General features: G+C 35.4%; 1 pseudogene; it reads left to right on the plus strand.

Moving 5' to 3' along the window:
* The first annotated feature begins 3,339 nt into the window (after positions 1-3,339).
* LOC149145157 (protein TRANSPORT INHIBITOR RESPONSE 1 pseudogene) lies at positions 3,340-59,403 on the plus strand (annotated as a pseudogene).
* The last annotated feature ends 12,686 nt before the right edge of the window (positions 59,404-72,089 follow it).

The raw sequence follows: 72,089 nt of genomic DNA on the forward strand, positions 1-72,089 counted from the left end.
AAGCTAAAACATAAAGAGAGAGCCCTCTCTGGTCATAGGTAGGCTAGAACCTGTGACCCAAAGATTGGTTAGTGGTTACCTCGGTCGTATTCCCTTGGGAGTCAAAGGGAACAACCTGAGTGATAACATAATTGGCGACTCCACTGGGGAACATAGCGTATTTTTCAAACTGCTGTCTATCTCTAGACAGTGGTTTCAAAAGCTTGAGCAGTCCCTTAAAATAAGTTCCAAAAATATCTTCAAAAATACCAAAAAGAAGTTCTGAAGCTGGCTCCTAAGAAGAAAACTAGGCATACCAGGTCAAATCCTGACCCAAATCCTCCTCCTGTTTTCTAAAACCCCAATTTGATCCATAAAACTCATAAGAGCCAAAAAGAACCAGAGCAATCTCCTGAATCTAGCCCTGAGGCAGTTCAGCATACTTTTATTCCCACCCCTTCCAAGCCAACCTTTCACCTTCATACAACTCATTCTTCCCCCTCTTCATCATCCACTTCACAAAACGTATTGTCAACACCTAACACACAAACTGCTATTGTTGTCCCTGTTGTTCCTGTTGTTCCAGTTGTCCCACCAAATATGGCTAATCGTTATGCACCCCTTCAGTTGCCTAACAATCCTGGGGCTATGCCTCAGGATTACCAAGGCAAAATAACTTATTTTGATGGAACCAGTACATACACTGCCTTACAGCATACTAAGAAAATGCAAGACTACTTCGAGAACTATGAGATAGATGATGATGATGTGAGGATGAAAATCTTTGTCCAAAGTCTGACAGGTGAAGTGAGAACATGGTTCCGGGGCCTGACCCCAAATTCAATAGCTGATTCGGGTGCCCTTTATCAGTCCTTTTTAAACCGATGGGAAAAGAAAAAGGACCCCCTGCACATTCTATCTGAATATGACACCATCAGAAGAGGCCCACAAGAAACTGTCCTAGACTATTGTACCAGATTTAACACCATTTACAATGCCATTCCTCAAAATCTTAGACCCCCACCTGATTTAGCATTGATTAAATTCCCTGATGGATTTGATGCTGATATGGCATATCAGCTAAGAGAAAGAGCCCCTGCAACTCTAACAGACATGCAAAACATAGTTGTGAGTGTAGAGGCAAATCTGATTGCAAAAAGAAATCGGGCAAGAACTGAACGGAGAACTACTTTCAAAGAAGAACCCTCATCATTTGAGCAAAAGCTAGATGCAATCATCAAAGGAATGGATAGACTTGGGGACAGAGTGGAAACCATAGAAAGAAAGTCATCATGGGAAGGGCAAACAAGTAATATAAGAAACACAAACTTCAGAAAGAATCAAAATCCCAATGTTGGAAGGACTGATCCTGACCAGCATGTAAGACCTCGTTTTCAAGAGAATTATGCTGAGGCTTCAACATCCAGTGAGCCTAGTGAAGACCCTCACATCAACCTAATGGGTTTGGATGGTGAAAATCAAATCTTTTTGACACAAGAAGACCAAGAGGTTTACAATGACAGTCAATTCCACACTAAGACAGGTGAATCATTTGATTTTAAAGAAGGTTATGATGCAGCTGTGTATGAAGTACATAAACAATATAAACTCAGAACCAGAACCATAGATGTACCTCTGCCTCCTAAACCAAAGGACTACAAACAACCAAAAAAGATCGATGAAACTGTCACTCCTCCACAAGTAGCTGGCAGCTCGAACCCACCTAACAAAGAAGTGAATGTGGAGGACATTTCAAAACAACAGTCCTCACAAAATCAGCCAAGTACACCCCATCTACTAAAGACAAAGGCCAATACGCCCATAGGAAACAAACATGGCACCGGTTTCACTCAAAAGGATCCTAACTATGAGCAGAAGACCCCTGATAATTCAGCCGAGAAGGAAAAATCTGCAGCACTAAATGCCAAAATTCAAATGGAAAAACCTTTCAACTTGGAAACAGAAATTAGTAAGCTAAAAATATCAGTGCCTCTTTCAGAATTAGCCAAACATGACATTTATAGACAGCAGATCAATAGATCACTCCAAATATCAGACAATAAAGATGTTGTGAACGTTCTAGATGACCAACCAGAGTTGATGTTCGGACCTGAGTTTAATGGAAAAACAGAGAATGGAGGGATACTACCCTTTTATGTCAGCCTGAATATTCATGACAAGGTCCTACACAATGCAATGTTTGACTCTGGGGCCTCACACAACTTAATGCCCAAATCTGTAATGGAAAAATTTTACTTAGACATCACAAGACCCTACAAGTATCTATTTTCATTCGATTCAAGCCAAGTCAGATGTTTAGGCCTGATCAAAGACCTATGTGTCTCCCTAGTCCAATATCTAACCAAAACTATCTTAATGGATGTAGTGGTAGCTGACATACCTCCTAAGTATGGCATGCTCTTGTCCAGATCCTGGGGGGCCAAACTTCAAGGATCTCTGCAATTGGACATGTCCTATGCAACTATTTCAGTCTTTGGACAGCCAAAGAGATTGTACCAGGAAACTCTGATGAAATATGTGGTAAGCAGTCGAGATAAGCCCCAAAACTTTCCAATCTATTCCATACACTCAGACATGGATTCTTTCATTCTCTACAATGCTGACATATGTCACAAAGCTTATTCTGAACTTTTAATGACAGTAGACATCAAGGAATCAGACAAACAATCCTCCTGCAAAGACCAAGGGACCATGGTGACAGCTGATAACAAGATAGAAGGAAATGATGTGCCCAACAACTTGAAAAAAACAAATTTGCCCATCATCCAACTCACTAAAAATTTCAATCCAGATCTTGATCATGAAACTTTATGGTATCTAGAATTTGATGGCTCTATAAACAAGCTAGGAGCTGGGGCAGGAGTATGGATCCACAATATACACAATGACCAAGCTGAGGGCCATGCATACAGACTAAACTTCCGATGCACAAACAACATGGCTGAATATGAGGCCCTTCTGTTAGGACTAAAACTCCTAAAAAATCTAGGTGCAATTAAAGTCTCAATTTTAGGAGATTCAGACTTGGTCATACAACAGATGAAGGGAAATTTCACCACAAATGATCTGAGGTTGAGATCATACAAAGGGGCAGCTGTTCAAATACTTGAGAGCTTCTCACAATCACAATTGACCAAGATTTCCAGAGAGCTCAACCTACATGCTCACAGCTTGGCAACTTTTGCCAGCACTTGTAAGTTACCTTTCAAAACCAATCATACATTCACAGCTGAAATCAAACATAGACCTTCAGTCCTGGATAAAATCAAGAATTGGCAAGTCTTTGACAGTAACAAACAGATTAAAAACTTTCTCACTTTAAAGGAAGAATTGTCGGGCATGAACAATGACACTAGCACTAGAGATGATCAACCAAAAATATGCACAGTTACACAAAACATATCAGCTGAAACAGCTGATCTGTTTTTACGTCCGACCACCTTTGACAGTGAAACTATACGACAGTTGAAACAATCAGAAAACGCGGAGGAAATGGCTGAAGCAGAAGATGAGGTAATTGAGCTAAAGGATAATTTTCTGCCCATAGGTCTAACCCCTTTGGAGGATCTATTTGACTCAAATGATATCTCAAGAAAACCAAAAATCCAACCACTCAATGCTGAAATAGAGGATTGCAACATTGGGACCCATGAACATCCCAAAATTGTAAAATTATCCAAAGCATTACCTCCTGAACAGAAACTGAAATATATTGAGTTATTTAAAGAATTTCAAGATATCTTTGCCTGGAGCTATGAGGACCTTAAGTCATATGATACATCAGTGATCCAGCACACAATACCATTGAAAGCAAATCAGAAGCCTTTTAAGTAGAAACTCAAGAGAATCAATCCAGTCCTCCTCCCTCTCATTGAAAAAGAAGTCAAACGTATGTATGAAGCAGGGATCAGTGCCCCAATCAGATTCTCAGACTGGATTTCAAATTTGGTGCCCACAAGAAAGAAAACATGAGAAATCAGATTGTGTGTTGACCTTGGGAATCTCAACAAAGTGTCTCTCAAGGACCATTATCCTTTACCAAAAATGGATCATATCTTGCAAAAGGTGGTGGGAGCCTCAAGGATCTCCTTACTAGACGGCTTCTCAGGATTCAATCAGATTCTAGTACACCCGGATGACCAAGCTAAAACTACCTTCACAACACCTTGGGGAACATTCAAATATGTTAAGATGCCTTTTGGGCTTAAAAATGCAGGGGCTACATTCCAAAGAGCAATGGATATTGCCTTTGCCGAGGAAATCCATGATTTCTTAGTTGTCTACCTTGGTGATCTCACTGCTTTTTCAAAATCAGATCAAGAACACTTAGAACACTTGAGGCAGGTTTTCACAATTTGTAGAAAATATGGCATATCTTTGAACCCAAAGAAATCACTGTTTGGATTGGAGGAAGGCAAACTCCTGGGGCATATAATCTCAAGAGATGGTATCAGGATTGATCCTGACAGAATTCAAGCTATCCTACAACTACCACATCCAAGAAACATCAAAGAATTACAAAGTTTTCTGGGGAAGATCAATTTCTTGAGGAGATTCATTCCCAATCTGGCTGAACTCATTAGACTGCTAAACAATATGCTGAAAAAGGATTCCAAGGTCAAATGGACTATGGAAGCCAAACAAGCCTTTGAAGATACCAAAAGAGCATTGACAAACACACTAGTTCTAACAAGCCCTAGATTTGATCAAGATTTTATCATATTCTCTTTCGCTTCTGAACACACAATTGTTGTTGTTTTGCTACAAAAATATGACCAAGGCTGTGAGAAGCCCATTGCATTTTTCAGTAGAGAACTTAGGGATGCTCCCCTGAAGTATCAAATTATGGAAAAACAAGCTTATGCATTGGTAAAAGCCATCAAGGATTTTAGAATCTACATCTTGTACTCTCATATAATTGCCTATGTTCCTAATGCAGTGGTCAAAGATATTCTAACCCAAGAGGGCCTTGAAGGCAAGAGAGGCAAATGGATTGCTAACATCCTAGAATATGACATTGAGATCAAACCGACCAAACTGATAAAAGGCCAAGGCCTAGCCAAATTAATGACTGAAACCAATTTCCAAGCCCTTGACATTAATGAATTGGACAACGAACAGGAGATGGCGACTCCACAGATCAACCAAGCCTTTATGCAATCCCCATGGTATGCTGATATATGTGTTGTATTACTAAACCTGCAGGCTCCTCTAGGGTTGTCCAGAACTAAGAAAAGATTCTTGAAAATGAAAGCATCAAAGTTTTGTGTTAATGACAATGTTTTGTTTTGGAGAAATCATGAGGGAATATTACTCAATTGCTTAACCTTAGAAGAAACTGACAATGTCCTCAAAGAATTTCATGCAGGTGACTATGGAGGACATTTGTACTGGAAGTCCACAGCTGATAAAATCCTGAGGGCTGGATTTTATTGGCCCTCCTTGTTTACTGATGTAAGGAAATTCGTAATGTCCTGCCATAAATGTCAAATTTTTGAGGGCAAGAGGAAGCTGCTACCTTTACCACTCAAACTAGTTTCAACTGAGAGACCATTTCAGCAATGGGGTTTAGACTTCATTGGTGAAATTCACCCTTCGTCCTCTGGCTAGCATAGGTGGATTCTCACTGCTACAGACTATTTTACCAAATGGATAGAGGCCATCCCTTGCAGGCAAGCCAATGACTCCATTATTATACAATTTCTAGAAACCAATATCTTATCCAGGTTTGGTTGTCCAGACAAAATCATCACAGACAATGCTGCAGCTTTCAAGTCCAAGAAAATGATAAATTTTTGTCACAAGTATCACATGACCCTAGGTCATTCCACTGCCTATTATCCTCAAGGTAATGGCCTAGCTGAATCTTCCAATAAAAGTCTCATCAACATCATTAAAAAAGTTTTGGAAGAAAACAAAAAGAACTGGCATAAAAAGCTGGTAAATGCACTGTGGGCAGATAGATTGACCACCAAGAGATCAATTGGCATGAGTCCATATGAATTGGTTTATGGGCTAGAAGCAAAGTTTCCTACATCTCTAGGAATTCCTGTGATTAAGTTTCTGCAAGAAATACAAGCTGAGCCCAATGACATCCAAAGAAGGATTAATCAAACAATTCATTTACAACAAACAAGAGAAGAAGTCTATCAAAGAACTCAGGTTCTACAAGAAAATATCAAAAGAATATTTGACAAGAGAACCAAAGCTGAAGATTTCTTTATTGGAAATAAAGTGTTAAGATGGGATTCCAGAAGATAGGACAAGGGCAAAAACTGTAAGTTTGATTTTCTATGGAAGGGACCCTGTGTCATTTATGCCATACAAGGAAATAATACTTATTTTTTGAGAAGTATGGATGGTTCAAACACTGAGGAAGGCCCAGTTAATGGGAGAATGCTCAAGCATTATTTTGACTCCTTTGATTAAACGCCAAACAGGCATGTATTGTATACTTTCAGATCATCTAATGCAAAGGGCTGGAATAGCTGAGTGATTTACTGAAACTTTGATGTCTTACTGATGCCATGCGTGCTGTTGCAGAATTCTTGTGTTGTCTGGTGGAATAATAAGTTTTTCTCAATCTCCATTTTGTCTTCTTATGTTTACTAAATCATACACATGTCTCACTAATCTAGCAGTAGAGAAAAGGAATAGTGCAGGATATGTTTGGTTACACCTTGTGCTCAATCTTTACTGTTGTAAATGTTTTCTTCAGAATTAATTATGGACATGAATTCTTATTTGCTCATGTTTTCGTTAATTCTATCAGTCTGAATGTTATATAGAAATTCTTCATTGCTTCTAAATAATATTCTCACTGTTTCTCCATACCAAGATTATTGGAAGATTCTTAATTGCCTTTCATAGCCTGGTTACATCACACTTAATATCAGTTTCAACATTGTTTCCTAGACACTTATCTAGCTCTGCAGCATCGTTACTGTATCAATACAGCATATCAAACAACTAAAGGACCACTGACTCCATGCCCAATGGCCTAGAATACTCTAGTAAGCACATATATATCTTGACTGAAATCATCATCCAACAAATTCCAAAAAATAAAACTTGAGCATCATAGCTAGCCTAAAATAGTACACAAACAAAGCTAAAACATAAAGAGAGAGCCCTCTCTGGTCATAGGTAGGCCAGAACCTGTGACCCAAAGATTGGTTAGTGGTTACCTCGGTCGTATTCCCTTGGGAATCAAAGGGAACAACCTGAGTGATAACAGCAACATCTGGTTCGTAAGTTTTGATAAGATCGAGGTTATAATCACATGCCACAAATCCAGGAAAAAGTGACACTTCATGAGAGGTTTCTAAAATGATCTTTGCATGTAACCTCCAACTACTAAAAATAGGTCCGTCAAATATAGTGATGCCTTTACATGCTATCTTTTTCTATTCCGGGAAAAGCACTCCATGCATGAAAATTAGTTTCACTCGGTCCCGCAGGAAACTAGTCAACCTCAAGGCACATGCATTAGACTGCGAGTCTAGGATGAAACTTTGTGTAGTTTTTGGGTTGAGCTAAGTTGGTTGTCCCTAGGGGATTGCACATTTTCTTGGGTCAGTAGGTGACTGTCTCATAGAATTGTGAAATTTATGGGGTAAGCTACAGTATTGGGCCATATTTCGTAGTTTTCTGAAGGAAGCTTTCCTGACTGTTCTGTGAAATTCTAGAGCCCATCACACTGCCCAGCTAAGTTGTTCAATTTTTGGAGGGAAGGCTAGTTCCCATCTAGAATTGCGCAATTTTCTGGAGGAGTGTCTCAGCGAGCAAATGGTCTAAGTCTAGAATGTCGGTCTCTTGGAGGGAGACAAACAAGCTGACGTGCACAGGCTGCGAGGCCACTGAAACCCAGTTGAAGCCTATGTAATTGACAAGGGAAGACATGACTCTAAGGACGATCAGTCGAAAGGCTCCAAAATGAAGCTAAGAAAAAACTTTGGAGGGTGGTTGTATCCGCTACAACATAACGTTACAAAAAATATAAGGAAATTTATCTATTTCTAGTTATGTCTTAAAAGAAAAAGGTTCTTATCTATAAATAAATTGAATTTGTTGTTGATCACACCTTTCCTATAAAAGCAAGAGCTTTCTAGTGAAATAGTGTGTAAAAATGTAATTTTGTTGAAGAAATTTGTTCTACTCTACTATGTCAATTTGTTTAATGATTAAGGAATTTATACTATTCTATGCAAGAAAAATTATGGGGGGGATATAGGTTTAAAATCTAGGCCAGGGTGGCTAAGAATCAATTGCCTAGAGGCATTCCTAAGCTTAGTAAGGAGGATTGGAGAGGTTAAACTCTAGACTTGTAAAGAAAATATAAATTGGAAAGGGAGATAATGTATTGATCTATATTCCAAATAAATAGTGAAGATAGTGAAGCATGAGGTTATTTTGGCTTCATGTTATTTTGGCTTCAAAACATAAAGTAAAACTAAGTAATGTAATATAAAACTAATTTAGCATGTGATACAATTAGTATTCCCAATATGCATATCTAAGAAAAAAGCAAACACATTATTAACATATGAACAATAAATATGGGAAACGTGTGAACAAGTTACTTGTTAGAGGACGATCATCATAACTAAACCAAGAATGTGTCAAACACAAATTAGGCAACACCATGTATGAAATATTTGATGTCTAGGACCCTATAGGGTGGATTCCAAACTTGATACAAAAGGAATTTTATGGTTGTGCCTTCTATAAGGGAATCACACAGATAAATGTTGAGTGTATAAAAATGTTTCAACTTGAACTCCATTTGAGCTATTTAAACCTTGACAAAACCATCACAATGATTAATAGACCATAGCGGGTTGGAAAACTATTTCAAAAAAAAAAAAGAACCTTAAATATGGTTGCAAAGAATAATTCACTCAAATGTAAATAAATTTTTATCCGAGGATGATGGAATTGACAAATTATGTACAAATGTTGGACAAACGATTATTCAACATAAAATTAAGATAGTAGTGGGAGGGTCATTGACATAAGTTTAGACTATGAGGACTATGAGTGAGATCCTAGACTTTAGCTCTTATTGTGTCTAAATATTATACAAGGCGAAGTGCCCATCACTTGAACCTTAAGAGGCTATAACAAAATAAAGGAGGCAAGAATAGACACACTAGCCCAATACCTCAAAGAAATTGCCGCCAAAATAATTTAAACTAGACCCAATTCTTAGCTGAAGAATGCTAACGTGTTCCATAACCATTAGTAATCTAGGGGATTAGTAAAGTCCTCAAATTTCAAACTTCTCAAAAGTGTTCAAAACCTATACCATTGTGTAGATCTCGATGTCTTGAATCCAATGCAACTTGAATAACTAAATACTTATATCGTATGTTCCTGATATCATGTTATAGTTGTTTTTCTAAACAGGTAAAAATTTACAGATTTGTTATAGGACTGCTAACTGGGCAGGCTGACTAAATAGTTTGATTGGGTTTCTTGGACTAATGGCAGGCTACCATTTGTCTAATACGGATTGGTTCGAATTTTTATTTTTCTTTATTGTTCAAGGTGGATGTGTACCTGGTCTAATGAATAGAGGACACATGGACCAATGGAGGGCTTCCACATGTCCTCCCCACAATGCATAACAATATTGTTTATGGGCCAATGAGCCTCTAGGAGAGTTGAACAAAAGACCTCTGACCAAATAGTGCAGAGCCCTAATGAAACACCATAACATGTTTCTTAACCCTTATAACTGCCATATTGTATTTAACGTTGGCACAAATGAAGTTTCGGGGTTGGGCTAGGGCTAAGTCTCAACCCTAGTCCTCGTACCCGTGGAACCATATGGGGGACCAAGGGCTAGGGTTTAGCCCCAACCCTAGTTTTTAGGCCTCAACCATGGAACCACAATGGAGTCTACGAGGAGTGACCAACCCCTAGGCACTCGGAAAGGGGGTGAACCCCAGGCCACATGGACCTTATATGGCCACATACTCCAGCAAAGGGCGTACACATGGAATAAGGAATTAAGCCCAGGTTTCATCAGGTTTAATGTGACCAAGTGCCAATTAGTTGGGGGTCGTGAAAAATTTCATCACTTGGAGGAACTATAAGTGGAATTTCTACGTCGGTTCCAGGTTTTGGGTGCTAAGCCAAGTTTGATGTGAATTGGAGGGAAGTTAGTAGAAGAAACTTTGGGAGAGCATAACTTCTTTAGTTTTTGGCCAAATTGAGCCTAACAAGAGCCCATCTAGGGGGTTTTGAATGTTTTGAGGGCATTGGATACATAATATTTACATTTTAAGCATTGTAAATCCATGTAAGCACAAATTTGAGTAATTAATGAAAGAGGCCCAACATTGGAAGCTGGACTAGGAGATGTATCCCAAGAGAAGGGTGAACTCCTTTATCACTTTTGTTATTATTTATTTCTAATATGGTATATTGTCTCTATTATTACTGTTAACTATGTTTAAAAATCATAATTTTATGTTTTTTGCAATGTGGTCCTTGCAAATTTTTACGTCACCTTCAAGTTTACATTACATATCATTTAGGCATCAGAGCTCAAGGTTATCGCGAAGGTTTGATTTTGTTTGCAAGTGTTTTCTAATGCTTACAAGATTGAAGCTTAAAATAGGATAAGGATAACTTGTGGAACTAAGATCTCAACTTGTTTCAAGGAGAACAAACACACCTCAAGCTTCAATAGTCATGGCACATGAAGAAGGTCCTAAAGGGACATTTGAAGATGAAAGAACTTTGAAAAAATCTTTCTTTGAGATGTTTGAAATGGTAAAGGTTCTTTATGAAGAGAGCCGAATTCAAGGTTGTATGGAGAGAGCTCAAAACCTTTAAAAGGAGATGGAGGAAAAGGAGACAAGCCTCCAAAAGTGAATGGAGTGAATGGTGACAAAGAACCACCATCACCACCATCCTCATCCTCATATTCATCCTCATCTTCTCCCACTTCTTCTACCATTCCACAAACACCTTCAAATTCTCCAAAGGGACATGGTAAAACTCTTTTGTTAAAGTGTTACATTAAGTTTTAATTTCCTATGTATGATGGAGAGGTAAATGATGAGAAATTAGATAATTGGACTCGTCAGATGGAAGTGTATTGTATGATACAAATAATAAAATATGATGAGACCAAAATTCAGCTTGCTTCTCTTAGGTTGGAAGGTGTAACACTTATTTGGTGGGAGGCCAAAAATCAACAGGACATGAAGAAACATGGTAAGGTTTTATCCTCTTGGAATGATTCTGTTGTTGCAGTAACAAGGAAATTTTATCCATTATCATACATGAAAAAATCTATTATGGATTGGAAAAACTTTACGGAAGCTAAGGGTCAAAATGTGCAAAGCTATACTCAAGAATTTAGGAAAAGATATTTGATTTTTGGTATAGATTTTTCCTCCCAAGATACTCTATTGAAACACATTGGAGGACTGCATAGTTATTTAAGACACACAATTCCCATGTTTAACCCTACAAAATTAGATGAAGTTTGTGTACATGGAACTCATTTAGAAGCAAGAGGGAAGAATATTTTTCAAGAAACTAATGAGAAGTCATTTAAGTCTAGAAAAAAGTAAAAGGGAAGTTCAAATAAAAATATAAAAAGAATGATTCAATAAAGTAATAAGGAGAAAAACTCACATGTAAACATTGTCCTAAAGAAGGCCATGATTAAGACAATTGTTGGAAAAATCATGATGAGATGACACCCAAAATGTTTAATAACAATGGGAAAGAAAAGATTGTTGCAACTACACAACAAGATCTAGGATCTGATTCTGTAGATGAAACAAAAAACATATCCATGGGAATGAAAGGTAAGCATTCCATTGCAAGTAATATATCCTCTAGTAAACCCATTGAAAACCTCATTTCTGAAGGCATCATCAAGAAACTAAATTTGGAAAACATTCCTCATCTTAAAACATATCGTTTTGGCTGGGTATGTGAAAATGTCAAGTTTCAAGTTACAAGAAAATGCATACTTAGATTTTCTATCACTGCAAATTTTATTGATGAGGTAGAGCTTGATGTGGTACCACTTGATATTTGTGGGATTGTTTTGGGAAGACCATACTTATATGACATGAAATACATATTTCATCACCATGAGAACAAGTATCACTTGTTTAAAGATGGGATTGTGTACATTGTTAGAGCACATAGCAAGAAGTTGAATTTGTCTTTCTTGAATGCTGAAAAATGAAGATGTTTGTAAATGCTAGTCATAATTTTGAATTCTGGATGATTAAACATAAATATGTTGATGAATCTAAAGCCTTACAACAATGTGATGCAAAATTAAAATCTGATTTAGTTTAAGTTGATAATACATATGATAATATGTTTGAGGAATCTAATGTGTTTCCTTTTAAATCAATAAAACAACACGAAGTTCATTTGCAGTAGGATGCTTCACTTTTGAACATTGGTTTGAACAATGTGCCAGTGTTAAATAATGCATGAATCAAGAAGAAGATGCAAAGAGCTATTTGAGAAAGGGAACATTAGTTCTAATACATCCTCTTGTGGGTATCCTAGTGTCTTTTATTTGAAGAAGGATGGTATATGGAAATGGCAAACACATTTGTTGAAGAGTCAAGCCAAAAACAAGGCTAGACATAATAAGCTTCATGTTGACCACAATCTTTTATCTTGGAGATGAATTAAAGATTTGCTTAAAAAACGAAAAGTAGCAAGGTGAAGAGAACATGAAATTGGGTAAGCCTCCTTTGAGTGAAGGCATAGAAGAGAATGAGCAATTTTCTTTAACAAAATATTTCTCTTTTAAATATCTTGAAGAATTGCAGCAAGATCCTATACTTGACAGGGAAACAAGAAATTCAAGAAGAAGGAATAAGAAGCACCTTCATATGGGGTTCAAATGTACAAAACCAAGAAAAACCATACGGATTGAAAAGGGAAGGGTGATGGAAGTGTACCCTCTTATTTACGTTGACTGAAAATAGTCTTTTGTAGGTCCAAAAGCTTCCTTTTGGGAGCAGTGATCTAGAGGATCAGTAAAGTGCTCAAAATTCAAAGCGTTCAAAGGTGCTGAAAACATATACTAGTTCGTATATTTTGATGACCTGAATCCAACACAACCTGAATCTCTCAAAATCCATATCTTACGTTCCTAATATCGTGCTATGATCATTTTACTAAACAGGTAAAAGGTTTGTAGATCGACTGCAGGAATGCTGACTGGGTAGTGAATACAATGACTGGGTATGGTGACTGGACATGTTGGCTAGGTTTCATGGAATAGTGGTAGGCTTCCATTTGTGTGCTTCAGATTGGTTCAAAATTTTTTTGTTTCTTTATTGGTCGAGATGGATGTGTACGTGGTCCAATGAATGGAGGACACGTGGGCCAATGGAGGCCCTCCACGTGTCCTCCCAATAGTGCATCAAAATATTGTTAATGAGCAAAATGGGACAAATGGGAGAGTCTAATAGAATATTATCAACCAATCAACAAAGAAAAAAAATAAATAAATCAAACCCTCTAAATTAATCCTCATGTTCAGATTTGGAGAGAAAAAAATACTGGAAATTTACAAAAACATACTCATGTGAAGGCAAGGGTAATTGCCAAGGATGCCCAACATGTAGAAGGTTGTCTTTGTTGTAGAGACTCACTACGAATGGTGATGGAAAAAATGAGTCGGATGGGGCGGGGGTGCAAGGTGGAGGAAATTATTCCCATAACCATAGTCCTCAATCACCACTATCAAATCTAACCATGAACTATATGGATCATAGATCTGAGGTGATGGTAATCTCAATCAACTCAACTCTAGAACCTAGGTTACGTTACAGATAAGCACATATAGAACTCTCAAAAGGTGTAGTGGAAAGACACATAGATAGAGAGCATACATATATTTTGGTAAGCGAGTAATCCCCAATATCAAACCAAGTTTTAATGCATAAGTATGGAACCATGGTTGTTAAATGTAACTACTATAGTGAAGTGAAAATAATAACACGATATAGGAAATGTGGAATTAATTATACTCCACATAAATATCAGGTCTAGCACGGTGAGAGTAATAATAGTTACAACAGATTAAATTACATTAACCAATGACTTCATTTACCTATGTTCTCGCTTTTCCAACTAAGGTAATTATATTAACAATTTTTTTTTAATTAAAATATGATGTATCTTACAAATGGTATCTGAGAAAAGTTTCAATACTGAAGCCTATGAGCTCAACTACCGGTGAATAATCTTCCAATAGGGAACCAAACAAATTTAAATGAAATTTATTACGTAAGTTAGGTCATAAAATATTGATTGAATTATTATTGGTAGTACCGTTAACTACAAGGAACAATTTGTTGGCCACCTAGGTGAGTGAACAACTGTATGGAAGAGTTATTTAGTATTATTTTGTCACTGTGGAATGGTGAGCCATTAGAAGAAGAAAAAAGACAAGGTAAAAGATTATTAATGGTTCCAATGTAATTAATGTTTAACTGAACCATTTGGGGAACAATTACCTTATTCATATACACAACCTCCATACATATATACTAAATGTTTATCAAGAACAAAAAATCTATAACATAAAAAACAGATACAGGGTGCATCGATATAATCAAGGAGTCTATCTCGATATACTTAATGAAAACATTTCCATATTTGAATGGAAAAATAAAATGCTCATGACTACAAATTATGTATGAGTCGATTAGGTACCGTGGGTGATTGGTAAAAATGATTGAAATAAATTCCCCTAAATTAAGCATTAGTAAGTGATACAATAAACATCAATACATAATGTGGTACTAGTAAGATAATGATGAAAACCATATGTAATAGTCTAACTCATGCTTAAACCATTCCATACAATGGTAGTTAATACGAGTGGGTTTGGAATTTAGGACAAGAGAAGAGGGAAAAAATGTGTTGAACCTTTACTCGGGCAAGTCTCTTCATGAATGAAGCCACAACTAGTTGCAACAATAGGATAACTCGCTATATAAGTTTTTCCTTCAAAAATCATTCTAAGTTGTAGGTTCTTATTGTGTTTGGAAGACATTTAGGTATATTATAGCTACTAGATTTTCAATCTTTTTTTTTTTTTTGGATCACAAGAATCAAACTATCAATAAATGGAACTTTAAGTGCATGTGAATTGGATAACAAGGAATCCTTTGTTAAAAACACGTTATACTAGAATGAGTCAAGAAATGTTGCATGGAGCATGACGAATAAAGTTTTCTATAAAAAAAAAGAAACAAGTAGATGGTAATGTAGTAGAATTGTTAGATAATGTTCTTGTCTACAACCAACAAAATAGAAGTAAGTTGTGATCAACCCTTAATAGGGAGAAGGGGAGGACCTCGGAATTAAGGGAATTGGATCAATATATTAGAAAATTGAATTTCAAGATGACATGATGGAAGTAACTTGGGTACTCCAGGTTACCCAGTAAACATGGAATTCCTTCAGAAAAACGTTGCAGATGTCAAAAAAAAAATTAAAAAAAATGTATTAGTAATATCCTTACACAAAATTTAATAAGTATAAAGAAAGCAAGAATATAGTGAATATGAAAAATTATGTAACAACCCTGGTGAAAATTCCATGTTAAAATATATAAATACCACGGATGATGGGACACATATTCCAAGATGAATGGTGGGAAAAACATCCTATGGGGTGTTCATTTGGTTGTTTATCGCTAAGGAAATTGGCAAAAGGCAATGGTTAAGGCATTAAAGAGGCAAAGAGATATTTTGGCATATTTATTTATGAAAATAATGGAAATTAGGAGAAAAGGAAGGTAAAATGTCACATGTTGCATGTGAGGAGGAAAATGATGGAAAACAATGGAAATTAGGAGAAAAAGGAGGTGAAAGGTCATAGGTTGCATGTGAGGAGGAAAATGAAGAAAATATAGGCCTCATTAATAAAAAGGTTTCTGGGGATCAGTGGGCAAAGCTTGATCAGTTTAGTTTTGGAGCTCTCTCATAATTCTCTCTCTCTCTCATACTCTTGGAAACTTAGAGTTTTCTTAGAGAACTTTGGCATTGGAGCAAGAAAGGCAAAGAAGGCAAAATCAAGAAAAGATCAAGTAGGGAAAGGCAAGATCAAGCAGCTACAATAGGCTTCATTGCAGGTATCAACTTGCATGTGTATTTTCCTTGCTAGATTTGGCATGCATGGGATTGCATGTGTATTTTCCTTGCTAGATTTGGCATGCATGGGGTTTCATGTGTATTTTCCTTGCTAGGTTTGGCATGCATGGGATTGCATGTGTATTTTCCTTGTTAGATTTAGAATGCATGGAATTGCATGTGTTTCTTTTCTACCATGGCACGGGTTCTTGCGAGGTGTGATAGTATTTTTAGCCTAGCCTTGCCATTTCCTAATAGCTTTGATGAGATGGGTCCTCTTATGTGTTTTGTGGGGGATGGCCAGATTGGATTCAAAGCTAAGTGGGGTGGATCTCTGAATTGACAAACACGTGGTGGTATTGGTCCCTAAACCAGGCTAAGGATGCATCAAGCCATTGGCCTAGTAACCCCTGAACTGGAATGTGTATTGTGGTAAAGCCATATTGTGTGCCTCAGTGGACCTAGGAATCATTGCTGGTGAATGGCGAGATGTACGGTAAAGCCAAGAGGTGGATTTTCTCTCTGTTGGGCCTAGTGATTCTGGAATGGAATGCACAGTAAATCTTGGAGAGTATGTCTTGGTGTAGGGCTTAGTGATCCATGGATCAGACTGTGGATGCACAGTAAAGCATGAGAGACTAGGAGGCACTGAAATTCCTCATGGTCTAGGTGGAGAAATATGGTGGCATCTACATTGATTCGTGTTTTTTGATGTGTTCTATTTGTCCCACATTCATGCTTGGAATATGGCACGGGGGTGATTGGTTGAAGAGAGACTTGGCTCAACCAATCTATGGTTAGGTGGAACATGGTAGTCCCATCACCGGTTGGTTGATTGAATTTGTTAATGAAAAAATTCATTCCCTTGATTTTCATGTGAAAATGTACTAATATATATATGGATTTTGATGGTTGATATGTTTATTGTATTTTTGTTCCTATTATGTTGTTTATATGCACATTTACCTTAGAGGGTGTTACAAATTATCTAAAGGGAAATGCAATAGACCTAAAATATATAAAAGGAGTCCAAATATCCTTGAATTTTTTTTGTACAAGATGAATGCAAAGGGCTTTAGGTGGCAGTGACTTATAAGTATATATATACATATATCTATCTATATATATATGTATAGGCCGAATGATACAACCACAAAGTATGAGAAAAAAAGAAAAAGAAAATAACTCTTAATTTGGTCCTTGTGAGTCTAATAATTTTGAAAAATATCATAACCCAAAGAGAAAACAAAGCAACCTATATTTATATATGCATGTAAGAAAAATTGACGCATAATTTCTATTAGATACTCAGAGAAATTTCTTGTTTAGATGTGGTTGATAGATTCAAAGAGAAGGTAAAACAATATTAATGGTTCCAATGTAATTAATGTTTAACTGAAACATTTGGGGAACAATTACCTAATTCATATTCACAACCTCCATACATATATACTAAATGTTTGTCAAGAACATGAAACTTATAACATAGAAAATAGATACAATGTGTATCAATATAATCAAGGAGTCTATCTCGATATACTTAACAAAAACATTTCCAAATTTTAATGGAAACATAAAATGCTCATGATTATGAATTATGTATGAGTCGATTAGGTGTTGTGGGTAATTATTAAAAATGATTCAAATAAATTACCCTAAAATAAGCATTAGTAAGTGATACCATAAAAAACAATACATAATGTGGTACTAGTAAGATAATTATGAAAAATCATATGTAATAGTCTATCTCATGCTTAAACCATTCCATGTAGTGGTAGTTATTACGAGTGGGTTTGGAATTTAGGAAAAAAGAAGAGAGAATTTTTTATTGAACCTTTACTCTGGCAAGTCTATTCATGAATGGAGCCACAACTAGTTGCAACAATAGGATAACTGGCTATATAAGTTTTTCATTCAAAAAATAGTCTAAATTGTAGGGTTTTATTATGTGTGGAAGAAATTTAGGTATGTTATAGCTACTAGATTTTCAAAATATTTTTTTGGGGGATCACAAGAATCAAAATTTCAATAAATGGAACATTAAGCACATGTGAATTGGATGGTAGGGAATCATTTTTCAAAAAATAGGTTACACTAGAATAAGTCAAGAACTATTGCATGGAGCATGACAAATAAAGTTTTCTACAAAAAAATTGGAAACACGTAAATGGTAATGTAGTGTAATTGTTGGACAATATTCTTGCCTAGAACCAAAAAAATAGAAGAAAGTTGTGATCAACCTTTAATTGGGAGAAGGGGTGGACCTTGGAATTAAGGGAAGTGGATCAACATGTTTGAAACTTTAATTTCAATATGACATGATGGAAGTAACTTGGGTACTCCAAGGTACCCAGTAAACATGGAATTGCTTAGAACAACATTGTGGATGTCTAGAATATCTATATATCCAGATATATATATATATATATATATATATATATATATAAACAATATCCTTACACAAAACTTAATAAATATAAAGAAATCAAGAATAGAGTGAATATGAAAAATTATCAGAAGGGAAATGCAACATACCTAAAATATAGAAAAGGACTCCAAATATACTTCAATTTTTTTGTACTTAATGTATTTAAAGGGATTTAGGTCATAGTCACTTACAAGTTTGTAACATTGAATCATGGAATGATTCGCAAATTGGTCTAACCTATAACAACTTCGTGATTACAAAGATCAAATTCAATTGACAACAAGATAACAAGGGGATTTTGATTGAAATGATTGCTAATTATGTCATCTCAAGATTTGATATCAAATTGTGAAACAAAATAAACAAAATAAATATGAATTAGGTTCCATTTATGGGAAGTCCATTGGAAATGAAAACAAAATATACATATATATAAAGGTCGAAGGATACAACCACAAACCATTAGAAAAAAAAAAAAAACTCTTAATTTGGTGTTTGTGAGTCTAATAGTCTTGGAAAATATAATAACCCAAAGAGACAACAAAGGAACTTATATTTATATATGCATGTAGGAACACTTGACGCATAATTTTTATTGCATACTCAGAGAAATTTTTTGTCTAGATGTGGTTGATAGATTTGCTAGTGGGTATAGGTGAAGTGTGATTAGAAATAAGTAATTAAATTTGATTGAAAGAAAATGTGACACAAGATCCTAAGATCATTAAAACTGTGATAAAGAAAATGTTTGTAGCATATTGGCACAAGCATAACCTAAAACTTCTATCGTATGTTGCGTTAACATGCGAAATGCACTCTGCCATGAAACAGTGGCACCCAAATGAGTACCTTAAAGAATTGCAATTATTTTATAGATAAATGAAGTCTCGCCAAATAGTTGGTTTGATTGAGAATATGCTTATAAAATCATTAAGTCGCGAGAATAATTCTAATATACTATACTGAAGCAGCTGAACGACACCTCGAAGTTGTTTTCACTTCAACAAGGGGGAGTACAAGTGAACTTCAAGCACCTTAACTAATAAGTTGCAAAATAGAGAGGGATGCAATTTCAACCGCAGAACAAACAAAATAATAAAAATGTGGGAAACGAATATAATTATGGCACCCTAATTTTTCATGAAACAACCAATGGATAAGTAATGTGGACATGATTGGGTCCACTTAAGCTAAGGACAAAATAAGTTGGTAAGCAATAAATTAAAATAATTGTCTTAGAACTTGAGAATGCTTCATTATGGTATGATGGTGCCTATGTAACCTGTTGTGTCTATTTCTTGAAGGAAATTCTTTCCTGTGAAATTACTCCAACAAACCAACCCGACCAAACTTTAGGTTCAAGCTAGCCCTTCAACTAGAGGGGGATCCATCTAATGTTACAAGGTATTTTTTTAATTTGTTCATTGTTACTAGCCAAAAACCTATGAAGAACAATGTACAGATCTATTATTTTTTGTAGGTGGTTGCTAATGAGTATCCAATCTCTGCTCAGAAATAAATCCCTCTCCCACTGAAACTTGATCAAAGTATCAATGTCCAGTTTCAACTGAATAACATATCTTTAAAGAGTTTTGCATATGAATATAAGAGAATATATAATAATTAAGTATACATACTAAATACTTAATCAACCAGATATAGTAGATACATGTAGAATATTTCGACAACCAAAGAAATATACATTCAAGAGATATCATAAGGCAACAATTAAATGATGAAAAGGAGTTGTTTTAAATGGACTGTCCAATTAGCTAGTCTCGATAATGATGATAACTTTGCAGTGGGTTGTCAGGGAGATTGATACTCAAAGATAGGCTTGCACTAAATCCTATGATACCTTTAACATATGAAGAAATATATTATGAAATCACGAGGAAAGACATACATGAGAATCATTTTTTTTTAATGAAACTAAACTTGGAACACTTCAATTAAAAATTATGCAACAAAATCCTTTACAAAAATGGTAGGGTATTGACATTAAAATCCAACCCTTTTACAATGAAAATCAAATAATACATAGATAATTACATAACTAACTTTGTCTAGCTTTCTGGAATAAAAATATGAACTATATACTAAAAATAATAACAATCTCTGAAAAACTACAGGAAATTTGGAGTTGTTTGCAAGTCTTCTACCTTAAAATCTTAAGTTTGTTAAACTGTCTGCGGGAAAAATGCACTTTGATCCTTAGTTTGCAGATCTTCTATTGTTAGGTGTTTTTTGAGTGCTAATATATCTGACACTAAATATGAAAAACAACCGTTGTTGATATTCCTCCTTCTTCAGATGATAAAATCATGTCCGAAATTTGGTTGACTAGTCCATTTTAAAGAATTGATTAAGCCCTTGGATTTTGATAAAATACTTTGATAATTCAATTGATTATCTTTTAGGTGCTTAATCAATCTTGTAAAATTTGGAGATGATTTGGAAATCATTGGTTTTTTGTTGTCACTCTTTAGCTTTCAAAAATATTAATTTAAATTTTTTTGGAATAGGATATTTTAATAAAAACATTTCTGAGAAACCTATAAAATTATATTTCCATATTTCTATAAAAATAATTCTTGCATGTGGTTTTTAAAAACCATGTCTTGCTTTGACCTGTAAAATGGTTCTTTTCTCCATGAATTTCATAAATAAAATCCTAACAATTCCTTAAATCATCTATGCTCTGTAAAACCATCCATGGTTTTGAAAACCACGTCTTATAATACTATTCCATTGTAGAATTTATTTGTTTATGAATTTCGTAAATGGAACTTACAACAATTTAACCCAACCATCAACTCTTTTCATATTTGCCAACTTTTGGTGTACTTGTGAATAAATGAAACTCCATAAATAATTTTCATTTTTCTATGCAAACCATTACTGGCTAGCTTCCCATGGTTTTGAAAACCATCTTCAACCATGTTTGGTAAATTATGAAAATATCTTTTCTATTCTCCTTTTTCACTCATGTAGAAACATTGGATTAGAAATCATCTAAATTTTCTCTTCACTTGCATTCTCCCTCTTTATACCATAGCAAAAAAAAAAAAAATCATTTGTTTATTTTGTAAAATTTCATTTTCACCTCTCTAAAATTATTCCATAGGGATGAAATATTTCTTTATAACATTAGAAAGTCCATGATTTGTATTGAAATTTACTTCTCGAATATGTATCTTCATTTTTTCCTACACAATGATATATTTCAATTATTGACCTAGTCGCCTCTTCCATCAAGCTTTCACCCATAAGCTTATTCCAAAAAAATATGGCTATAAAAATCTTTCATGTTATCCCTTCGACATGGACTTTATAATTTTTAAAAGAATTCTGCCGCCATACCTCACAATTTTAAATTTAAATAAATATGGTAAATTGTATGCAACGGTATTGGGGGGTTAGTAGCTGGTCAATGGTTTGGGGGGTAGCAATACAGGAAATAAAGAAATGTGTAAAAAGTGGTAAAAATAAAACAACTTTGTGGAGGGGATAGCTTAAAAGTTAGATAGTAAGCGGCCAATGGAAACCATCGATTTAATATTTCACACATCTCTAGGTGTTATAGATTATGGTGTTTTAATGTGTTAAATGTGAGGTGGGGATATAGGTTTTAATGAACTTATTGATTGACTTATTGATTTTGAATTTTGACCCTCATAATATATGGTAATAAATGTCATAATATATGGTAACAAATGTCGTTGTTTTAGCCCCAAGAGTTAGCTCAATCGGTCAAATCAGTGCCTCGCCAATCAGGAGGTCATAGGGTCAATTCCTGAAAGATCTTGGGGTCAGGTTAGTAAATAGGCTGAGGGGTGTGATCCCCTTCAGGTTGGATCCACCCTAGTGTTGTACCATGGATGTAGCAGCTACCTAGTGACCATGGGTATCCGTGAACCACACGTGAAAAAAAAATAAAAAAATGTCGTTGTTGTACTTAGATATTGGGACTAACTCAATATTTTTAACATAAGTTTAATATTTTAAATAAATATTTTCATAAAAAATATAATTATATATATATTTCATAAAGTTAAATTTTATTTAAAATGAAAACTATTATAAATAATACTGAGAAACTTGTATAAAAACCAAATTTTCCAGTGGGGTTCACATATACTTATAAAAATTCTAAATAGTTTTTAAACCATATTATTATTGCTAAGAAAATATTTCACATAGAACCCATACCTCTTTGATATAAAACCTATAATAGAACCGCAGGGTGGGGTCTTTATCAGTTGACACAACCGTAGGATAAAAAAATAATTTACAATCATGAGTGGTCAATGATGTTAATTTTTTTTATTTGGAGTACATGTTACTGACCCTTGTTGCATTATGTTGCATATTAATAGTCTTTTTGGATATATAAATAGGCATTGATGGTGTTGTAACAAAGATTGAAACAAGATGTATATGTATACATTTTTAAAATGAAAAAAGAAAAGAAATGAAGAATTAATGGAAAGTAATGGCTATAATACTTATGGATGTAGGTGAAACCTTTAAAACTCTAAGTATTCTCCATCAGATCAAGATTATGTAATAGAAGAAACCAGTTCCCTAAGTCAAGTGTAGTGGAAGCAGTTTAGTTAGGAAGTGCTACCAAAGGAGATGAAGAATATATGTGCAAGGCATATTCCAACCCATTTTAAGGAAAAAAAATTAAGAAACAAATAAACAAACACTAAGGAAAATGTTTCACTCGATGGGGGAAGATGTAATGCCCCTTGGTAAAAAGTGGTAATTTTTTTTTTTTTACCACAGATGATTTGGTAAAACTATGGCCCATGTGAAAGGCCAAACATAGATGATAAATGTTGCTTTATTTTTATAAATAATATTAACTTTGGTTAGCCACAAAAATACACGAAAGGGTGTTATATGATAGTTTCACTTACTAGACAGTTATAATAGATTTAAAAGACTGTTATCCTCACCCTAGAGATAAAAAATCTCACTAGGAACAAGGGAGCCAAGAGGAGGGAGGAAGAAACCTGAAGAAACCTTGAACACATGGTACTTGGTTGGAGGAGTTCCAAGAGAGTAAATAAGGATGTAAGCTCTGAATCTTAGACATGATACTATTGAGGTAGGTAGGATGCTACTAGTAAAGGACTCTCGAGCTGGTTGGCCAGTGGAATCCTAAACTGAATCTGGGTGATTAGTTGAGTTTTAGGCTAAGCCTGGTTAGGATCAGGAAAAATGTATTGAAATAACCTATAAAGGCTAATGCTCAGACAACTTTTCTAGAAGTGCTACCTAGCTAGGGGGAGCTCTGGTGTGAAACATTGCACTCACTGGTTGGGTTGAGCACTCTTGTCCCTGTTGTTTTGTTGTTGAATCATAATATTACAGAAAACATAAGTAAATGTATCTATCATTGGTCATGTGATTTCTTTAAAGGAAAAGGTTATGTCTATAAATAAAATTAATTAATTGTTTATCATGCATTATAAGAAAGAGTTTGTCTATGTAGTAATCTGTAAAACTGAAACTTTCTTGAAGAAATTTGTTCTATTGTACTATGTAAATTTTTGTAATGGTTAAGGAATCTATACTATTTTATGAAAGGAAATAAATGGGAGTTTAAACTCTATGCTAGGGTGGGTTAGAACCAACTTCCTAAAGGAATTCCTAAGCTTAGTAAGGAGGACAGGAGAGGTTAAACTCCAAACTTGTAAAGAAAATATAAATTGGGAAGACAGATAATGTACTGATCTATATTCCAAAGAAATAGTGAAGGAAGTGAAGCATGAGGTTATTTTTGCTTTGGAAGAGAAAAATAAAACTAAGTAATTCAACGATAAACTATATTAGTGTGTGGTGCAATTAGCATTCACCATATGCATATCTAGGAAAAAATTAAACACACTATTAATAGATAAACTAAAAATATTGGAAATGTGTGAAAATTTTACTTGTTAGAGGAATATCATTGTAACTAAACCAATAATTCTTAGAATCCAAAATGGGCAACACAAAAGGAATCTTATGGTTGTGTCTTCTATAAAGGAATCACATAGACAAATGTTGAATGTATAAAAAATGTTTCAACTCAGACTTCATTTGAACTATTCATACCTTGGAAAAACCCTCACAATGATTAATATACCATAGTGGGTTGGAAAACTCTTTCAAAAGAAAATAATAATAATACAGTTAAAAGAAAACTTCCATACAGTTGCCAAGAGTAACACACTGAAACGTAAATGTATTTGGATCTGAGGATGATGGAATGGATAAATTATGTACAGTGGTTGGATAAACAATTATTCAACATAACATTAAGATAGTAGTGGGAGGGTCATGGCTATAAGTTTATCCTACTAAGACTATGGTGCATATCCTAAATTGTAGTCATTATTTTATCTATAGATAATACAAGGTTGAGTGGTCATCATTTGACCCTTAAGAGGCTATTAAAAAATAAAGGAGGCGATTGTGGCCACACTAACCAGGTCAAGTGGCCATCATTTGACCCTTAAGAGGCTATTAAAAAATAGAGGAGGCAATCGTGGTCGCACTAACCAAATACCTGAAATAAACCACTGCAAAAATTATTTACATTGGACTTGATGCTTAGTTGGAGAATTCTAATGCATTCCATAACCATTAGCTAGGATTTGTCAGAGGTGTACTTGTCATAGCCAAAATGAAAACGAGTAAATTAACCCTCAAGAGAAAAGAAAAAAATAACACGAAATTTAATAGGTTTAGGTTTTGAAAGAAAATCCACATATTGATTGGATTTCCACCTATAAAGTAGATGGGGAAAGAAACCTTGTTAAATTGTTAAGGGATGGAAAGGGTTGAATATGAGATGATGAAGGGTTTTACCTTAAACATCTCGTCTTGGTTAGTCATTCCTTGTAATCTTGTTCTAGAAAGAACAAAAAATATTGGGAAGCTCAAGTCCTAAATGACTTTGAGATTCCCTGACCGATTTATAAGCAAAGGAGCATTAATATTAGCAGAAGTAGTAAGGCATCTACGAGCATTTGAAAAATAAAAAAACCCTGTGAGAAGGATTAACTGTAACATCCCGACAAGGAGAAAGTAATTAACCGCGAAGTGTAGGGTAGCGTTGTAAACCCCACCTAGGAGAGTGAGTCAATACCACGTTAAAAGCTGGAATAGGTAATGTTGTGGTATATCCCTGTAGCTGTCTGACCAGAGTAGATAATAAGTCCAACAATGAACAAAAGAAAGCAAGAAATCAAGCCCTCCTTTAAATTAATCATCATATTCAAATTGTCAAAAATAATATGAATAAAATATATTAATCAACTGCCTAGCTTACAGGTGTGGAACACCACCTATAAGACTACCACTGTAGAACACGCATTATCTTTCATTCAATACATGAGGAATATTTATAGCAAGCACACATTTAGGGAAGTTGAACAGAATCCTAGAAAATAGCAACAAAATCCAAATCTAGGGTTCGTTCTAAACTGTTTCTGCATTAATCTCAACACTCCCCCTTAATGGAAAAATGGATTCAAAGATAAGCCTAAAACATCCCTAAAAAACTCAAATTTGATTCTACCAAGAGGTTTGGTAAAAATATTAGCAGCATTGTCACAACTATTACAATATTCAATATGAATTTCTTCTGACTGAACTTTCTTCCTGACAAAATGAAACTGTGTATTGATATTCTTTGTGTTATTATGAAATAATGGATTATTTGCAAGTTTGATGGAGCTCTAGTTGTCATATTTTATCACTATTTCAACCTTATGTTCTTCTCCAACACCAATGATAAGTCTCTTCAACCAAACTACTTCACATGTTGCTGCACACATAACTTGATATTCAACTTTTGCAAAAGACAAGGATACTGTGTTCTACATTTTTTTATTCCATGTAATAACCCTAGATCCAATTTTGAATGCAACTTGTTATGGATCATATGTCATCTACATTTCTAGCCCAATCAAAATCTGAAAAACCTGTCAATCTAACATCACACAAATCAGCATAAAAAATACCGAAATCTAAGGTTCCCTACAGATACCTTAAAACAACTTTAGCTGCAACCCAATGGCTCTCAAGGGGATTTGACATAAATTTGCTCAATGCACTCACTGCATAAGCCAAATCAGGCCTAGTTGTAGTCAAGTAGATTAGACTCCTTACAAGATGTCTATACAAAGCCACATCTGCCTCCTTAGATCCATCATCATTATGAAGCTTTAAATTCTTTTGTAATGGTATTGTTGCAGCTTTGCACTGATCCATTCTAAACTTTTCTAGTAAGCTCCTTACATACATACTTTGTGATAGAAAAGTTTGTCTAGAATCCCTTTATACATCCAAACCCAAACAGTAGTGTACCTCTTGAAGCTCTTTCATCTCAAAAACTTGTGACATCGGATCGTTGATTTATTTAATGAGATTATCAACATTCTTTGTAATGATTAGATCATCTACATATAAGGAAATCAAAACAATCCTTCCCTCTTTATCAAACAAGGTATAAAGTTTAGGGTCATTTCTGCTCCTTTTATAACTACGCTAGAAGAAAAATGGATCAATTTTGTCATACCATGACCTAGGTGCCTGTTTTAGTCCATACACTACTTTCTTCAACCTGCAAACTAAATGTTCTTCACCCAGTTTGACAAACCCCTCAAGTTGCACTAAGTAGACTTCTTCTCTTAAGTCCCCATTTTAAAATGCAGATTTAACATCTAGTTGGTGAATCATCCAATGGTTTTTGGTAGCTAAAGAGATTATCATTCTGATTGTGTTTAATTTAGCTATAGGGGCAAATGTTTCATCATAAGCTATGCCTTCTTGCTACAAATACCCCTTTGCAACCAACCTAGCTTTATACCCGTCTATGCTCCCATCTGCTTTCAATTTAGGCTTATACAACCATTTTCATCCTATGGGTTATTGTCTTTAGTTAGTTTAACTAAATCCCAAGTTTTTCTTTTGAGAATTGATTCATATTTCTCTTCCATAGCAGCCCTCCATTCAATATATTGACTGGCACCTTGATAACTAGAGAGTTCAACAACATTCATCATATTAGTTATAAAAGAATTTCCCGTATATCTTGCTAGAAAATAAGCTTTCCTACCTAATCTCTTGAGTGATGGGGTAGCTTCAAACCTTGTCTGATTATCATTTCTGGACTTCACTTGATAGCTACACCATCTTCTTTCCCTTCTTGCATCCGATATTGCTACATTTGCTCATTGTTGTTACCTGATTCATGATTTCCTTCTTCCACCAATAAGGGCATGTGCCATTCTTCATTAGCACTCTCATGGCTTCCATCATTAACTTGCTTATGAAACACTACATCTATTCTCGCAAACACTTTATGAGTAGAGGGATTAAATAGTTTGTAAGCCTTAAATTCTATACAATACCCAACAAAAATAAATTTCATGACCATTGAGTCAAGTTTCTTTCTCTCTTCCTTTGGGATATGGGCAAAGGCTTTACTGCCAAAAACTATCAAATGCTTAACTACAGGCTTATAACCAAATAAAGCTTCAAAATGGGATTTAAAATCCAAAGTTATTTTTGGACAACTATTCTTTAGATATACTACAGTATTAATCGCTTTAGCCCAAAATCCCTTAGAAACATTCTTACCTTTTAACATATTACGAGCACACTCGACAAGAGTTCTATTTTTCCTCTCTGCAACTATGTTTTGTTGAGGAGTGTGAAGTACTGTAAACTGTTTTTGTATCCCATTATCTTTGCATTATTTGACTACATAAGCTTTTTGGTACTCTTCCCCTTGATCCGAGCAGAGAATCCTGATGCTTTTACATGTCTGCTTTTCAACCATACTTCTGAACTCCTTGAAGTATTCAAAAGTGCTGCTCTTCTTCTTGAGGAAATACACCCAAGTAAATCTAGTACAATCATCAATAAATAGTAAAAAATAATATGCACCACCTAAAGATCTTGTCTACATAGGCCCGCATAGATATGTGTGTACCAGCTCGAGTATATCTCTTTTCTTTCTATAAGGATTCATAGGAAATTCATCTCTGTGCAAATTTCCCAGTGCACATGCATCACAATCAATATGAATAGATTCTAAAACAGGAAGACCTTCAACCATACCTCTTTTCTGTAATAGCAGCATATCATTGAATTTAATATGGCCAAACATCTGATGCCATAAGTCCATTGTAGTCATGGCAGATGATGTCAATGCCTGATGTGGTGCACTTTTGAAATTTATCTTGTATAATCCTCCCACAAGAATACCTGATGCAATAGGTTTCATACAATCCAACAGGTCTTTAATGACACAATATGATTTATAAAACTCTACCTTGAGATTCTGATCAGTTGTAGTTGAAACGGAGATCAGATTCTTTTTTATCCCTCGTACATACATCACATTATGGATATGTCTAATATTTCCATCAGGGAACAACAAGAATATTGCCATAACCTTTGATTTGGTACCCTCTATCATCACCGAGATAGATGTTTGCTCCATTGCTAGTTTCTTTGAAGTCTTCAAACCACTATCTATTCCATGTCATGTGGATGGATGCACCTGAGTCGACAAACCTACTATCTGCTTCATCCTCCTTCTCCAAAAGTGCAGATTCAGATATGAAAAATCTAATGTTCTGACTGTGTTCCTCATCAAAAAAGTGACCTGCATGCTGCTTATGTCGCTTCCAACCTTCTTAAAACTTCTTTTTCATACAATATCTGGCTATATGGTCTATTCTACCACAATAAAATCATTTGGTCCCAGATTCATTTCTATTGAAAGATGTACCTTGAGGTGAGAGCATATTTCTCTGTGGGGCTATGCTGCTCTTTTGTGATGCATTTGGATTTCCTCTGAAGGGCTTCTTCTTTTCCATTAAGACCAGATCTGAACTCTGCGGTTTATGAGTCAATCTCCTTTCCTCCTCCTGCATGAGTATCCCTATCAATTCTTCAAACAGAAGGGATTTTTATCTTTCATTCAAGCCAGTGATGAACATCTGATACTCATCAATCATACCATTCATGGTAATCGTGACTACATCTGTATCTGACATAACTTCACCGATATCACCCAGATTGTTCTTGAGCTCCTTGATCTGCAAAATGAATGCTACAAGTGATCTGAAAATGGGGCTCTTAGGCTTCTTGTCTAACTTACAAGAACCTCTCCCACTTCCAAAGCTTAAATATTCCCAAGTCTCATTGATTAACAAATGTGGAATTAAGAAATGCTTGAAAATATAGGTGTATGCCTATATTTATTGTTGGCTGTTTATGTGCTTTAAAATCTGCCGTGTATGCTAATATGTAAATACATACAATAAATACTAATGCAGCAATAAAAAAAACACATAGAACAACAATTTAATTACAATTTCACCCAAAACTCTTGGGCTACATCTCTGTGAGCTCTAGTCAACTCAGCTAGGCTCTCTGGGATTATGGAAAATTCCTTTTTACAAGCTCTTGGCTCAACTCTTGTTGTTTTATATTGAAGCAATGGGTTTAGACACCATTTTATCCCTGGCTCTTGAATCTCTCAGCTTTCTGTCTCTCGGCTCTCACTCTGACTCTTGGCTTTGGCTGCTTTGGCTCTGACTCTTTTCTCTAGCTCTGGCTCTAGCTCTTTGACTCTAGCTTCTTTGGTTCTCTGCAATTTATAGCTCTCTGGATTTTCACTTGAACTCCAAGTGACTCCATTGGCTTCTCTACGCATTCACTTTTTCTCCCTCGGCCTCCTTTTTTCTTCTGCCTTATTTCTTTCTACATTTCTCTCTTTTTTAGCTCTTTCTGCTCTCAATTGCCCTAGCTTCTGCTTTGGCTTAGCTTTTCTACGCTCCTGTGTCAACGCTGCTTATTTTTTTCTTTTTCTCTTATTCTGTGGCTTTTGGCCAATCGACACTGTCCGTTTGTTTCAGGTCTCAGGCTCTCTGGCTCTCGGTCGCTGCCCCTTCATCTTCCTTCTAGAGCATTTTACAATCATTGCTAACGTCCCAAGGTATGATGGCCACCCGTTTTGCAACGAAAGAGGCCACTGGCATGTCGAAATCCCAAAGATATCATTTCTCTACTTACACAGGAAAATACACAAAAAGCGTGTAAAAATCCACCCAAACACGTATATCAGACTTCAAAAATTATGAACTCCACCATATTTCCATTGGGTCTACCTGAAATCACTATCGCAAGTCGCAATGCCCATGTTTCATGGTTTGCCCTTTGTATTTTAAAAATACATTAAACATTGCAAAATCCCATCAAAATGGCTTTAGTCAGATCTGAAACATTATATGTTTTCATTCGCAAAGCCTTTCTAGTCCATTTTCATCGCATTGTATATATCGTGGGGAGTCGGGGTAAGTCATATGGCATGGCCTATGCTGACGCGATCCACCGACACCGATATTGGCGATCGAGATATCGCTTGGCCCAGGGTCCCGCCTTTGCCTCATGGCATCACCGATTATGATCTGCTGATATCGGCAATCACAGTATTGCTCTGTGCAGTGATCCATTCTTTGCCTTATGCCATCACTGATTGTGATCCGTCGATATCGTCGATCGACATATTGCTTGGCCTGGTCCTTATGCAGCATCGCCTATCTGCCTCCAAGCCAACCCACCAATCTGATCATTGGAGGCAGCTAATCGGGGGTGCCTTCTGCCGGACCTTAAGTCCTCCTCTTTGCCTCATGCGATGTGATTTTCCATTATAAGGGTCTTTTGCTCATTTTTAAAGGATTTTTGCCTCTTTTCCCAAAGGACAAGGCATCTTATTTCTGCAATAACTTTTGCAGCCTAAGTCTACTTTTGCCCATTCAAGTTGTAATAGATTCAAAAAGAGAGAATCTCTGCAATGGGGCTAGTTCCAGGAACTTCTTTGGACTCTCATTTTTCCTCTGTGAGGAACACCTTGACTTAAGAGTCTATCCAAAATCCATTTTGGATCACGCCTTCCCACTAAAAGAACTTTTGATCTCCAAAAGACTGATATACCAATATGAATAGTACCTGAGAGTAACAACACCCCCTTCTTTCAGCCTCCCTACACTTGCCTTGCATAGTGCATCTAAACCAAAGTTTCTGACCACTTCCCTTCTTGGATGGGATGGTCTTCCCGGGAAGAACTGTCTTCCTCCTTGCCTTCCTGCAAAACTCCTACTGAAATGGTTATAGAAGGTAGTTTGAGCTTCTCTGTCTTGATCATTGATCCAAGGTGGCTCAAACCAATGTGAAGTAGACCTGCTTCACAAAAATTTGATTTGTACCTGTTTGACAAGCTATCAGCAACAACTGTTAACAACAATAGAATACAAACAACAACTGGATGGAATAAACTCTCACTTCAATAAAAAGAACAGATTTTCACATCTTTTGAACACCTCCATGTCTTACATCTGCATACAAATGATGGAATAGATAACAAGCCCACAAAACATGCCTTTAAAAAAAAATGACCCTTCAAGCCAAGCATGTGGAAAAAGACCATTAGGACTCTTTCTCAAAAGATAAAAAATTTCATCACTATCTCCATCTTGGAGACCGAGTTAACTTCTTTCAAAACAAGGAAAACATCAACATCCTTGTGTCCATGCACATTATGCTTATGCATGGATTTCATCCTTCAAGTTTCACTTAAGCACACTATACTTTTGAAGTTGAAATGAAATATAATGTTGTAGCAACAAAGTGAGTCTCCCACTCAATCTTTTCCATTCACCATCTTGGTAGAAACCTGTAAGTTGCATCTCATCAAAAAGAAATGCAAATAGATGCATCAATAGACATGCAATCCTTAATTGGAAGAGAACTCTAACGATTTCTTACCAATCTAGTTGAAAGGTTTTTCCTTTGTCTGCACATCAGCATCAACATGTGAATCATTCTGAAATAAATTATTTATGGAAACATCCTTTCCATTTCTGTCATCTTCTCTTTCCACTTTCTTTAGCTTTGGTGGAAGAATTGTTGGATTCAGAGTCTAACACCTTTCAACAAGATGCCCTTGCTTATGGAAGTAAGCGCAACATATGTACATCCTCTTGACAACATGATTTGCCTTGTCCAATGGACCTTTGGCTTTTTGCTTCTTTTCCTTCAAATGTTTCTTGTATGTGGCCATTCTCTTCCGACATGTAGAAACATGATGGTTATCCAAACCACAAAAGGAACATGAAATTATTTTCCCATGCTTATGTGGGAATTTACCATGCTTTGAAAACTCAAAAGGGATGTGTTTAGAACCAGATTTATACCTACTGCTTTCACATTTATTTCCTTCAAGAGGAGGTGAAGCAAATGAAGAAGTGGCTCCTTTTGGAACACCATCAATCTCTTCAAGGATTTCAGAGTTTCCACAACTCTTTCTTTCAAGTGTGTGCTTCTGAACACCTCATCTTGCAAATGATGTTTCAAGATACTATATTCCCCCTGAATACAATCTTGACACTCTTGAGGTGGAAGACATGAAATGAAACTCCTTCTTGGCACTGTTTCAATGGCCTTCATGGCAGCTTTGGAACTTTCTCCACAAGACTCTCCATAGCCAAGACCCAAATAATTAGGCCTTTCCTCAACCATTATTGGTTCAAAAATACCTTGTGCATGCTTTCCCAATCACTTTCCTTCATAGCCCATCTTGGACATTAACCTGGAACCTATGCCTCTAGTATGTTTTTCAGAAGAACCAATATAAGAATTCTTATAAGAATTTGATGAAAAAATAGAATGGTTTACCTCTTCTTCAAGCTGATACTTGACCAAGGCTTCTTTGGCAATAAAGAGTTGTGACTCCAACTCCTGCATCCTCTTCAGGTTCATATTTGCAATATGAAGTTGCCTCTCCATTTCTTGCAGTCCGTCAGAAAGCAACTGCTTCTCTTCCTTCATGGAATTTAGCTACTCTGTAAGTATGCTGCTCTTTCTTCCATCCTCATACATTTCTCTCACCTTTTCCATCATGATGAACAAGTCTTGCCTCAAGTATCCATCAAAGAGTCTTGTTGTGGAGAAGGAATTTGATGATACACTTGAGGAAGTTGTCATTATGCCAATGAATTAAGAACTTCAAATAAGATTAATAAAGAGCTTAGTTAAGCAACATTTTTCAACAAACCTCTTGTGCTTCAAGGATTGCCTTGGGGTCCTTTGGGATAGAAGAATTCCTTCAACCCTTCTTCTTTCTTGTCCTTCCTAGACTAAGCTATCAGTAGCTTTCCCTTACCGCTCCAAACATAGAAAATAGTCAGTCTGCAAAACAAGCATACAATCAGTCTCTTGCTGTTCAAACACCTTTCAGACAAACAGTCTTTGCTTTGGAAATCAAGAATTCTGATATAACCTTCCTTGAAGGTGGGGTTAACCAAACTCAAGCTCTGATACCACCTGATCTGAAAATGGGACTCTTAGGCTTCTTGTCTAACGTACAAGAACCTCTCCCACTTCCAAACCTTAAATATTCCCAAGTCTCATTGATTAACCAATGCAGAATTAGGAAATGCTTGAAAATATAGGTGTATGCTTATATTTATTGTTGGTTGTTTATGTGCTTTAAAATATGCTATGTATGCTGATATGTAAATACATACAATAAATACTAATGCAGTAATAAAAAAACACACAAAACAACAATTTAATTAGGAGTTCACCCAAAACTCTTGGGCTACATCTCTGTGAACTCTAGTCAACTCGACTAGGCTCTCTGGGATTATGGAAAAGTCCTTTTTACAAGCTCTTGGCTCAAATCCTACTGTCTCATACAGAAACAGTGGGTTTAGACACCATTTTATCCCTAGCTCTTGAAGCTCTCAGATTTTTGGCTCTCGACTCTCACTCTGACTCTTGGCTCTAGCTGCTTTGGCTCTGGCTCTTGGCTATGGCTCTTTGGCTCTTACTTCTTTGGCTCTCTGCAATTTACAGCTTTCTAGCTTTTTACTTGAACTCCAAGTGACTCCCTTGGCTACTCTGCACATTCGCTTTGTCTCCCTTGGCCTCTTTTTCGCTTCTGCCTTTTTGCTTTCTACACTACTCTCTTTTCTAGCTCTTTCTACTCTCAATTACCCTAGATTCTTGCTTTGGCTTAGCTTTTCTGCGCTCATGTCTCAACGATGCTTATTTTTTTCATTTTCTGTCATTCTGTGGCTTTTAGCCAATCAATGTTGTCCGTTAATTTTAGCTCTCAGGCTCTCTGGCTCCCAGTCGCTAACCCTTCATCTTCCTTCTCGAGCATTTAACTATAATTGCTAATGTCTCAAGGTATGATGGCCACCCATTTTGCAATGAAAAGGACCACTAGCGCATCGAAATCCAAAAGATATCATTTCTCTCCTTACACAGGAAAATACACAAAATCCTATAAAAACCCACCCAAACGCGTCTATCAAACTTCAAAAATTATGAAATCCACCTTATTTTCCATCAAGTCTACCTGAAATCGCTATCACAAGTCGCAATGCCCATGTTTCATGGTTTCCCCTTTGTATTTTAAAAGTACATTAAACATTGCAAAATCCAGTCAAAATGGCTTTAGCCGGATTTGAAACATTATATGTTTTTATTCGAAAACCCTTTCGGGTCTGTTTTCATCGCATCACATACATCGCAGGGACCCGGGGTAAGTCATATGGCGTGGCCTATGTCAATGTGATCCACCGATGCCGATATTGGCAATTGTGGTATGGCTTGGCCCAGGGTTCTGCCTTCGCTCGTGGCATCACCTATTGCGATCCACCGATATCAGCGATTGTAGTATCGCTCTAAGCGGGGGTCTCTCCTTTGCCTTATGTCATTGCCGATTGCGATCCACCGATATCGCTGATTGGCATATCGCTCAGCCTAGTCCTTATGTAGTATCACCTCTCTGTCTCCGATCCAACCCGCCAATCTGATCATCGGAGGTCATTGATTGGGGGTTCCTTCCATCAGACCTTAAGTGCTCTTCTTTGCCTCATGCAATGTGATTTTCCCATATAATGGTGTTTTGCCCATTTTTAAAGGATTTTTGCCTCTTTTCCCAAAGAACAAGGCATCTTCTTTCTGCAATAAATTTTGCATCCTAAGTCTATTTTTACCCATTTGATTTGCAGAAGATTAAAAATGAGATGATCTCTGCAATGGGGCTAGTTCCAGGAACTTCCTTGGACTTTCATTTTTCCTCTGTGAGGAACAACTTGACATAGGAATCTATCCAAAATCCATTTTCGATCAACAACTATATTATTCTCCTCCATGTTGATGGAGAGAATCTTGCTCTTCAGGAACAATAATCGATTGGTGTTCTTGACCTCATGAGATCCTTGAGTGTCTTCCAGATCTCTGGTGAATTATTGCAATCACGGATATGGGGAATAATGCAATCTTTAACTGACAATTTCAGGAGCATTCTCGCCTTAGTCGCTTGCTTGTCCCAGTCTTGGATTGTTGTTGCTATTCCTCCTACAATGAGCCTCGAATTCACCTCATCATTGTTCACAATCGTCCATGCATTATGTCCCTCAGGTAGGGCCTGCAACTTGAATTTCCAACCAATGTAACTGGATCCATCCAGCTTGTTGTTGTCATTGATTTAAGCTTCTGCTAATTGATTATTCATCTTGAATGAATAAAAAAAACTTCAACCCCAACAATTAAAAAAAAAACAACCTCAGATCTTTATAAAAAAAAACTACCAAACACTAGATCCACAACAAAAAACTGAGCCTAGGTCCAAAACAAAAAAGGGCCCAGATCACCCCATTTTTTTTAATAAAAATCTTCAGTTCCTTCTCTTTAAAAAAAAAACAATAATCGCCCCCCCTTTATTTTTCCTTTTGTCAAATAAAGAGCCTCTCCATATTTTTTTAATTAAAGAATTGAAAAACTTTAATTCTTTCCTTTAAAAAAAAATCACCCCTTTTTAAATAACGAAGCCCCTACTTTTTATTAATTAAAGAATTGAAAAACTTTAAAAACAAATTCCAATTAAAATTCTTTTGGGACCATTCCTTAATTTTTTTGAAATGTATTTCAACCTCGACTTTTGATGCACCAATAGCTTACTTGTCACAGTTCTAGCCTCCTTCACAGATTTCACACGAGAAATTTCAATTTCACTCTGGGAGCCGACCTCATATCACACGGGCTTCACCCTCGATGACAACATTTCTCAGCCTTCTACACTAACGCTTCAACACACAGATTTCCAGAACACCCGATCTGGTAGTCCAACGATCCAAAAATCAACTACTAGATGCAAAAAAATGATCCCAGGAATCAGGCAGGTGAAATGGCTGTCCAGTTCATCGTAGCCTCCACACACCTCCGCTCTTGACAGTCTTGTAGTGATCCAAATGACCTTGTCACCACAGACTTCACCGCGGCCTCCTCCATGGCCTCATCGGATCTGTAGTTTGGGTGCCCTCTGGATCGCAAAAACCACGCAGTATTCTCTCAGATAGCATTATATTATTGGTAGCATCTCCTTCAACATCGCCTCCAAGAATAGATCCTCAGTAGTAGCTCCTCTAGCCGACCTACGAAAATGACTCCACTTAGGCTTGATCCTACATCAACAAACAAAAAATTCAGGAAAGAACTACTGCGAGTAGACAATGGCAACAACTTACCACATAACTGCAATTTACAACACAACAACATCTTCCTTCTTGCAGTCCCAACAATGATCCAAAAAAAATGGATCCAATTATGCAGAGAGAAAAAAAAATCCATCCTCCTCAACAACGCCGGACTATTCACAGCACTCAGTGGGCATGATTCGAGAATGGCTCACTCGTGCTGTTCTCAAAACAAAAAATCATGTAAGGCAATAAGTGAAGTCGGCACGACTATCACATTTAAAACACGTTGATCTCCCTCCAACCACACCAGTCTTTGATAGCATGTCAAAAATAATACAAATCAACTTAAGTAATCAACTGAGCAGCTTACAGGTGTGGAACACCACCTGTAAGACTACCACTACAGAACACGCTCTGTATTTCATTCAATACATGAGGAATATTTATAATAAGCACACATTTAGGGAAACTGAATAGAATCCTAGAAAATAGGAACAAAATCCTAATCTAGGGTTTAGTTTGATCTGTTTCTACATTAATCTCAACACATATTAGGAGAGAAAACAACACTGGCAATTTACAAAATCTTACTCATCAGTGGGCAAGGTAATGGCCAAGGATGTCCTACCTACATAAAGTTATCATTATTGCATAGTCACAACACGATTGTGGTATAACCAAATGAGCAGGGAAAAATTTAGGGGCTAATTAATATTGGTAGGTGGGCTAATGTTTCATGTTTTAAAAGAAAAAGGATTTTCCAATTTCCATTTTTTCTAGAAATGATTGGCCCAAATTTTATAGTATAGAATTATTTTACCTAAAAAAAATTAATAGTTTGCATATTAGGGACTAGTAAGATTCGCCAACATTTCTAAACTTAAAGATAAACTTCCATCCTTAAAATTTTTATTGCAAATGAGTCGGATGGGAGGCTAAGAGATGGAAACAGTTATTCCCATAACCACCATCCTCAATCACCACCATCAAAAAACCCAAACTATCCAGACCGTAGATCTAAGGTGACAGTAATCTTAATGAACTCAACTTTGGAGCTTGGGTTACGTTATAGCTAAGCACGTCTATAACTCTCAGAAGGGACAGTGGTAAGATGCATCGATAGAGAATGTACAAATACTTTCGTAAGCATGTCATTGACAATATCAAACCAAGTGTTAATTCATAAGTATGGAACCATGACTCTCAAATGTAAACACGATAGTGAAGTTAAAAAAATAACAAAAGAGATGAAATGTGGAATTAATTAAACTCTAAAGATCAGGTCTGGCACAATGAAAGTAATAGTAGTTACAACGTATTAAAGTACAATAACCATTATAGAATCAATGGTGCTCTGTACATAAATCAAAGTTACCCAATCACTTCATTTACCTATGCACTCTCTTTTCTAGCTAATGTATGTTAGGATATTTTGACACATAGGAAGTAGTTAAGTATAACTTGGTCTAGTGTAGAGTTAGGTAAAGCATATTTCTTTACTATGTACTTTTGTAACTTACAATCCTACGGTTATGATATGTTCTAGACATGAAGTGATCCGACGGTTCATTCACTCGTCAGTATTACCAACACTTGATCTGTGGCTTAACACCCGATTGGTCCATGATCTCTATGTAAATAGCATGGAGGGTCATTTGTAGGGTAACTATTCATGAGAGAATCTTATGTAAATTTTCATCGTTTTATTAATAATTTGCCTGAAGTGGCTACATTGGCTCAGGCCATGGACTGTTTCCATCTTTGAGGGTTTTAACCATGTCAAGAATACTGGTGGGTTGATCTGTGATCGGTTTGTGAGTGGTGTCCTTTGGTGTTCTATCTAAGGAACTTACCTTGTAAATTCCTACATGGTATCAGAGCTATTTGAGGGCCGCATCTATTGGTGATCCTACATATCAGCGATGTACACATTCTCAATTCAATAGAGCCTCTTCTTTATTGGCTCAAGCTTCAATGAATTATGATCCTGACACCTTTATAGAAGCTTTAGGCCATCCAGATTGGGACACAACTATGAATGAAGAATATCATTCATTATTGGCAAATGATACATGGGATCTTGTTCATCTTCCAAAGGGACAAAAACTTGTTATATGCAAATGGGTTTAGAGAACCTAGTATGGACCAGATGGAAAAGTTGATAAACATAAATCTTGTCTTGTTGAAAAGGGATTTTCACACGTTGAAGGCATTGACTATACTGAAACCTTCTCCCTGGTTGCCAAAATGAACTCTATCCGCCTTGTTCTTTCCCTTGCTGCCTCTTTCAAATGGAAGTCCATCAGATGGATGTTAAATCTACCTTCTTGCATGGGGACTTGCATGAAGAAATATATATGGAAGAACCTACTTGATTTATACAAACAAAATCCACCATTGTATGTCAGCTTAAGAAATCCCTTTATGGTCTCAAGCAAGCCCCTCAGGCTTGGTATGCCAAAATGGATAGCCTTCTTTTAGAAATTGGCTTTTCTAGGTGTCATTCTAACAATACTATCTACACCAGGAAAATGGCCAAGTCCCTTACCATTCTTTTTGTTTATGTTGATGATCTTATCCTTACTGGTATTGATCCCAACCTTATAAACCATGTGAAGTCGAGACCTAAAAAGAAGTTTGAAATGACAGACTTAGGACACTTGCATTATTTTCTTGGTCTTCAAGAATTGCTATCCAAGGAAGGTATTTCCCTTTCCGAGTCAAAGTATGCCTATGAATTTCTACGCCATTTTCATATGGAAGACTGTAAGCCATCCCCTTCTCCCTTTCAGTCTGGAGCCAAAATTTCAGTCACTTGTACTTCCCCTGAAGTTGATACTACCTTATACCATTAACTTGTAGGAAAACTTTTGTATCTGACCCATACTCCTCCTGACCTTTCCTTTCTTGCTGGACTTATTGCTCGGTTTATGCAAAACCCACATGAAAGTCATTGGAAAGAAGCTAAAAGAATAGTTTGTTACATTTCAGATATAGTTTAGTTTTGGATTCATTATAGTGCAGAAGCATCTGCTCTATTGGTTGGTTTCAATGATTCTGATTGGGCTGGTGACCCTGATGATCGGATGTCCACTGTAGGTTATGTGTTCACTCTTGGCTCAGGACCTATTACACGAGCTTGCAAGAAACAAAGTGCAATTTCTCTTTCTTTAGTAGAAGCAAAGTATCGTGGTGTCATAGAAGCTAGTAAGGAAGCCCTGTGGCTTCATCAGATCCTTTTAGAGTTTGGCTTTCAGCAGCAACATCCGGCTACGCTTTGGTGTGATAATGAAAGCGCCATTTAACTATGCAAATAGCCAGTCCAACATCAGTGCAACAAACACATTGAACTGCAATGCACTTCATGAGAAATCTCATTCATGGCCATGTTCTTGAAGTGAAATATTGTTTAACGGATAATCAAGTTGTAGACATCTTTACACAGGCTCTCATAGAGGCGAAGTTTACTAAACTTCAATTTATGGTTGGAGTTCAGGAAGTTGTCACTAAGGAGGGATAGGCTCTAATGCCTCCTTCCTTCTCCTATTGTGTCATATTTGTACATCCTTCAATCCTATCCCAAGTTGTTAGTAAGGGGGATATTAGGATATTCTGATACATAGGAAATAGTTAAGTATAACTTGGTCTAGTGTAGAGTTAGTTAAAGTGTGTTTCTTTATTATGTACTTTTGTAACTTACAATCTGATGATCACGATATCTTCTAGACGTGAGATAATCTGATGGTTCATTCTCTCCTTGATATTACCAGCACTTGATCCATGGCTTAACACCCGATTGGTCCATGATCTCTATTTAAAGAGCATGGAGGGTCATTTGTAGGGTAACCGTTCATGAGAGAACCTTATGAATTTTCATTCTTTTATTAACAAATTGCCTGAAGTGGCCACGTTGGCTCAGGTCATGGATTGTTTCCACCTTTGAAGGTTTTAACGACATCAAGAATATTGGTGTATTGATCTGTGATCTATTTGTGAGCGGTGTCCTTTGGTGTTCTGTTAGAGGAACTTACCCTGTAAATTCCTATAAGGTAATGATATTAACATAAAAAAATTTATTAATATATGTGGTATGTTACAATTTCCAATACTAATGAAAACTAAATTAAAATAAAAAATAAACTATACATATCTACATATATTGTAAGAGACAATCTATTGAGCAAATTCGTCCACAGAAACATTGATTTAACCAACTTCAAAACAATGAAAAACAATTTATTAACATATAATGAGGTTCTTTTGTGCTCTTTCCTTTCAGATAAATACAAATAACATTATATTAGATAAATTATTTTGCACTTTTTCATTTGGGAGCAATCTATATATAAAAAAGAGGAAAACAATTTTAGCTTTCCCTTGATTGCCCATCAAGAAGAAAATGACAAAAAATCCTTGACTTGTGGGGAAGACAAAATGAACCCTATAAATTCGCCACTACCTCACACACCATTCAACTTGAACGATTAGCCAAAAAGCCATCGTGTTATAGATCATTATGGATACAAATTATTCTCAACCATGTTCCGGAAGTAGAGACCATAGAATGAGGAGAAGATGCCTAAGAGATTCACCTACCATATTTACTTGAATGAAATGAATACATATCGACAACTTAGAAAAGCTCTGAAAGAGTCTTCATCCAAGCCATCTACTCAACCTATCATTGAGAGAATACAAAGTTCAGATATTTTCACTACAACTCCTCCAAGGCTTTGAAAGCCAGGTATAAATGCCTAGCGTGCGACTATCCCTTGAATCTTGGAGGAAAATAGTACTGCATAGACTACCATACGGCCAAAAGTCAAGACCCTCATCAGAAGAAAAAAAATTGAAATTCAAAGAACCTAACCAACATAGTCGATCGCAGCAACATCAACAAAGTAGGTAACAATGACTAACTCATCTAGAATGTGGAAACAATGGATCTGGTAGATTTCATATATTATTTCAACCAAGATGCACAACATTATCTTCAAACATAATTGCAATGCCATAAGCAATACTGGGGCCGATTCAAATAGTACATTGTTGATCATGATAGGTACTTGACATCTTCTGTATTGAGCAAAGGAAGGTTGATGTTCAAAAGGAAAGGAAGGACATCATCATCATGAGAAACATTCTTTTCAATTGTAGCTATGGTTTAGCTAACGAATAGAAATTATTTACTTGGTTTTGAAGGATCAACAAATATATCCTAAAGTCATGAAAATTATGGTTTCATTAACTTGCTGCAGAGTGCTGATATAAATAATAATAAATATTCTTATTGATATTCTTCTCGTAGTTCCTTTGATTATTCTTCTAACATAGAAACTGATAGCCACAATTGATTGTTGATTTTGGAATTTATTTGCTTTAGAATTAGTAGTATTCATAAGTCATTGTTATTCTCATCATTCCTTCGATTCTTCTATCACAGAAAGTGTTGGCCAGGGTTGATTTTTGATTTTTATTTTTATTTTTTTCAAAAGAAATATTTTTTGACAAAGAATGAAAAGAAATCCTTGAGCAGATATAAGTCTTTTCAATATTAAGAATTAGTTAAATAATATTATTTCTTGGATTCTTCTATGACAAAGAGTGCTGTCCATGATTAATTCTTGATTTTAGCTTTTATTTTCTTCAAAACAAATAGTTTTTCACAAAAAATGAAGAGAAATCGTTGAGCAGATATAAGTCTTTTCAATATTACAGGTTATATTATAGACATCATTAATAAATGATCTGCATTCAAACTGAACTCAATTCAAGAAGACATGACTAAACTAAAATTGAATTGGGACACTTAGATAGATAGTTTTGACACCTAGCACCGGGTTGGAATTAGATTCTCCAACACTCCCCCTTAATTACAACCACATAAAAATTCAATTAAGATGTTTGTTGGTCTATGTCTCAACTAGGCTTACAATTTCAAAAAAATTTAATTCAACTACATTTACTTTTCTTATTCTCTTTTTCCATATCCTGTAGCCTCTAAATTGTTTCACCATTTTCTTCTTGTCATATCCCTGAAACCTTAGTTTCTTCATTTTATAGTGTAGGTCTTCTATTTTTCTAGGTTCTCTAAACATGTCACGGCCTTCTTCAAAAATGGCTTGTATGTGGATTGTTGCCACATGTCATATTTTGTTGTGTGATGTTCATCATCAATTTGCTACAACATAAGTTTATAAGAAAAAAAATATTTCTTCAGAACTCCAATACCTAAAAATTTCATTCATGTTTTCATCATCCAAGTTGTCTCCAATGTTCATTTCTGTAGCTTCTATGCAGACTTTGTCAAGACATGGTGTTGCAAGCATGCTTCAAGGAAATTTAACTATTCTTCATAATCGTTCTTTGTACCTTCACACTATAAATCATTATTAGAATTAAAAATATTTGCAGAACCACATTTGTTTTGTTCCTTTTTATGTCTAATGATAGTTTTCTCCCATTGCACTTCTTGCTCTACTTCTATCTCTATCTCTATTCTCTGGTTCTGGGCTTCCTTCTTTGCATATGTCTCTATCTATGTCTTTTTCTCTATCTTTTTCCCTTGCACTTATGTACTAACCTATGCTACTGTAGACATGTTTTCTTACATTGACTCAAGTGTTATTTTCTCACATAATAACATCATGTCTATATGATATTTTTGTTGCATCATCTGCAACCATTCATCATTAGGAAACAAATATTTGTCAATGTTAACATAAGAAAATTGAATTTATAGCTTAACCATATCATTGGAAGCTATGATGGAAGCTTCACTGTCATCAACAAGTGTTGTTGGTAGATTCACCAAATTGTCATTAAAAAACTTCGTTCCTCAATTCACCAAATTGCCACCAAAAAGTTTTGTTGTTGGATTCACCAAACCTTAATCTACTTGTCGTTGCGCATAGTGAGATTCACAAGCATCTATGCACTCCTTCTCTTCTTCTTCTTCTTCTCCAAATACTTCACGGACATCTTCCACTTGTGACTGAGCACAGTGGGATTCAACAAATGTTTCATCTCATTGTAGATCTCCTACTATATATCCACCTTCGTCTTTAACTTCAATGCTCCCCCTTACAACAAAACTCCTCTCAAGGGTGTCCCAAACCTACTTGGCTATTTTGACATCTAAAATGTATGGAATTCTTCTATCTTTTTTTATGTTGGCCTAAGGCACAAACACCTTAATCAGGCAACCTAAGCCACATACCCCCACTATATGAAAATAAAATTTCATGTCACACTGTGTCCCAAGATTAATCACTTGATCCATGGTGAAAACCCTTTATAACCGAGGTTTAATGTCCTTAATTAAAATCTATGTGAAAACGTTTAATTGACTATCCAAAGTCTTAAAATATAATAAACCTTTGATGCGAAACCTTATACAACCCTTCGATTGATTTTATTGCCCGCGGTAACAAAATATCATATAGGCTTCGGCTTTGATTTTAATATATTAACCATACCACAGTCTTTAGACTTTGGTTAAACTTAACTTAACCCATAATATATTATTCTGCTCATTTCTATTATAGCTCTCCTATAATAAAAATATTCCGTATAATACTTAAACCTTACCTTTCCATTGATTCACATGACTTTACACATTTCTCGACGCTCAACCTTTAGCGCGTTCAACCTCTGCCATCGATCTCATTTCTTAATCCAATGGTCATCGCGTCACCTGATCATCAACTTACCAGGATGATCTCCATTTTTTATCTCTCCTATCTCAATCCAATGGTGATCGCATAATCTCACTAAGTTTACATCGACTGATATTAGACTGAGAGCACGCGAGATTTCTAGTTTTCCCATGCTACATGTCAATCATTAATGCTAATCACGTAAAATTTAGAAATACCATTTACAACCTTCAACCTGTGTGAGAAACTACTTACTACCTATGGCGACCGCTCTACTATTTTGCAGGTGGTTTAAATCTCTACTGTCCATCTTCTTAACTTTATTCTGCACAACTTAATCCTAGACATCTATCTCCCTCACTCTCACTTATTGATCTAGCTGATCTAATGACTATGCTTCACTGCTACATTATCTTATCTCTTACTGTTTAATAGCCCATTTGTTCAGCTTTATGGCTTTGCATTTGTTTCTGCCTTCTGGACTTCACTTTTCTAATTTTGATCTTCGCTCCATTACTTCACCCCTTCACACATTTATGCTTCTGCTGTGTAACTCCTTAGGATTTAAGAACCCTTATAGTATACCTACGTTGTAACATTAAGCTTTTTCCAACACTGTCTGTGTATAAACTCATAACACACTTGTCTACATTTCGTCTCTGGTTCTACACACCTGAAAACCTATGTTATGCAGAATTACTAAAATCCACACACAATTCATTCAATTACTCCATTCACACCACACAAACTCTGAAATCAAGTTTTCTGTATTAATAAAGAAATAATTACAAATGGATTCCTTTCTACCCTGATCTTCACTATCAATGGCATTTTCCATTCCTTCGCATAGGCTTACAACCAACCCTATCTAACTAACTCACTCTCTAACTCTTAGCTAGCTAACCCTCTTCTATGCCTTTTAGGCTTACATTTATACAAAAGGTTCTATAACCTATTTCTTGGTTCAGATCATTAATTTTCTCATCACGTCCTAAAATCTCTCAACTATACCTTAAGGATCTCAATAACTTAACTAAATCCTAAGGGTTCTCTTTGATCCCCAAAATCATGAAACCAATTCCTAATCTAGGATTTACAATATTTCAAAATCTCTCAAACCTCACTAATCACTCATCATCACTCATGTTCTCCTACATTCGAGAACATTTACAAATATGCCTCACAATACTTAATTAATTCCTATTCTATTTTCTCTCATTAAAATCACTCAAAACCTTAATAATTACATTAATTTAATGCTTAGGAAACCAACTTCCTTGAAAACACATGGCCCCCTATGTCTACTAAAATACAGTGAAATTTCTGAGCTGAATGCTCCTGCATCAAACTCTCAAGGTTGAAAACATTCATGATCTCCCAATCATGTGTTCTCATATGTGGATAGAAAATCTACAGGGTCCCAAACTTTAGTTTGTAGTTATCTGTTTTCTCTACTCCTTTGTTGTTGTTGTGTGTTTTTTTATCTTCTGTTTCATCTTCCTCTCCTTGTCAATTAGTTTCAAATTCTGATTGATCATTCTTCTTGTTGCTATCAGTCTCCTCCATCTAGACTGCTTCATCATTAATTGCCATAATTCTTCAATCTCTATCTTTAGCACACCATAGAATTGGTACATACTCCGCCATTTACTACTATACTCTGTCCGCTCATCTTCAAAATGTTGTTCATTATCTTCTCTTTGAAGTTGTCAGATTCTTACTAACTCCCTTTCATCCTTGCCCTCTTTCATGATTATCTCCTTCTTCATCAAATCCTGATTCTCTAGCATTATTTCTAGCAACATAATATCTTTGTTCCATGGATTAAATACTTCCATAGAATCTTCCTCTTCCAACTTTACTTGGCTACTCATATGTGCCAAATTTTCTCCAGTATATGCAACAAAACCTGCACTCACAAAACAATTATTAAAATGAAAAACATAAGGCCTCAGTGCCTCTTCTTCCTTTTGCAACATTTCAGTATTTTGCTTTGACTTTTCCTTCTCTACCAGCACATCAGTATGTTAATTCCACCTCTCTAAAGAATTCTCCAAAGAACTTTCGAAACTGTCAGCAAGTCTCTCTTCCACACCATTTGCTTCAATGGTGCTTTTCTGCTCTTGTCCACTGTAGTGAACTCCTTCTTCTGAAATCACATTGTCGTACTCTGAGTTTTCTAGCAAGTGCTCCAACAATTCAATTTCTCTGTGACATTTCTTAAGTACTTCATCATCACCTATAATTCCTTCATTTATAAACAAGTTATCAGTTTGAAAATTACAAGGTTCAACAATCTCAATTGTTGCTTCACATATCAATTCTTGAGACTGAATCTCATCTCATTCTTTCACAAGAAATTGTTCTTGGATTGTAACAGCTTCAAACATCAATGCTTTGCTAAATTATTTCTGCTGCAATAATTCACTGATTTTCTCATTTAAGAGACATTCTCCATCCTTCTTTACTTCAGAGCATTTATCTTATGAAAGATACTCTTCCATACTTTTGACAGCTTCAAAAGACTGCTCCTCTTTTGAAAAACTTGTAATCACATCAAAATTATTAGATTTAAATATACAAGGTTTCATATCCTCCTGTTGATCTGAATTTGTCCAACAGTTTAGAAAATCATCAATAATTCCTTCCTCAGCAAGGTAAACTTCTTTTTGTATTGAATTCTCACAATAGTTCATGATATCTTCCAGAGATCTCCACTCTTCATCTTCACCCAGAACTTCACCATGTTCTGCTTCACAAATGGAAACTTCCATTTCCAGCTCAGCTTCTCTGAGTTTTTTTTCCAGCCACTTCACTTGCCTCTACTGTAGCCTTCTCTATAATTTATTCCACTTCGCTACCTTTTTCCTCAAGACCCAACCATGTGATGCAGGAGCATCCAGCGCCGTAGTTGAAGATGGAATCCAAGTGAAGCGGAGCTAAGAGTACGTGGATAGCAAAGCTGAACGAAGGGGGCAAAATACGGAAAATTTGCTTTAAAACAGATTTAAAGCGGAAAAGATGTGATCACTGCATTGTGATAAGCATCAATCGAGATCCTTACGAGGTCTTAGGGATTCATTGGAGTACGTGTAGGAGGAGATTTCGGATCTGTTGTAATCCATGCTATTTCAAATCTTATATATGTAATGAGGCAGAGATCGAAAAAAAAGAGATATATATCTATAGTAATAGATAGGCATTTAGGAGTGAAATGTAGTCGAGCAAGCTTGTCTCTAAGGCTGGAATGCCTGGAATGTAAACTGTTCTGTATTTATATGAAAACCTGTTTTATTGTTGTATACGCCTGCGTATGTATGTTTTGTAGTTGAGTGTTGTGAACTTATTGATCGACCATCGATCGCTTACAGGATCGATGGCGATCTAATATCATTTAACTGTTATGTATGGTAATCGATTATAGTTGCGTGTGTATAATGCGGTTTAGGCTAATGTTGAATCGCTACAGCCGAAGGTTCTTGAACAGAGAGACGCTGGATCGAACCGAGAGATGTTCACCTTGCAATAGATCTCGGGCATGAATGTTATAAGTTCTTGTTCGAGGTTAAATCGAACCCGAGAAATATCATAACACTTCAAATGCGATCATCGATTGGTATTATATCGGTGGATGCACATGTTAAATAAAGTTTGAGTAATGTGGAATCGGGATTAGAGAGTTCGGCGACAATTAATCGCATTGAAATGTCCGACAGTCGATTATTGTGGACAGCCGATTGTTTTCATCAAAGCTGTGGCAAGTGGATTGAATTTTTCTTTGAATCGGAGTTGTATGGGGAGTGATCGCCGTTATTTATAGAACCGGTCGTGTTATGTTTGAGATCTGTATACGTGAGTTAGAACGAGATTTGATATGGTTCCCATGTATTTGTATATGGATGGTTTGATATCTAATGCAGATCCACGTTTAAAAAGTTTAAAACGCTTACGATGAGGCTTACTGGGCCTTAACCCACAGGCCGAGGTTCGAAATTTATACGTGAAAGGAGATTTTGGGCTTATCCGAAGATTTCGTTTCATCAAGTGGTATCAGAGCAGGGAAAGTTTCCTGCGAGGAGAAGGATTCCAGAGAGAGAAGAAGAAGCAGGAGGTACAGTTGGTTAAGCTGGAGAGTTTATGATCTTACCGTCGTGCAGATGGCGGCAGCGGAAGGTGAGAAGATTTGCAGCAACCTAGAGCAAGGTGTGCTCAATTGGTTCCAGAGAAGAGAACCAGAAGGATGCCAAAAGACCGAGTGCGGAGGGCTTGGTGAGGTATCGTGTAACAGAGGAGACTGTTACTGCAGAGGTTGGTTGCAGCTCATAGGAGATCATGAAGGCAGTTCGCTGATGAGATACAGTGGGTAGAATTGCTGAGGACCAGGAGACGTATATGACCAGGAGGTCATAAATTTTTTTACCTCGGGAGTCTGATGCAGGAGCATCCAGCGCCGTAGTTGAAGATGGAATCCAAGCGAAGCGGAGCTAAGAGTACGTGGATAGCAAAGCTGAACGAAGGGGGCAAAATACGGAAAATTTGCTTTAAAACAGATTTAAAGCGGAAAAGATGTGATCGTTGCATTGTGATAAGCATCAATCGAGATCCTTACGAGGTCTTAGGGATTCATTGGAGTACGTGTAGGAGGAGATTTCGGATCTGTTGTAATCCATGCTATTTCAAATCTTATATATGTAATGAGGCAGAGATCGAAAAAAAAGAGATATATATCTATAGTAATAGATAGGCATTTAGGAGTGAAATGTAGTCGAGCAAGCTTGTCTCTAAGGCTGGAATGCCTGGAATGTAAACTGTTCTGTGTTTATATGAAAACCTGTTTTATTGTTGTATATGCCTGCGTACGTATGTTTTGTAGTTGAGTGTTGTGAACTTATTGATCGACCATCGATCGCTTACAGGATCGATGGCGATCTAATATCATTTAACTGTTATGTATGGTAATCGATTATAGTTGCGTGTGTATAATGCGGTTTAGGCTAATGTTGAATCGCTACAGCCGAAGGTTCTTGAACAGAGAGACGCTGGATCGAACCCAGAGATGTTCACCTTGCAATAGATCTCGGGCATGAATGTTATAAGTTCTTGTTCGAAGTTAAATCGAACCCGAGAAATATCATAACACTGCAAATGCGATCATCGATTGGTATTATATCGGTGGATGCACATGTTAAATAAAGTTTGAGTAATGTGGAATCAGGATTAGAGAGTTCGGCGACAATCAATCGCGTTGAAATGTCCGACAGTCGATTATTGTGGACAGCCGATTGTTTGCATCAAAGCTGTGGCAAGTGGATTGAATTTTTCTTTGAATCGGAGTTGTATGGGGAGTGAACGCCGTTATTTATAGAACCGGTTGTGTTATGTTTGAGATCTGTATACGTGAGTTAGAACGAGATTTGATATGGTTCCCATGTATTTGTATATGGATGGTTTGATATCTAATGTAGATCCACGTTTAAAAAGTTTAAAACGCTTACGATGAGGCTTACTGGGCCTTAACCCACAGGCCGAGGTTCGAAATTTATACGTGAAAGGAGATTTTGGGCTTATCCCAAGATTTCTTTTCATCACCATGTCTTTGGTTTTCCTCTAGAATCATCCTTAATACATCGAGTTATTCTTTTAACTCCGTAATATCCTTGTCAAGCTCCTCTTGACTAATTCTCTTTCCATTTTCCTTGGCATCCTCCTTCACTTTTCTTCTGTTGTGGTCTTCCTCAAAACCTCTGTTATGACTATTAGTAGTCATCTCCTTCTCTGTCTTCATAAGTTCCTCACTCACTTACATTGTGCTGCACTAAAGCCTTTGCAACAACAAGTCCTCCCTACTACCACTTACCTCACCAAACTATTCTCTGTACTTGGTCTTTTGGCCAGCACTTGGTTCTCTATCTACAGAACCTCTTTGAGCACTTCTCTTTGCTCATTCTAGGATTCAACTCATGTGAAACTTTTAAGAACGCAACTGCTCTCTTTATCCAACCTTTGTTAGAATTCTTCAAGGTTCTGCCACATTCTACTTTCATTCAGAAACTCTTACCAACTTCCTTCATCCCTTAGAAATTTTTCCCACATCCTCTTTGGACTTGCCTTGATGATCTTTCCGTGAGCTACAACAATACCTCTCCAGTAACAAGTCTCCTTCTTGCTACACATGCCCCACTAAGATTTTCTCCTCTAAGCTCAGTCTTTTGTCATGTCTCTGGTCACTAATTGAGCACTCCTTGCTCTAGGTTGCTCCAATCTTCTCACCTTCTATCTTTAGGACCTCTGCATGATCTTTTTCCACAATTCACCTGCACTTTGAATGGATTGTTCTTTCTTTCCTTTGCATCTGCAATTCTGCTACAATTTATCTTTGTATGCCTACTGTTTGTCAAAATTAAAATATGATCTCCTCTGGCCTTCTTTCATCACCATTCACCTTTATTCACACCATCAAAACATAACTGTGTTCTAAGTTTCTCAAAGAACTTTTGCACACAAAATCACCTTGTTCAACTCTGATACCAAAAATCATTCCAGCCTAAGCCACATATACCCACAATATGAAAATAAAAATGCATGTCACATTGTGTCCCAACATCCATCACCTGATCCATGGTGAAAACCCTCTATAACCAAGGTTTAATGTCCTTAATTAAACTCTATGTGGAAACACTTAATTAACTATCCAAAGTCTTAAACTTTAATAAACCTTTAATGCGAAACCTTATACAACCCTTCAGTTGATTTTATTACCCGCGGTAACAAAATATCATATAAGATTCGACTCTGATTTTAATCACCCACTCATATTAACCATACCATGGTCTTTAGACTTTCGTTAAACTCAACTTAACCCATAATACATTATTCCGCTCATTTCTATTATAACTCTCCTATAATCAAAATATTCCATATAATACTTAAACCTTATGGTCTTTTTGTTGATTCACATGAATTTACACATTTCTCGATGCTCAACCTTTAGCACATTCAACCTCCACCATCGATCTCATTCCTTAATCCAACGACCATCACATCACCCAATCATCAACATACCCGGACGATCTCCATTGTTTATCTCTCCTATCTCAATCCAACAGTGATCACGTAATCTCATTGAGATTACATGCACGACCAATATTATACTAAAAGCACGCAAGATTTCTAGTTTTCCTGTGCTACGTGTCAACCATTAATGCTAATCGCATAGAATTCAAAAATACCGTCTACAACCTTGAGCCTGTGTGAGAAGCTACTTACAACCTATGAAGACTTCTCTAATATTTTTCACGTGGTTTAAATCTTCATCTTTCATCTTCTTAACTTGATTATGCGTGACTTAATCGTAGCCGTCTATCTCCCTCACTCTCGTTCATTGATCTGGTTGATCCAACGACTATGCTTTGTTGCTACGTTCTTTTGTCCCTTAATGTGTAATAGCCCATTCGTTCAAATTTCTTCCTATGTTTTTGTTTTCACCTTCCAGCCTTCACTTGTTCTGATTTCGATCTCTACTCCATTACTTCATCCCTTCGCACCTTTACGCTTCCGCTACGTAACTCCTTAGGTTTTAAGAACCCTTACAATATACCTTCACTATAACATTAAGGTTTCTCCAATACTATCTATGTATAAACTTGTAACGCACTTCTCTGCATTTCGTCTCTTGTTTTGCACACCAACAAATCTATGTTATGAAAAATTACTAAAATCCACACACAATTCATTCAATTACTCCATTCACACCACACAAACTCAGAAATCGAGTTATCTGTATTAATAAACAAATAATTACAAAAGGATTCCTTTCTGGCCTGATCTTCACTATCAATGGCCTTTTCCTTTCCTACCCATAGGCCTACAACCAACCCTATCTAACTAACTCACTCTCTAACTCTTGGCTTGCTAACCCTCTTCTATGCCTTTTATGCTTACATTTATACAAAAGGTTATGTAACCCATTTACTGGTTCAGATCCTTAATCTGCTCATCAATTTCTAAAATCTCTCAATGATCCCTCGAGGATTTGAACAACTTAACTAAATCCTAAGGATTCTCTTTAATCCCCAAAATCATGAAACCAATTCCTAACTTAGGATTTACAATATTTCAAAATCTCTCAATCCTCACTAATCACTCATCATCACTCATGTACTCCTACATTCGAGAACAGTTACAAATATGCCTCACAATACTTAATTAATCCCTATTCTAGTTTCTCTCATTAAAATCACTCAAAATATTAATAATTACATTAATTTAATACTCAGGAAAACAACTTCCTTGAAAACAGAAGACCCCGTGTGTCTACTAAAATACAATGAAATTTTTGATCTGAATGCTCCTGCATCATTTTTACATCCAAATCTAAAAATATCTTAAACATCCCACGCTATCGCTTTGACTTTCTCATCCTCTTGGATTCTACCATATGTTGTGGCTCAACAAACAAAAAAACTTATAGACATATGGCTTCTCTACTCTGAGCTTCTGGCTCTAACAATAATGGCAGTGGTTATGGATCACAGTGGGAGCATGTAGCAATGGTGACTGAAGAATCCCAAATAGATTGTGCTGTGATCTAATCTTTATCCATCTCAAGACAAACACTTCCACGAATATTTTGACAAGAAAAACAATAATCAAAACTAACAATGCATACCACAAATATGAGGCCAAAAAAACTCTTTACAAATCTCTTCTGTTTTTTCTTTAAACAAACAACAACTTCCTTTTTTTCTATTAACCCTTTTAAAAACAATACCACCACATTTCTCATTAAAATATTATATAAGCATTTTTTAGCATTTCAAATAAAACTTCTCTTTTCTAAAATAAAACCCTCTTTTTTAAAAACCAACCTACTTTGTTTAAAGGCTTCAAACCTTTTTTAAAAATCTCTTCGAGATAATGCAACCACTTTTGTTTTTAAATTAAACCTCTTTCAATCATACTCTCAATCTCCTTTGTGCTCCCATGACCCATGCTTGAAACCTTGCTCCTCATTTGTGGTTGGGAATCTTGTCAATGTACGTTAAAACACAGAAATTTTCACCCAAAAAGTTTCTTAAGTTCAACTCACGTACTCTTTGAGCATGGTGCCTTGAGAACTAACTTATTTATTATTTTAAATAAAAATTTGTTCTTCTTTAAAACTTCTCTTTGCTTTTTTGGAGGCTTATTCAAACTTCTGTTTCTTTCTCAAAAAGTGTTATGCAGGATCGCCGCTTTTTTTATGTTGTTCTCACTTGCTTTATGTTGATGTTATCCCATGGAATTTTATGTAAACTAGCTCCGATACCATGACAAAGAATGACAAGAAATCAAAGAATGGAGAGAAATCTTTGAGCATCAATAGCTCTTTTAAATGGTACTAATTAGTTAAGTAAAATTACATTGAAGACATCAGTAATAAATGAATGCACTAAGACAGAACTGAACTAAACTCAAAAACTCAAAGATTAGACTAAATTAAAACTGAACTGGGACACTTGGATGGATGGTTTTGACAACTAGTAGGTGGTTGGAATTAGATTCTCCAACAATATTCATAAGTTTCAATGATGATGAATCTGGCATTTTAACTCTTTATGGTTTAAATTTAGCGAGTTTATGAAATTCAACATTATTCATGAAATCTATGTGTAATTAATTCAACTCATATATTCTATTCATAAATAAGTTTTAAAATTCATAAAGATTTTTTTTTAAATTGTTGGATTTTTGTCTTTCTATTTCCAAAATTTCTCTTCTAATAATATCATTTTTTCTAGTGTAACAAACATTGAGTGAAGCTCGATTGTTTGTAACCTCATATCAGTGTGGATGGTTTTACACCTAGTAGATGGTTGGAATTAGATTCTCCAACAATATTCATAAGTTTCAATGATGATGACTCTGGTATTTGAACTCTTTATGATTTAAATTCAGTCACTTGATGAAATTCAAAATTATTCATGAAATATCCATGTAATTAAATTTAACTCAAAAATATTATATTCATAAATAAGTTATAAAATTCATAAAGATTTTTTTAAATTGTTGGGTTTCTGTCGTTTTTATTTCCAAAATTTCTCTTCGAATAATATCATTTTTTCTAGTGTAACAACCATTGAGTGAAGCCAAATAATTTGTAGCCTCATATTAGTTTTAAAATCCGAAGCTTTCCATCTGAGTTGAAATATATTAAAAGCATGAATACTGCAATAAGGAACCATAGCCATACACTAGCATGTTAGTTATGTGAGATTTGATATATTGTTATTAGTCCCTGCCCAAAGGGCTGCCAGGGACTATAGTAATTGATTTTCCAAATTAGTATTAGGGCGACACGAATACCAATGACCAAAACTTTGTCTTAAGCTAAAGTGTGCAGCAAGTCATATTTTTATTTTGTTTTTAACAAATGTTTATACTAGGCACATTTTATGCTAACCAAAGTTTAAGTTAAACATCTTATTTGGGCCCCTTCCCGAGGTTAGGGAAGAGGTTAGAGGTGCACAATGGCATTAGGATAAGAGCATGTATTTGAATACATTATGTTGAAGTGAATTAATGCTGACATTAATTGATATACATTTAATGTTAAGCTGTAAACTTCATAAAATTTTGGGTTTATGGCTTTTGCTCAGCTCGAACTTGACATCTGGGTTTATGGGCTTTTCCCAGCAAGCTGTCGTATGTTATACCTAGCACAACAACATGTTCTACGTGGTGCAACTCCAACGCACTTCCACAAAGACCTCTCATCTCTGATTACATTTTTCATATATTTAAAATTCTTTTCCTCTGTCCTTTGTCGATTCCTCTGTTCTCTGTTGATTCCTCCAGTCTAGAATCTAGTCCCATTTGGGAGGAACCCTTATACTTACTGGAACAAGGGTGGGGTAGGAGGCAGATCCCTCAGAATTAAAGAGCAGGGAGTATGGTGAAGCCCTCAGAACCTTAGATGTATGTGAAGGTACATGGAAAATCTTTCTTTCTCCTTAACGAGCTCTGGTTTTGGTCCATTATCATTCTCACATAGTTTATTTCCCATATACGTTTCCCTGTCTCACATAGCTTCTTTCCCATATACGTTTCTCTCTCTTGCATAGCATATTTTACCTAGATGTGTGCTTTTCTGCTCCCAGTTTCTCCCAATTTCTTGGAACCCTCGCAGGCAAAAAGAGAAAAATTATCTTCGATATTGCAAGGGGAAATTAAGGCAGCAAAAGCTATTTTCTCTAGAACACCAAGAAAATATCTATCTACTTCTCATCAGGTCCTTGAGCCACAAGAGTCCGACATTTCCTCCTTTTTCTTTCATGTGGTGGTATGGCATCCTGATCACTAAATCTGTTGAAAATTGGTGGGTTGCATGAACTGGGCATGCTATTGAAAGTGGGAAGGCTATGACAACTAGGCGTGTTGTCTGCTATCCTAGCATGAGTAGGCAAGAGACCTACCATTGGCAAGGCAACAAGTAGTATTAGTAGACAGGTGTAAGCAATAAGTTGTCAAGGTTGATAGAAGCCTATCATATATATAGCAAACAATAAGGTTCCCGCTGAACCTAAAGGAAATCGACGTGATCCTGCCTGTTATAGGGAAAGTTCATGAAATGGCTTATTTAAGTAATACAAATATGACTTTCAGCAGCGCGATGAGTTTTGTTTCCTCAGGTAAGCCGATTACTGATGTAATAAATTACCTTGTAAGCTGACTGTATTGATATGCTGGATGATTCATCCCCTACCACCTTTGCTTGATATGCTATGCTCGATGATTGGCACACACACTATAGGCCAAGCAAATTAACATGATGCAATGTTAACTGGCATCCTTGAGGCTTACACGCTAAGTTATGGAGACTGAAAGGTGTCTGAGCAGTGAGGACAAGTGACCCTCATGTGAATTGTGAAGGGCCACATCGTCTATCATGGTAATTTCTAATTTATTTTATATTCCACACATTGTTTAAAATTCATTATTTTATGTGCATTTTGTTTAAAAGCCACTTTAATGACTTGGTGTTTAAACATTATTCGAGGCGTTGTGTTTTAAAGTCACTTTAATGACTTGGTAGACTATTAGTAGGACAAGAGCGCGGTTTCACTAGTATGCAAGGGCTATTACAGAGCCAAGGCCTGGAGCTGTCGGAAGGTCTTCATTGGAAACATTTCTTCCATCTCTTTGGAGATCTTGGTTAGGCACTTCCCGAGGATAACATGCATAAATCTCAGCGGAAAGCCAGGCTTCTCATATTTCAACCTCGTTCCTCCCCACTTGGGGGAGAATATTCACCCCTTACTCCTGGTCATGCACGCGGCCTGTCCATGGCCGTGGGGGCTAAGGGTTAAGTGCATGATCATCACAGATGAAAGCCTTGAGCTCATAGTGTGTTCTTTCTCTGATTTGTGTGCTCTCTCACTCAACACTTATGCACGTTTTAGCACCGATGACCCCGCAATCATCGCAACTCATTGCAAGTTTTGATTTCTTTTTTCCTCTTTTGAATTCCTAAATGAATGCAAAACCTCTGTAATAACTCAAATATGTAATGTAACCACCTCCCTCCTAGATCTTTATCTACCAATTCCCTATATCTGGTATGGACATCTAGGAAATTTTTATCTTGAATTCCAGTGTTTGGTGGAACAACATTTGTGTGAATACCAGGTAGGCATCCTCGAGCTTCGCAATCTGGAGGTCCATATCAAATAGGTCTTCGATGGGTATACGCTAATGTTAGTACTGGACCGAAGGAGGATGCTCTCACTTCAGCCTGGGGACTTGCACCCCTCAAACCATCTTTCAGATTGGAAAAGATTTTGCTACATATAGTACTTCATAGACCACTCATGTCTTACTATATCTTGGGCATCGTCTTGCCAACACAGATTGTCTGAACTGCAATTTCCTCTAGCATATTTTCATCAAACAGAGTGTCAAAATATATGTTTCTTTTGGTCAACCTGTTTTTATGTACTTAGCTGGTCCAGTGCTTGTTCTGGTGCAATTGTTTCTCCATTTTAATTTTTAAGGGAATTGGAATGGATATTTCAGTTAAAGGGTCACAATATAAATGGTTGATCCAAACCCTTAGTTCAGATAAAATGGATTCCAATGCAGTTCTGTTGTCAATCTGATCTGAACATTGCTACAGGAATTCAGATTTCAAGTGAAGTAAGCATTTCTTTACTAAGTGAAATTCAGTAGCTTATTTAACTAAGTTGCCTAGGTTCAACAAAAGGAAAATCTACCTGTAATGGTTTGATATCAATAAATTTTAACTAGAACATGGTAGTCTAATTGATACCAAATTACTTGGTTTTATCGAAAGACATTGTTTTTTCTCTAAACCTTGGCGCCTCCGGTGTGTCCTCTTCAATCTTGAGTGTTTTTCTGTTGTCTCCAAAAAACATTATGTGCACCTTATCAATGTGTTTGTTTTTTTCCTAGTTGTGCTTTGTTAGAATTGAAGAGCAATGAAGATTTCTGAGCATAATTATCTTTGCAGGAGAAGCCCTTGTTCTATATGATTGGTCTTCTCGGAATAATGTTCTCAAAAATATATTCCAATCTATATTTTTTGAACATGTGATGCTTCTTGTAGTCGGACCTACAGGAGAGTGAGGTAGATGATCGAGGCAGATACTGGATGAGCTCTTTTCCAGAGAGCTGTGTTTCACTAGTGTCACTGAATTTTGCTTGCCTGCAAAGTGAAGTGAATTTTGATGCCCTTGAGAGGCTTGTGGCTAGATGTATTTCTTTGAGGAGTTTGAAACTAAATAAAACTCTTTCTTTAGAAAAATTGAAGTGGCTTCTTGTAATAGCTCCTCAGTTGATGGAGCTGGGTACATGTTCATTTTTTCAAGAGTTCAGTTGGTAGCAATTTGCATATCTGGGAAAAGCTTTTAAAAACTGTAACGAACTTAGAACTTTGTTAGGGATGTGGGAAGTAGCACCTCTGTATCTTCCTGCCTTGCATTCTGTGTGCTCAAACTTGACATTTTTTAATTTAAGCTATGCGAATATCTGAAATATGGAGCTGACCTGTCTTGTTTCTAATTGTCCTCAACTTCGGTAGATTTCAGTAAGAAATTATCTCCCACTTTTTGTGTGTAAATATTATTTTCTTGTAATTTATCTTCTGAAATATTGTATGCTTATCTCTCTTTATTTGTGTTATTTGTGTGCATGTCATTTTCAAACTTGTCTACAATGTTGGTAAAGCTAACAATAATTTATTTGGATGCAGGTTCTTCATACTCTTGGAGAGAAGGGTCTAGAAACTATATCTGAAGGGTCTGGAGAGAATTGCGGGTTTTTCCACTGGATCCATTTGGCGAGGATGGAGTTGGTGTCAAAGAAAAATGCATCCTTGCAATATCTCAAGGATGCCCTAATGGGTTCTTCACTTGTCACTCTTCTACTGTTAACAATAATACCATTATCACTGGTGTTTTTAATGTTTGTTAGGATTTTAGTGCCAATAAACTTGTTTGTTCGATGCATTGGTAGTTATTTTTTCTATTTGGGCATTTTTTTACAATGTTTTTACACTATTGATGTGCTTGGGCGTCTCAGAAACCTCAAGCAGATTATACCCAGAATCCTATGTCAACCCCTACTCCAAAGACCATAATTAACAACAAATATGGTGCTAGAGCAGTATTTACAATAGTGTCTGTTCAAGACGAACCTGCAGCTTATGCCCAAAAATTTCTTGTACCTCAACCTAGACAGAAGAAATTTTGTTATCGCTTGGAACTTCCTGAGTTTTCAGTAACTTCCATGGTTTTCACCAAAAAGAAGGATGCAGAACAATTAACTAAGATGGCCTTAGACAAGGTTTGAACTCTGGCCCAATTCATGTTTTTTTGCATATTTTGATGGTATTTTGAACTTGTCCTTTAATTTTGCTATGCTTTGTCCTTTAACAATGAGATTGAAAACACTTAATGAATTATTCGAGTTTCTATATGCGTAACACGAAAAACATGACACTACTAATTTTTTCTTAATTCTAAATTATAAAATCTAATTCAAGGGATGTCATGGTGTGTCTTTCCTCCATCAAAGTTCAGTGGATGAGCATTTAGGTTGCTCATAGTAGTCTTTTGCATTACAGTTGCAATAGAGACTATCTGACCACGAGGCTACTGCAGATTAAAATAATGATTTGATTATTCTACGATCCTATCCTATGCCATGTGTTTATGAATGGAACAAATGTGAATGATGCTTAGCGTTACAATATTTAGTCTTGGAGGATGTTAAATCTAATCATATTAGCTATGAACTAACTTAGAAATTCAAAGAAATAATTTAACTAAATAACTTATATAATCGGCATTGCATAAATGAGAGCGAGATCTAAAAGGTATGCATAAGGCTCAATAGTTGGTCTCATCCATCAAAGTATCGGTTATCTCCCTAAAATTTTTGTTTCTAAGCTTTAGAAAGTTTGCCTTGTTTCTAGTCATAGTCTTATAGGTTTTTAGTCATCTCATCTCAATTAGTGTCATTCTCTTTTCCAAAAAACGTTTCACAGTCTCATTCATGTCCTAAAAGCCTCACCATGTGTTTTGACATCAGTTTGATTCCAAAGGATTGATGTTAGTCTTGGTCTAATCTTTCCATGGTTGTTTTAGAGTCTAATATCTAAAAGAGAGTCTTGCTGGTATGGTCAAATAGGTTCAATACTCTGTTCTTGCCTATCACTGGTCCCACATCACACATAAGTTCCATGTGTCAAACTCGTGTCAAGGTTTTTGAAGTGCAAAACTCACTCTAAGTGTTTTCATAGCACAAAACCCAGTCTAGGAGTTTTGATAGTGCAAAACCTAGAATTTTCACTGGCTGCACTATGAAATCGGGGATTCTGAACTAGGAGTTTCTGTAGCGCGCTACGAAACACCTCAAGTAGCCTGTTTCAGCATAAAAGACTCTGTTTTTTTCTTTTACCGGTCAACTTCTAGAAGGGTTCCTGAGCATCTAAGAACTCAATTTTCAAAACTAAAAGATGCTTTTCTTCCGAACATACTCAGCTACAAAAACCTCTTTCATTTTCTTCAAATTCGCTCTGAGGTCGGAGGAATTTATGATTAAACTTGCACTACGAAATTGCTGAAAGTCAAGCTTTGTCTTCTAGTTTGAGCAGTCTTTTTCAAGATCAGTTTCTGGTCACACGAATAGGTATTTTGGAATTTTGAAGGAGGCTTCTCTTCATCAACTCTCCATCTACAACAAAATATCTCACTTTCTTCATAAGTGTTTCGAGTTGGGAGATACTAAGCTTTCTTTGAAACCCTAATTTTAGAGAACAGATTTTTCCTGTTTTACACGTGTTTGTCAAGCACAGATTCTGGATAGCTGGAGAAGTGTTTTAAAAAGAAAAGAGAGGTTTTTGTTCTAGGCAGCATGGACTACAAAAACCTCCTTTAGTTTCATAAAATATTTCATGAATGAGAAGATAAAGGCTTTGTCCCACGTGCCAATTTTCAAGGATCCTAAACCTAAAAACAATTAAACATGTTCCCTAATTTCTAGGGTTTGTCATCAGCAGTAAACGTGGGAGGCTTCATCAAATTCGACTTCATGAGGTTGCAACTGTCAAAGAATGCTTTCAATGTTTAGATAAGGTTGTTGTAATTATAATAAGGAGTTACATTCCTAATTGTATTAGGACTCTAAGACTGCTAGTTAGCTGTCATTTGTATTTAATAGTTTGTTTTATGGTTAGAATAGATGTCACTCATAGCAAATTCAAATTATCTTGATGAGTGATGAGGGAATCCATGTTGTAAATGGTTTATATAGAGCAAGAAGTCGAATTAGCAGGGGTTGGATACTTTTTGGCACTTTTTGGCTTAGCTGCTGCTCTATGTGCAGAGTGTGTATATTTTTAACCTAATGCAGAATTTCTACTTAGACAACTCAAGATTCATGAAGAGTTATTGTATTTTCTTGTTTTGATGGCATCTTCCAATACTTACAATGCAGTGGTGTTTACTTATGACACTTGGAATTCATCAATGATGCTCTGACTCCTTTCATAGATAAATTAATTGCATTTCACTGTTTTATATTTGCATTTCTGCACTTGAACTCTATAATGCATCAACTTCCATGCTAGGTAGAATGTTTTGGCTTCACTACTTAGGATTCAAAAAGAGTTTTTAATGTCCTATTGTCTCATGGCTTTCCTCTTTCACTTACTTGCAGTAGTATGAATACATGTTACTTAGAACTCATCAATGATGCTTTAACTTCCTTCATGTATTTATAAACTGTGTTTCTTTGCATTGTATCTTTGTTTTGTTAATGTATAAAAACTTTCTATGCCCTCACTTCATGTTAACCTGATCTTGGTATGGTACTGAAACATATTTTGACTCCATAGCCCAATGGCAGCCAGCCTTCATCTTTCAACCTATAAACATATACAATCACAAACCATAGAGTTACCCATCTATCCATATCTTTAATCAAAATCATTAACCCTTTGAGAGAGCCCTCTCAGGCTGAGGAGGCTAAGCCTTAGCTAAAAGATTGGTTTGAAATAGTTACAGTGAGATAGTCTGATGAACAGCCTATTAGAGTAGTATTTTGGTGATAACAGTATCAATCAATCCATACATGAAAAGGTCCATCCAGCATTGTATCTTGTTATATCCCGTGCCAGTGCCACTTCGTGTGGTACTTCAAGGCGCCAATTCAAGTTCGTAGCGTTGTAAGGCTCCCTCTCTTCTCAAACCACTATGAAGACCGGTTGTAATTGTCTATTCAATGTCGTTCAAAGGATGAAGACCTGTTGTAACTGTCTATTGTATGTAGTTCAAAGGTTGGGAGATAAAGACGTAAGGTAGCACCCCTAGACTTTGAAGGCCTACGAACATCACTATCTCATACCCCAAGGCAATGTTGGCTGGGCCACTCAAGGGAGGGACTTGCTGCTATGCAGCCCGTCTTGTTTAGTTCAGAAATACTAATATGTTTAAAGAAATGTGTTTACTCGCTATCTATTAGCACACGTCGTCTTTAGCGGATGTTCAATTCCGAAGCAGGCTAAGCAAATGACACTGGGTGGAATTAACACATCAAATGCATTGAGTCACTATATTCTTAGTGTACATTTATGCGACTGTCTACGTGGTTAAATATTTTGATTACATACATTATTATTTCATCCAGCTTTGCACTCTTAAGTTATCTCATAATAATTGTTGTTCCATCATGATACTATAGTGTCCAGGTTAAAAAGTATGCAGCTACCAAGAGTTCATCCAAATTCAAAGCGAATGGATTTGCCTATAAACTCTATGCTAAATGAATTTGGTATACGTTTCGATAAGGAATTTGTAAATTCTACCATCTGGATGGCTGATTGTTTCAAATTTCAACAATCTTATCAGATTTATAAAGAAGCTAAGATGTTTCAATCTTTTGCCCGAGTATACCATCAATTCAAAAAGATTATCGACGCAAATGATGTGGGAAGAACAACCATAATTCCCAGAATGAAGTCGCAGTGCCAAATTCATGATTGATGTTCAAAAAGAAAGACTCCCACATCCTGTGCAACAGCACGCCATGGCTTATCAAGAAAAAAGCTGGGTCCATCTCTGATTGGCGAAAATGAAGTCAGAAGCCTTGGTCCTAGTATTGATACCATTGCTTAAAATGAAAACCTAAGCAATTAGACTCACGTAAATGAAAAATAGAGTTACTCAGGGAGAATGCATCATTCGAAGGTAGTGCACATATGTCGTTTCAGGTAATGATCGATCTTTCGAATGCTAGATCCTCGATTAAAATCAATGAATCTGGTTATAACTCTATAGCTGTCAACTTTATGGAAACAATACTTGAGGTAATGATGATTGTGCATTCCAATATATGCTGTAATGTTTGTTTTTTTAAGTGGCCGGCAGAGTTTCTTTGTAATTGTAAATTCACAACATAGCCAAGTGGTTTTGATTCATTCAATGAGAACTTAAAATATAGAGAGCAATTAAAAAAAATCCAAAAAAAATTTAGCAATAAAAAAGTCTATTTTTTTTGGTCATATCAAGTCTCTAATAATTATTAATATCTCTAATAACTATTAATAGATTTTTAGCGACTAATAATAACTTTATTTCAACTAATTTTTGTTATTAAATCCTAAGCATCAGTGTTTCATGTTAAATTATAGAAATCTTAGTAAATTTTGTTAATCGTAAAATGACAAGTATAAAATTTAGAGTCGAAGAGAGTTTTAAGGATTTTATATAGTTGAGGGGAGACTTGTTTTACAATTATGTTTGTGCTCAACTTAAAGTTTAAACGAAAATACATATTTTCTTAGTTTTGATTAAAAACATTATAAAATATTAATAATTATATTCTCATTATGTTCACTTTCAATATTCAAGTAATCAATAGAGTATTTCAATATCTATATTAAATAATATAATTTTACAAAATAAAGCAATTAAAATTTTAAAAGAACTTCCATTTCTTGCTAAGTATGGGGTAGATCTATCTCATGTGAAAATGTAAACTTAAACGTAAACACCTAAAGATAAACCTAAATAAACATTTAAGATTGAACATTTTTAATAAACATTTAACATGTAACATTTAACATTTTTAATCTAATGTTGGTCGTATTTAAAAACCAATGTAATTATTATTATGTATAAACACAATATAAAATATGAAGATTCTTAAGAGCAATTAGAAAAGAACTATGGTAAATAACCAAAAATATAAATAAACTAGAGGTATGGTAAATAAATAAAACCCCCTTTATACTTACTCCAAAAGTAAATATAAATAAACTAGATGTATGGTAAATAAATAAGAATATAAATAAACTAGAGGTATGGTAAATAAATAAAAGCTCTTTTTATATTTACTCAATAAACCTCTTTATATTTACAAAAACTGAAAAAAATGGCTTTGTTTAGGTGAACCCTATTGGCCAAATACCATGGGACAAATTATTATTAATACCATGTGCCAAATAGCATAAGACCAATTATTATTAATACTCTTCAAAAAAAAATATTATTAACCCTAATATCAATTTTAAAAGTGTAATATTAATATTATTATTAAATCTAATATTCATATTAATATACTATAATATTAATATTATTAAATTAATAACTTTGGATCAATACAATATTAAATTTTCTATACTAGAAATTGCACAAGATGTTGCAAAGAAAACATCATAAGACATAAATTCGAGAAGCATCGTAACATATAAAAACCATTGAAGATAAAAATTAGTAAAAAACATATTATTCAACTATCTTAAATCATAAGCCACAGTTTCATGTGAACTATTAAATCCGTGAAAGTGTTCATTGCCAGTGGGCTATTAAATCTGTGAAAGTGTCAATTGCTAGTGGCGTATCTCTGAAGTGACAATTCATTCAACATTAGGGAAAATTCACCTTTAACTAAGAAATAATATAAATAAAAAATGCATAGTGCTCAAGATTAACAATGTCTTTATTATCCTACAACTTACTATTAAGACTAGGTATCAATGATTGTTAGATGTGGCACATCACTTCTTCATTGTTTTAGCAAAAATGACCCCACTTTCTCAACAAGGGGTAGGAAGATATGTTCAAAAGAAACCTGGGAAAATTGTTTGTTCTAAGAAGGAAGCTATCTTTGGTGCCCAACAAGATATTTCATAGTCTGATGCTGACAGTGGTGCAGCCACATAGGTCTAGTAGTGTGTCTTCCATGAACAGCTACTCAAAATCTAGTTTGGGTTTTTCGTAAGAATTTTCTAGTTTAGGTTTGTCAACCTATCCCTTTAGAACTGAAGTTATAAGCATCCACCCTCGTCTGGATAATGAATGACCTTTTGTATATGATTATATTAATCCCAACAGTTCATTGTCCTTATCTAATTAGAATGATAGCTGCTAAGCAAAAGGATTAAATTTCTACAATTTTCATAGAACCAAAATCAATGAATTGGGTTTGCATTAGCGAGCTCTTTGAAGAATGCATGCTTGTTTCTCTTTTTCATGAGTTTCTTTGAAGGTGGTATGCATATTTGAAAGTTAATACCTTATCCCTTAATAATGATTAACCTGTTCTTTATATCTCCAACTATGAAATGAATGTTGTATTTGTTTTACAGTTCCATATTGTATCCGCATGAATGTTGAAATTTGGATTGAAATAAAATGTGGGTGATGATGCAAGGCTCACTCATGTAGATGGTGAGACAGACATTGGATGTGGCTTTGATCCTAAAAACGTAAGAGTTTATTATACATTAAATGGAAAGAAGGTTTACTCTCTGATGTGCAAATTATATGAGTTTAGTAATATTTTGTATTGAATAATTGGAGCCATCTATGATGTGACTGTGTTGGTAAAACTGTCAGAGAGTGCATTTGAGTATGCTCTAGCCAATGATGAAAGGGTGGTTGATCCATGCTTCAAGCAACCACTTTTTCCTAGTCCTAAAAAAGCACCAGGTGTCTTATATGAAGACAGTGGTGATCTTTTGTCGATGTGTAAACTTGATTCAAAATGGCTAGCAAATTTTGACTCTTCAAATACACATGATGTGCAGCTGAAACGCCTACCTTATGAGGGCCATTCTAAGTTCTTTGAGATTTCCCTTGATGCAAATAAGTAAATACATAACTTGTCCATATATGGGATTCTTTTCCAAATGCATCATAGTAGATTTGCATTTGTGTCTCATTATACTTCTCTTATTCATCTTTTTGTTCCTACGATTGGTAAGGATATCCAATTTTCAAGCCCAGACCCTCCCTTCTTATCTCTTCTATCTGGAAAATTTTATATAGGTATGTGTGTTTCTTCCATTAGAAGGTAATGTCTTATGTGTAGTACTCCTTATTTTAGTGCCAACTGGCTTTGTTTCATCTTTCATCCCAAATCGATCATGGGATGATAATGGAATTGAAGAATTGTGATTAATCATTTAAATAATTAGGTGATGTTCATTTCCTTTTTGTAATAACATCAAAAAGATTAAATGCACACTACAAATTAGTTGAATTATTCATGCGGATCATGACATGTTATCTCCTTTCGGGACTTCTGAATTCTAATCGAATTATAGATATATGTCAAATTTAATGAAAATGTTAGTTGAAGATACTATTTTAAAACAATTCTCCTCAAAATACAAAAATTGTCTTCTTGCGGTTTCAAGGTACCAAGCATCAGCTGTCACATCAAATGAATTTTTCCATATTATGCTGACAGACCCTAAAACTTTCCACTACCACTTTCACAAGGCAATGCCTATTTCCAAACTTGTATAAATTGGTTGGTATTAAATTTTGGAATATTGAAAATTGCAAATCCATTAAGCATTAGAGAAGTGATCATAATAGATTCAGTAGGGCATTATGGACAAAAATATTGTGATTGAGTTGAAATATTGGTTGACTACTCCTTCATTAGTGTCAAGTGTATGACTAATACCACAATGCAAGTTAAAGGTGTTAATTCCACAACATATTCCTCTCCTGTTGCCCAAGAGGGGGAATTTGAAATGAGGAGCAGTGGACCAACAACTATTGCGTGGAATTTTATCAAATATATAGCTCGAATCAAAAGAAAATAGATGTAGTTGGGTATGTCACATGAACACTACCCAAAGTTGCTAGATTTGTTCAATAATTGTTTTCATTTTTAAATTTGAAGTGCAGAGGATGAAACAGAGAAACTTCCAGCGAGGATATGTGTGTCCATATTCAATGTCATTAGTAATTTAAGGGAAATATGCTATCCACTTGGGTTCTATAGAAATGGATAGCAATCATATGAATAGATGAGGATAGTCTTTTATGAATTAAATTTTAAATTAAAATGGCAAGAGTTTCCATGGAATTATAATTACTCAAGAACCCTTTAGATATATTTGATTTAAGCCAAAAAGACTACAATTCCAACAATAATGAGAGGAAAAGGAAAGAAAATGTTGTGAAAGAAGGATATAATATTAGATGGCCGGGAACTTCAATGTAAACAGTGACGATTATTGATTCAAGATGGAAATCACACATCAAGAATCCACTAATTATGCTTGCCTAAAGCTAAGTGAAAACCTTCACTAGATAGAAACAAATCTAACCTTTAGCTACATTTAATCTCTTTCAAGAAGCATGCAAAAAATCCACATTCACAAGATAACCCTTCCATATTGTTCAGGCTTGTTTATATTTTCTGCACATTGAGGTCAACTTGGTTGTCATTTATTGAAAGGTTAGCACAATAATAAACTTTTTTCCATTTTTTTATGAGAAAAATATTTTCCATGAGGAATACTCAACAACGAGGTTGCTCTGAGCCACTAATATAAATCTCATCGTGTCAATTACACTTGAATTGAAACTGGGTGGAGAAGATAACAATAAATCCTCCAACTACCCTAGACAGACACTATTTCTTATTTATTATCATAACATATATATTATTATTACTAACAGATTTAAGATTCTTGTCTTATATTGGATTGCAAGTTTTTCAGAGAATATATAATCCACACAAGATATCTTTTGTGTGTTCGTATTTGAATGGTCAACCAATATCTACTGTAAATTATTCTATAGAAAAATTGCAATCCAATATATCATTATTCCTGGAATCCTTTTGGTTTTTTCCAATTTTTCCATGAATCCTTTTGATTTATGGGAAGAAAACTTGCAGCCCATAAGTGGTATCAGATCTATAACAATAGTTAACAAAATAGCTCAAATAAAATCACTAATAAGGAGCATATTCATAACTAATCAAACTCAATTCCTAATAGGGAAAGCATTGGTCAAGGAATACAAAAACATTTAGGGAGGAATTAACCCCATAAAATCTCCTATAATACCATCAATTCTCTACTGCAAGACCAACAAAACTGAATTTACTGTAGCAATGTAAAACATAATGAATAGCTCTATTTTTGAAATTTGAATATTCAATAGGCACTAAACAATAAGAACTAAAATCTAGTAAGAGCACTAGTAAAGTAATGAAGAGGTAATATTTCACATCCCTTTAACAATTACCAAGATCAAACTATTATATCCTTAGACAACATATGAAATGTATTGTCACTCTGGGCAAAGTATAACAATAAATTCATATACAAATTATTTAAAAAACAGAAACCCATTAAATGAGGTCCAAACTGAAACTAACAACTCAAGATCTCCATAAATTTTGAACCTCTTAGAGCCATTACATGGTGCCCATCAATTGAATCAAAGATGTAAATATATAACAAAGTTCAAAAACCGTGATGTAACTAGAAGTGAATTATCTACGAACACTAGTACAAAATTGATAACTAATTACTAAAAAAATGACTAAAATTTGCATATAAATGACCATTTTTCAGTCGGTGACTAGTAGTAGCTAATTTATAGTATCTTATAACGCAACCAACTTTTATTCATTTTTAACTTAGTCATTCATTGGTTGTCTCAATTTTATTGTCTAGTAGCTTATTTAGTCATAAATTTAGTCATTAATTGCCACAATTAACCACCAAATATACAAGAAAATATATTACTATATGATCACATGAGAAGAGAAATTAATGACCAAAGGAATATGAACAAAATGTTATTCCTGTTATAAGATACTATAAGTTACCTACTAATAATCATATATATGAAAATTTTGGTGATCGATTGAAACAAATTAATGACCCAAGAAATGTGATTAAATTTTGGTCTTGTTATAAGATACTGTACACTAGCTACTAATAGTCGTATATACGCAAAATTTAGTCGTCATTCGTAATCAAAAATTTTAATATCATTTGCAGTAGTCATTTATCTGTTTTTTGTAGTTTCATATTCATTATATAAATGACTAATTTAGTAGTTTATATTCATTTCATTTACTTTTATTAATAATCATTATAAATTACTAATTTAGTCGTACATTCATTTTATTTGTGATAATCATTAATCAATATAAACTACTCATTTAGTGTTTTTAGATTGATTTTATATGTTCATTATTAATCAACATAAATTAATTAGTATGATTTTGTGACAATTTAAAAAAATGCCATACAATGTGCGTGTTCATCTAATATGAAAACGCAAAGTTACATATGTTAATTACAATACTAAACAATATCAAGTGCAACTATAAATAATTTCAACCACATAAATTATATTATATGAAATATTAAGGTATTACAATATGAGTTTCCAACTTAATATTGGTTGGACTACAATTTACACATGAAATGATGTTTCATCACTTCAAAACATTGTCATTGTGTTTCCAAGGCATTGCAGGTGAATTCACCAACTCTGGAGACTTGATCATCAGTCTCTATTCTTGCATATTATGTTGGATATTGACTCTGAGGGTATCACTAGATAGACTCTCTTGTCTCTCCCTTTTGGGATTTGTCACTCCAGTGTTATTTCTCTCAACCTCTTTCTTCAATTATTGATTCTTACCATCAATATTGAGTTCCTTTTCTGAAAAAAAAAATAATATACAATGAAGAGTGTAAGATATAAAATGCAATGAACACTAGAATATAAACTAAATTACTATAAATAGTTTATACGAAATATACCTCAACATCAAAAATTCCATTTTTCCCCATAAAAGCAAGAAACTCGAACACGTTTTCTTCAGTTGGATGATAAAGGCCACTATAATGTGGCTAGATGACCTGTATAAACAAAGAAAATCAAATGTCACCATATCAAATAACACCTTAATAACTTAGTATTCAACCTTCAAGGAAAGCTTAAGCACAATCATGGAAACTAAGTTACATGCTAAAAAGCTCAAGCTATAGATAACTCGTGAAAACAAATAATTTGAGGTGTGATGTTTAATTCTTGTCATTTTATCCACAACAACGTTTCATGTTCTAATGCATGAACTTGGTCAAGTATATAAACATGTGCTCAAATAATAACATGAAAGTAAACTTTTTTTATATTCATGAATTTTTTTTAATACAAAATAGCTATAAGGATTCCAATCAATATCATGTAATACTAATTTCATCTTCAAGCTTTGGTTGTTGTTTAAATGGAAATGATACAAAGTATTTTATATGACATAGTTAAAAGACAAACAAAAATCAAAAGAAACGTTCAAAATACAATCAAACAATAAAGAGACAATGTCATGGAATGGAGATTGCAATTATAAAAAATGTGTTTACCTGTCCACCGATGTCTTGTCTGGCATTCCTAAAACATTTTCTCACCCAAAATAACCACGAGGTGAAAGAATCACAACATTAAAAACCATACGAATCCCTACTAGAAACATTTCCAAAGTCGATGGCTCAGGTGCCTAAAGAATCTCTAACAACAAATGAATCATATCCAAGGCATGCTCTGCATTGTCTTCCCATCCTTTTTCCAATGATATTTCTTGTAATCTTCCCACAACAAAGTCAAGCAACAATCAAATGAAGGCATTAACATTTGTTTTTATCTTTTATATCCATAAAATTTGAATCTGATTTGTTTCAGGAACATATTAATTCATATTTAAAGTCTTCTTGACATATGATAAGGTATCAATCAAGCATGACATCAGAAAATCGAACTCAATGAGGTCCTCAAACAATTTCTACAATATCAATAATTTTCTTGCTATGATATCTTGGGTAGAAAAAAGAACATATATGTTTAAAAGAAAAATTCATATATTGCTTATGTTCAAACTTTGTATATGATGTGTTCTTAGGCATTATTTTAAGATGGTCCTTCACCTTTACCAAAGTGAATTGTAGGTTGGCTAAACTCTGTATCCTTTCATTCGACATCAATTTCTGCAAGATAAATGTCACACATTATTCTTTCCCATTTCTCAACATGCTACATATGATATATTGAAAGTCACATAAAACTAAGAGAAAGTCATTTTCTAACCAAAACAAACAAACAAATAGTGCCTTTAATAAAACTTCATTCTAATATCAGCATATTAAAAGAGAGTGGAAAATTTTTGCTGCTTGACTTCGCTTGTTTTTGTTATCAAAGTGCTTGAGCTTCAAGAACCAACATATGTGAGAGAAGTTGTAAATATGTAAAAAGATTATGTTAACCTCTATAGACTTCTCCATAATTATGTGAATGATGCCATTTTCTGATGTGTTAAATCTCATAATAAGAAATTTCCACATTGGATGCAAAGATTAAATATAAAAACTTGTGGACATGGCATGTAATCTAATAAATTGCATTTCCATGACTACCCTGGGCCTCCATGGGTTACAGGTCCTCAATATGTTAGTATTGGTGAT

Source organism: Pinus tabuliformis, chromosome X (genome assembly GCF_031772625.1).
Source record: "Pinus tabuliformis cultivar Carrire ecotype Pingquan chromosome X, CPIR1, whole genome shotgun sequence".
Classification (NCBI taxonomy): Eukaryota; Viridiplantae; Streptophyta; class Pinopsida; order Pinales; family Pinaceae; genus Pinus; species Pinus tabuliformis.